At 56.7% G+C, this 68,897-nt stretch overlaps 4 protein-coding genes across 4 annotated transcripts; 2 read left to right on the top strand and 2 right to left on the bottom strand.

Annotated features, from left to right (window-relative positions):
• Window positions 1-5,461: 5,461 nt before the first annotated feature.
• Window positions 5,462-13,628, bottom strand: NES (nestin; the record flags this gene model as incomplete). Its single annotated transcript, XM_079329507.1, has 6 exons — window positions 12,797-13,628; window positions 11,583-11,707; window positions 9,787-9,860; window positions 8,098-9,537; window positions 7,715-7,953; window positions 5,462-7,192 (listed from the first exon to the last, which is right to left on the bottom strand). Exons 1-6 carry the CDS (start codon window positions 13,607-13,609, stop codon window positions 5,462-5,464), a joined length of 4,422 nt encoding a protein of 1,473 aa, XP_079185633.1. The 5' UTR covers window positions 13,610-13,628.
• Window positions 13,629-19,040: 5,412 nt separating this feature from the next.
• BCAN (brevican) lies at window positions 19,041-37,818 on the top strand (the record flags this gene model as incomplete). The annotated part of the gene is made up of 14 exons (XM_079329506.1): window positions 19,041-19,313; window positions 23,240-23,335; window positions 23,431-23,814; window positions 25,434-25,608; window positions 26,347-26,474; window positions 27,888-28,181; window positions 29,230-29,493; window positions 30,037-30,153; window positions 30,209-30,613; window positions 32,347-32,454; window positions 33,360-33,518; window positions 35,093-35,175; window positions 35,386-35,530; window positions 37,628-37,818. Exons 2-14 carry the CDS (start codon window positions 23,248-23,250, stop codon window positions 37,816-37,818), a joined length of 2,541 nt encoding a protein of 846 aa, XP_079185632.1. The 5' UTR covers window positions 19,041-19,313; window positions 23,240-23,247.
• Window positions 37,819-39,113: 1,295 nt separating this feature from the next.
• HAPLN2 (hyaluronan and proteoglycan link protein 2) lies at window positions 39,114-41,348 on the bottom strand. The gene is made up of 5 exons (XM_079329517.1): window positions 41,246-41,348; window positions 40,057-40,407; window positions 39,823-39,939; window positions 39,530-39,715; window positions 39,114-39,423 (listed from the first exon to the last, which is right to left on the bottom strand). The coding sequence occupies exons 1-5, from the start codon at window positions 41,331-41,333 to the stop codon at window positions 39,140-39,142; spliced, it is 1,026 nt and encodes a 341-aa protein (XP_079185643.1). The 5' UTR covers window positions 41,334-41,348; the 3' UTR covers window positions 39,114-39,139.
• A 2,114-nt stretch (window positions 41,349-43,462) lies between these two features.
• Window positions 43,463-49,680, top strand: RHBG (Rh family B glycoprotein; the record flags this gene model as incomplete). Its single annotated transcript, XM_079329505.1, has 10 exons — window positions 43,463-43,646; window positions 44,725-44,911; window positions 45,247-45,397; window positions 45,516-45,669; window positions 46,837-47,003; window positions 47,203-47,340; window positions 47,478-47,611; window positions 47,749-47,870; window positions 49,110-49,183; window positions 49,615-49,680. Exons 1-10 carry the CDS (start codon window positions 43,466-43,468, stop codon window positions 49,678-49,680), a joined length of 1,374 nt encoding a protein of 457 aa, XP_079185631.1. The 5' UTR covers window positions 43,463-43,465.
• Window positions 49,681-68,897: the final 19,217 nt, after the last annotated feature.

Genomic DNA, 68,897 nt, shown 5'->3' with positions numbered 1-68,897 from the left:
GTCCCAAAGCAGGCACAGTCCCCAAACTGAAACTGGATAAAGGGTCCTCAAACTGGGAATGGGATATCCAAACTGGGAATGGGATCCCCAAACTGGGAATGGGGTCCCCAAACTGGGAATGGGGTCCCCAAACTGGGAATGCAGTCCTTAAACTGGGAATGGGGTCCCAAAGCAGGCACAGTCCTCAAACTGGAACTAGGAAAAGGGTACACAAACTGGGAATGGGATCTCCAAACTGGGAATGGGGTCCCCAAACTGGGAATGGGGTCCCAAGCAGGCACACAGTCCCCAGGCACGCTGTGGGAGTTGTTTGGGACAAGCAGTGCTGGCCTTTCCTGTCCCTGGATCCGGTGCCTGGCGGTGACTCAGGACTGGCTGTGCTCACATCCTGTCCCTGCCACGTGTCCCCAGCCTGGCCCTGTGCCCCAAACCCCCCCATGGGCACTGGGGGGCTCCCGGGGTGGGGGACACAGCTCCATTGTCCCAGTGCCACCTGCACCGGGTGTGCCCCAGCCATTTCTGCAGCTGAGTCACCTCCAGCACTCGCTGTGCCCATCCCTGATGTGGGGAGGGGGTGCAGATGGGTGTCCCAAAATTGGGGAGTGCTTGGGGGGTCTTCTCCCCTCCTTGTCATTGCCTTCCTGCCTGTGGCTGACCCTTGGCAGGCTGGGCAAGAAGGGAAACTGAGGCACGATGTGTGTGGGGGAACCATTGGGGTTTTTCCCAGCCACACTTTCCCCATCCCATAACCCAGGCTGGGATTGCCTGGGGGTTCTCAGGTGTCTGGGGGGAAGAAATGTTCCCTGTTCTCCCCAAATATCTGGGGGAATTGGTGCAGAAATGGGGGTCAGGGATGGGAACAGCAGGACATCACTCCAGGAATAGGGAAACATCACCCCAGGGATCAGGGAGCAAAAAATCATCACTCCAGGAATGGGGGAACATCTCTCCAGGGATCAGGGAGCAAAAAATCATCACTCCAGGAATGGGGGAACATCTCTCCAGGGATCAGGGAGCAAAAAATCATCACTCCAGGAATAGGGAAACATCTCCCCAGGGATCAGGGAGTAAAAAATCATCACTCCAGGAATGGGGGAACATCTCTCCAGGGATCAGGGAGCAAAAAATCATCACTCCAGGAATAGGGAAACATCTCCCCAGGGATCAGGGAGTAAAAAATCATCACTCCAGGAATGGGAGAACATCTCTCCAGGGATCAGGGAGCAAAAAATCATCACTCCAGGAATGGGGGAACATCTCTCCAGGGATCAGGGAGCAAAAATCATCACTCCAGGAATGGGGGAATGTCTCTCCAGGGATCAGGGAGCAAAAATCATCACTCCAGGAATGGGGGAACATCTCTCCAGGGATCAGGGAGCAAAAATCATCACTCCAGGAATGGGAGAACATTGCCCCAAGGGGAATTTATTCCCCCCAAAATACAAAAGAACCACCCCAGGGAGATTAATCACCCCAGAAATGAGAGGGCATCACCCAGGGATGAAGGAGCAGCATCACAGGAATGGGGAAACATTTCCCCAAGGATCAGGGAGCAAAAAATCATCACTCCAGGAATGGGGGAACATCACCCCAAGTGGAATTTATACCTCTATAAATAAAATAAAATAAAATAAAAATGAAAACACAATGAAAAAGCACCACCCCAGGGAGATTAACCCCCCTAGGAACGCCTCAGGAATTGGGGTGCATCACCCCGGGGATGAGAGGAGCATTATCCCAGGGGGATCCACCATCCCCCCCGCCCCTGACAGGCGGCTCCAGGCGCACATTCCCGGCGGGATTGCCCCCGGGGCTCGGTCTCCGGCATCCACCCGGGCTCGGCGGCAGCTGCTGCTGCGGGGTCGCGACCCGGCAGCTGCCCGAGCCCCCCCAAGCCCAGCCAGAGCTGATTTTAGCAATTCCCGGGGTCTCACCCGGGTGAAGGGCGGGTGACCGAGCCACCTCCCCCCTCCCCGTGTGTCCCTGGGGGTGTCGCGGGAGGGGATGGGGGTGGGGGGGGAAGGGTTGGTGATGCTTCCCTGAGTATCCACAGACCTGCTCTGCTGTCCCGTGGGGATTTTGGGGTCATTTTTGAGGGATTTGGGGTCGTTTTGGGTGGATTCTGGGTGATTTTCAGGGTTTTTGGGGTCATTTTCAATGGATTTTTTTGTCGTTTTCTGACAATTTTAGCTCCTTTTGGTGGAGGGGTGGCTCATTATGAGTAATATTGGTTAATTTTGAGTCATTTTCAGTCGGTTTTCGATTATCCCCCTTGGGAACAGGGGTTGCCCCATTGGTTGCCCCAGCGTGGCTCCTACTCGCCCGCCTGTAAAATCCCCTGCCCGCACCCCTCCCGCTGTATTTTTAGCCCTTTCCTTAAAAGGTTCCCATGAATTTTGGGAGCCGAGAACGGAATGAAGTCATCGCTGAGGTCATCCCGCCTCATCCCCCCTCCCCGGCCCGGCGCGGGCTCGCCCCACAGGGAGTTTTTGTGTAGAATCCATTCAAAATCCCCTCGACCAGCCTGGGAGGAAACAAAACCCTTCCCTGGCTGGCGGGGGGCCAGGCTGAGGGGGTGAAGGAGCTTGGGGGGCTCCAAAAGCTCCAAAAATTGGCAGAGCTGCAGCACCCAAACCCACTTACACAGTGCTGTGCCCCCCTGGAGTGAGCAGGGGACAAGCTCAGTCCCTTTGGGGACACTCAGCCCATTTGGGGACACTCTCAGTCCTGTTGGGGACACACACAGACCCTTTGGGGACACACTCAGTCCCTTTGGGGACACTCAGTCCTGTTTGGACACACTCAGATCTATTGGGGACACACTCAGTCCTGCTGGGGACACACTCAGTCCTGTTGGGGACACACTCAGACCCTTTGGGGACACATTCAGTCCTGTTGGGGACACACTCAGTCCTGTTGGAGACACACTCAGTCCATTTGGGGACACTCATTCCCTTTGGGGACACACTCAGTCCCTTTGGGGACACTCATTCCCTTTGAGGACACACTCAGTCCTGTTGGGGACACACTCAGTCCCTTTGGGGACACTCAGTCCTGTTTGGGGACACACTCAGCCCATTTGGGGACACATTCAGTCCCTTTGGGGACACTCATTCCCTTTGGGGACACACTTGTCGCTGGCAGGGATACTCCTGTCCCCTCACTGCACTTCGGGCACTCACCACTCCCCCACCAGCTTCCTCCCCTGCCTGCATCCCCTGCGAATTCCAAAAACTCGGGCAATCTCCCCCATCCCCCTGGCTGATTTTTCACCACTTCATCCCATCCTCCTCCTCCTCCTCCTCCTCCTGGCGGGGAGGAAGGGGCTCCCCCTCCCCCCTCCATCTGTGCCCCCTCATCACTCTGTCAGCAGCGGCTGGAATGTGGATTAATTTCGGCAGGAATGTCACCCCCCGCACTGCCCCAGCCTTCTCCGTCTCCTCCTCGACATCCTCCACCCCTCTCCAGGTTTGGGGACCCCTCCGGGGGGGCACCGCGGGGCTCAGAGGGTGCTGATGCTTCCCAGGCACCCCGAGGTGATTGAATGCAGATCCGGCGCCTGATTAAACTCATCGGAGGGGGATTTTTTGTTTTTTTTTTTATTACACGGTGTTTGAATCCGTTGGAGTTTCACCTTAAAAGGAATCTGTCGCCTTCGGGCAGGGGAGGGGACAGGGGGATTCGCAGGGAGGAAAGCGCTAATTGTTGAGTTCTTATCGGTCCCTCCCGGCTCTGAGCATCGCCGAGGGAATGACCGAGCTAAATCGGGCTCGCTGATGCTGAAAACAGCCGTGGGTGCGAGCCTGGCGGGGCCGTGGCCACCGAGTCACCGCGAGCGCTCGCCCGGGGTGACTCAGCCCTTTGCTGGCCCATAAAGGAGCCCATTCTTCAGCTGCTGGCTGATTTATTCAGCTCTCCCCACGCCCGGCTGCACAACGGGGTGATTGAGCCTCGCAGCCCCTCTTTGGGGGAGGGGGTCCCCACGGTGGTGGGATTGTTCCAGACTGGGCAGGAACAGAGGCTGGAGCTGTCACCAGCGGGGGCAGTGACCCTGATCTCCTGGCACTTATTATCTGTTAATGGGCCAGTTTTAAACCAGCTGGACAATCATCTTCACCTTTCCCATGACCCACCCTTCATCCAGGAGCTATCACCTGTTAATGGGCCATTGTTAAAAACTGGGTGTGGCAGCAATTCTTATCACTGTGGGAGATATCTCCTGTTAATGGGCCATTGTTCAAAACTGGGTGTGGCAGTGATCTTTATCTCCTGGCACATATTATCTGCTAATGGGCCAGCTTTAAACCAGCTGGGCAATCATCTTTATCTTTCCACAGCCCATCCTCCCTCCAGGAGATATCTCCTGTTCATGGCCATTGAGTCCCAGTGCATGGCTGATAAAATTCCATCATCCCACTGGGAGATGTTCCACTCAGCCTTTCCTACCCAGATAAAAACAGATTTTGGACACCACTGGATTCCAGAGGAAAACCAGACCTTTCCACATCATCCCTGGACCTTCAGAGGAAAACTGCACCTTCTCCAACTGAACCACATCTGCCACTGCAGGAGGATGCAGCCACCATTGAATGGCACTGCTGCCAACACCCTGACTGACTGATGGGTGTCAGCTTGGATTCTGACTCTGGCAGTGTTTGGGATTGTTCTTTGTGATACTGTATTTCTATTTTAATTTTCCTAGTAAAGAGCTGTTGTTCTTATTGCCATGATAGCCCCTTAATTTCAGAATTATAATAATTTGGAGGGAGGGGGTTTTATATTCTCCATTTCAAAGAGAAGTTTCTGCCTGTATTGGCAGATACCTGTCCTGCAAACCAGGACAGGGAGCATCATCTCGAGGGGTGGAACATCATTCTGGGAATGGGGGTGCATCCAACCCATGCTGATGAATGGTTACAAGGGAACTTTCCCAACCAAGAGAAGCCTGGAAGTGCAAACCCCACCCCAGACAGTGCCCTCCCCTGCCCTTCCCCAGCCTTGCTGCTGCTCCCAAAGTGAGGAGAGTCAGGGTCTTGAGTGGAAAGATGAGGTTTTATTAAATTAATGTTGATACATCCAGCGTGGCTCAGCCCCCAGTGTGGGCAGATTTGGGCTGGGGGACCCTGGGGTGATGTAACCCCAAAACACTGAGTGCCAGGGTGCAGCTGGGTGTCCTGGGGCAAATACTGAGGGAATTGGAGGGGGAAGATTGCAAGGAATGGATAAACACAACATTTAAATTAAATACAGCCACAGCAACCCACCCAGAGGAAACTCAAAATGAAGCAGGGGGTCCCAGAACAAGCATGGGAATTTGGGTGGGCTGTGGGGAGGGAACAGTTCTTCACTCTGAAAAGGGGTGCAAAAAAAAATCCACACAAAGATGTGAAAAACCACAAGGAGATGGGGAAGCACCAGGAGAGGGGTGGGACAACTGGGTTTTGGGAGGAAGGGGGGTCTGTCACTCATCCCCTGAGGAGCAGGGCTCCTGCTCAGCTCTCAGGTGACACACTGCTGCCTGCTCAGGTGTGAGGCACAGCACATCCTCCCCCAGAGCAGGGGCCACGGGGCTGGGGTCAGCTCCAAGCTTCCCCCTCAGGGTGCCATCCCCCAGCTTGGTGGCAGTGCCATCTGCAGGGGTGGGGGGCTCCTGTGCTGGGGCTGTGCTGCTGATGCCGTTCAGCATCTCCTCAGGGAATTCAGACAGCTCTTCCAGACTGGCCTCCCTGTGCAGCCCGTTCTCAGCTCGGATCACACTCTCCATCCCTGCCTCCTGCACCGTGGGCTCCTCCTCACTGGATGAGGCAGGTGAGGAATCTTCCCCTGCATCCTGGCACAGCTCAATCCTTCCAGGACCTTGCTGCCCACCCTCTGCCACCCCCATCAGCTCCTGGTTGAATTCTAGGGCTTGTTCAACTATTTCCAAAATATCTTTGTCTTTCATGATATCCACTGGCACCTCTGCAGGGAGAACAGGAGTGTCAGGGATATCTGGGATGGACTCTGGAAAATCTCCCAGCTCAGGGAGCTGCTCTCTGCTGTCACTGCTGAGTGTTTCCTCCTCTGTGGATGGTTTCTCTTCCAGTGGTTTCTCACCTTCCAGGACCTTCAGCCCTGCTGGAGGGGTGACCACAGCTGTGTCATCCTCCTCCTCCTCCTGCCCTGCCATCCCCAGGCTTGTTGCTCCAGTGTCATCCCTCTCCAGCTCAGTTGTGTTGTGGAGCTCCTCATCTGATTCAGCAGCCAAACCTTGTGGATGCTCTGCAGTGCCTGTGGCACCCTGGGCTGGCTCTTCTCTCCCTCCTGCTGCTGGTCCCATGGCCCCAGGACAGCTGGGATCTGCTTCAGGCACAGCTGAGCCTTCCTCCAGCTCAGCAGTGCCATCCTCATCCTTTGGCATCTCAGCCCCTTCAGTGGGCACCTCTGTATTTTCATCTGCTTCCCCAACAAGCTCTTTGCCCTCTGGCACTGGAGATTCTTCTCCAGGAGCCCCCAGATCATCTTCAGCTGCTTCAACTTTGATTTCTTCAAAGTCCTCAGAGATCTCAGCTTCCTCCAAGCTGGACACTTCATGGTTAGGAGCAGACACCATGAAATAACCTTCCTCTTCCTCAGCACCCTCTGCCACAGCCACTCCTGCCTCTTCTTCAGGGCTTTCTGTGGGAGTTAGTGGCTTGTCCTTCTCCTCCAGCCACTCTTCACCCTCCTGAGCTGTGTCAGTCACAGGTGGTGTCTCTGTGCTCTCCTCACTCTCTGGAGGCTTTGGGCTGGCTGCTCCCACAGCCAGCATCTCCCTTTCATACAGGTGCAGGGGTGTGTTGTCTGGCAGCGTGTCCTCCAGCTCCACCCTCCTGCCAGTGCCCACTGTGGCCTCTGGGACTCTGGGCACCTCCTGCAGTGCCCACTCAGTGCTCTCCACGCTGTCCCCTGGCACCTGCTTCAGTGCTACAAGCTCTGAGCTCTCTGGTTTATTCATCTCTGAGCTGAGCCCATCATCATCATCATCACCCTGTCCCTGCCATGGCTCCACTGGAGCCTGGGCTGGGTCCTGTGTGTGCCCATCATCATCATCATCATCATCCCCCTGCTCCTTCCATGGCTCCACTGGAGCCTGGGCTGGGTCCTGTGTGTGCCCATCATCATCCTCCTGCCCCTTCCATGGCATCTCTGGAGCCTGGGCTGTGTCCTGTGTCTGCCCATCATCATCATCATCATCACCCTGCTCCTTCCATGGCTCCACTGGAGCCTGGGCTGGGTCCTGTGTGTGCCCATCACCATCATCATCATCACCCTGTCCCTGCCATGGCATCTCTGGAGCCTGGGCTGTGTCCTGTATGTGCCCATCATCATCATCATAATCACCCTGTCCCTGCCATGGCATCTCTGGAGCCTGGGCTGGCTCTTGTGTGTGCCCATCATCATCATCATCACCCTGTCCCTGCCATGGCATCTCTGGAGCCTGGACTGTGTCCTGTGTGTGCCCATCACCATCATCATCATCACCCTGTCCCTGCCATGGCATCTCTGGAGCCTGGGCTGTGTCCTGTATGTGCCCATCATCATCCTCCTGCCCCTGCCACGGCTTCTCTGGAACTTCATTCAGCTCCTGTCTGTGCCCATCATCATCCTCCTGCCCCTCCCTTGCCTCCTCCAGAGCCTGGGCTGGCTCCTGTGTGTGTCCTTGCCCAGGGGCAGGGTCAGGCTGTGCCACTCTGCCCTGCTGCTCCTGCCCTGCCAGCTCTGCTGCTGGCTCAGCCTCTGGCAGTGGCTGCTGCTGGCTCATCTCCTGGCTCTTGGCATCTTCTTCATCATCTTCCTGGGCTTCCTCCAGCTCTGCTGGCAGTGTGCCACCTCTCTCCTCACTTTTCAGCTTTCCTGTGCTGCTCGAGGTGTCATCTGGCTCTTGTGGCCCCAAAACCCCCTCAGTGTCCTCTGCTGTCCCCTCCCAGTGCTCTGGGCAGGGTTTTTGGCTATGGCCATCACCCTCCTGGCCCCAGGGTTCTTCTGGTTCCTGCTCCTCCTGTTCCCCCTCCTCTTCCACAGAGCTGCTCTCCTGGTTGTCCTCTGGGGCTCTGCTGTCCCACTCTGAGCTGTCACCTCCCTCTCCTGCTCCAGGATCCTCAGAGCCTTCTCCTGCTGACCCAGAGTCCTCTCCCACCTCAGGGTTCTGTCCCTCCTCTTGCTCCTCTCCTCCCAGCACCTCCCTGCAGGTCTCTCCCTTTTCTCCCTCCCCATCTTCCACTCTCCCTGTGTCCTCTCCTCCCACAGCATCTTCTTCATCTCCTGACCAAGCCTCCTGTGCTGGGATGGCCTCAGGGACACTCAGCTCTGGGCACAGCTCCTGTCCCCTTTGCTCCTCTGCAGGCAGATCCATCTCACACACGGGCATTTTCTGCTCAGACCTTTCCTGCTCTGCACCAACAAAATTCTCTCCCAGGTGACCTTTTGTGAGCAAAACCAGGTGGTTTTCTGCAAGGACAGCATCCACTTCTTTGTGTGGACACTCCTCTTCTTGCACATCTGTTCCTTCCTCCTGGAAATCTCCATTCTCCTTGCAGGGGCTGTGGGGTCCCCTCTCCTCCTCCTCCTCATCCTCTGAGGGGTGTGAGGGTTCTGTGCTTGGGGTCTGTGCCCTCTCCTCCTCCTCCTCTTGCTCTGGCTTTTCCCAGCTGCTCACTGTCTGTCCAGGGAGATCCCTGTCCCCATCCTGTGCCTCTATTTCTGGATCTCTTGTGCTCAGCACTGCAGGTACCTCTTCCTCCTCCTCCTCCCATGCTCCCAAATCTTCCTGGCTCCCTGAGGCTCTCAAGGAAGCAGCTGTGCCAGGTGGGGACACTGCTTTGTCTTGCAGGGTGCTGCTCTCCACACCCAGTGCCTGCAGCATCATCTCCCCAACCTTCTCCTCTGCCTCACCATCCTCTGAGCCCTCCTGCTCTTCCCCAGACCCCTCTGGCACAACCTCTGCTGGGAAAATAGGGCTGGGGACACAAGCATCCCATGTGGGCTCTTCTTTGGGCTGAGCATCACCTTCCATGGCCTTGAGGGCATCCTCCAGCACCTCGCTGACCAGCTGGGCTGGGTACTGCAGCCTGGGGGTGGGCAGAGCTCCCAGGGGCTGCACGGTGCCACTGGGAGTGTCCCCCACCCCTCTAGACACGCCTTGGCTCATCACTCCCCCTGGCCAGGCAGGACCCTCTCCCCCAGAGCTCTCCTGCTCTGCTGGTGAAGGGCTGGGCGGCTCTGGGGAGAAAACTGGGGCATCTTTTCCTGCCTGGGAGGGGTTGGGTGTGGAGCAGGCAGGGGCTCCCAGCCCTCCAGCCCTGCTGGGAGCCGTGCCGTGGAGGGCTGAGCTGATTTTCTGCATCTCCCTAGCACCGGGGCTCTGTTTTTTGCCTGTCAAGGTGTCACTTTGGGGTTTTGCTAGCTGTCCCCTCCCCTCTGCCCTGGGGAAGGTGCAGTGGTCCCGGGGCAGCATTCTCCTGGTCTCAGGGCTCGCTGGTACCAGTTTGCTGCTGCTGCTCACCTCCAGTTTGAGATCTGCAAAGAGTGAGGTGGAGCCGTGAGCGGGAGAGCAGCCGCTCCCTGCCTCTCCCAGACCTCCCCTCTCCTATTTTTAACCAGCTCCTTCTTGGAAAAGTGGGAAATTCCTCCCTCTTGAGCGCAGCGGGATTCAGCATCAGGCTGGGACAATGCTCAGTGGGGAAAGTGTGCAGGTGACAAGATTTCCCCCCCCCCCCGCCCCAGGGTGACACGGTGACACGGTGGCTGGCCCCGGGGGTCCCTTACCTCGCACAGCATTGGCCAACCTGAATTCCCCAGCTGGAACCTGCAGGCGGGTGCTCTCGGCTTCCAGCAGAGTCCTGCGGGGGGAGAGGGGCAGGGTGGGTGCTGCAGGGTGGGGGGATTTAGGGTGGGGGGTTCAGAGAGGGGGGCTACAGGGTGGGTGCTGCAGGGTGGGGGGTTCAGGGTGGGTGCTGCAGGGTGGGGGGATTTAGGGTGGGGGGTTCAGGGTGGGTGAGGGGGTTCAGAGAGGGGGCAACAGGGTGGGGGCTGCAGGAGGGGTGCTGCAGGGTGGGGGGATTTAGGGTGGGGGGTTCAGAGTGGGTGCTGTAGGGTGGGGGGTTCAGAGTGGGTGCTGTAGGGTGGGGGGATTTAGGATGGGGGGTTGAGAGTGGGTGCTGCAGTGTGAGGGGGTTCAGGGTGGGGGGTTCAGGTTGGGGTGATTTAGGGTGGGGGGTTCAGGATGGGTGCTACAAGGTGGGGGCATTTAGGATGGGGGGTTCAGGGTGGGTGTTGCAGGGTGAGGGGTTTCAGGGTTAGGGGTTCGGGGGGTTCAGGGTTGGGGGGGGTTCAGGGTGGGTGCTACAGGGTGAGGGGGTTCAGGGTGGGGGCTTCAGAGTGGGTGCTACAAGATGGGGGGATTTAGGGTGGGGGGTTCAGAGTGGGTGCTGCAGGGTGGGGGGATTTGGGGTGGGGGGCTACAGGGTGGGTGTTGCAGGGTGAGGGGTTTCAGGGTTGGGGGTTCGGGGGACTCAGGGTTAGGGGGATGTTCAGGGTGGGTGCTACAGGGTGAGGGGGTTCAGGGTGGGGGCTTCAGAGTGGGTGCTACAAGGTGGGGGGATTTAGGGTGGGTGCTGCAGGGTGGGAGGTTCAGGATGGGGTGATTTAAGGTGGGGGGGTTCAGAGTGGGTGCTGCAGGATGGGGGGATTTTGGGTAGGTGCTGCAGGGTAGAGGGTTCAGGGGGGGTTCAGGATGGGGTGATTTAGGGTGGGGGGATTTAGGGTGGGTGCTGCAGTGTGAGGGGGTTCAGGGTTGGGGGGTTCAGGGTGGGGGGATTTAGGGTGGGGGGTTCAGGGTGGTTTCTACAGGGTGGGTGCTGCAGGGTGAGGGGGTTCAGCGTGGGGAATTCAGGGTGGGGGGTTCAGGGTAGGGGGTTCAGGTTGGGGTGATTTAGGGTGGGGGGTTCAGAGTGGGTGCTGCACGGTGGGGGGATTTAGGGTGGGGGGTTCAGCGTGGGGGCTTCAGAGTGGGTGCTGCAGGGTGGGGGGATTTAGGGTGGGTTCTACAGGATGGGGGGGTTCAGGGTGGGTTCTACAGGGTAGGAGTTACAGGGTGGGTTCTGCAGGGTGGGTTCTGCAGGGTGGGGGTTTCAGGGTGGGTTCTGCAGGATGGGGGGGGGGGTTTCAGAGTGGGTTCTGCAGGGTGAATTCTTCAGGGTGGGTGCTAGAGGATGCTGGGTGCCCCCTGTGCACCCCAGCTGGGCTGCGGGGCAGGTAAACTGAGGCACGCAGCGCTGACACGCGGTTATGCTGCCCTACCACTGCTCGGCGAGAGACCGAAGAAACCCCCCCCTCTCTCCCACCCCTCCCTCCCATCCCCCCGTGCCCTGTTCAGTGTCCGAGCAGGGTGACATCATGCTCAGCCGGGGAGGCCCCTCGCCTGGGCTGGGACAGCCCCTATTCTCATGCTAATTGTCCCCCCTAGTCCCTGGCAAGCGGCTTTTGTCTGGGGCCATCTGGAAGGGCTGCGGAGGGGGCACCGGGGCTGCCCCTCCCTTGTGCCCTCACCGTGTCAACCTCACCTGTAGGTCGCCACTTCCAGGCTGAGGGACATCTTGAGGTGCATCAGCTGCTGCCTGTCCTCCAACACCCGGGCGATCTGCGCCCTCAGGCTCTGCTGCTCCTGCTCCAGGGCTTCCATCGCCAGCTGAGGGTGGCACAGGGGGGGAAATCAGGGGGTACCTGCGGCTCGGTTCATCCTTTTTAGGATGCTGAGCAACCTGGGCGCTCATTTTAGCACGGTGGGGTGGGTTGAGGATGGGGTAAGATGAGCGGGGCTGAAAGGCTCTGCTGGAGGAGGGAGGAAAGTCTGGGGTGGTTTTGGGACACCAGCACAACTTTCAGGCGAGCAGATGAAGTTTTGGCAGCATCAGGACACCCGTGGATGGTCTCAGGACTTGGAACAAAGGGAGACCCTTCCACGGGCAGCCGTTGCTGATAATTCCAGCCCACTCCGCCTCCCTCTGCGGAATCGCTTCTGCAGCTGTTGAATCGCAGCTGCAGCAAAGTCGGTGGGAGTTTGTCCTGCCCACACCCCCTCCGGTGCCTGCACAGCTTATCCCAGGGTTATCCCGGGTTTATCCCGGGATCCTGTGCTTATCCCGGCCTGTGCTTATCCCAGGGTGTGCTTATCCCGGGTTTATCCCGGGATCCCGTGCTTATCCCGGGATCCTGTGCTTATCCCGGGGTTATCCCGGGATCCCGTGCTTATCCCGGGCTGTGTTTATCCCAGGATGTGCTTATCTTGGGCTTATTCCGGGATCCTGTGCTTATCCCGGGATTATCCCGGGATCCTGTGCTTATCCCGGGATTATCCCAGGATTCTGTGCTTATACCGGGATCCTTTCCTTATCCCGTGCTTATCCCGGGATCCTGTGCTTATCCCGGGCTTATCCCAGGATTCTGTGCTTATCCCGGGATCCTGTGCTTATCCCGGGCTTATCCCGGGATCCCGACCCTGCAGCCCAGCAGGACATGGAGCAGAGATCCTGGGGGAGGTCCTGGTGTCCGGGTGCTGCTCCCCTGCAGTGGGGTGGCCCCGGGTCTATGTTGGGACAGAGATGTCCCCAAGCCGCTTTGCTCTTCCCAGCTTCATCTGCAGCTCATCCATCCCTTCCCTGGGGTTTGTTCCCTCTGTCCCATCTCCTTCCATCCCCCTCTCCCATCCCTTTGCTCAGGGATTCTCTGCTCTCTCCCCTCCCCAGGGACTCAGCTCCTTCCTGCTGCTTTCACTCGCCTGGAATTTCTCTGCCTCCCCTCGCTGCTCCTGCCACTGCTGGGCCAGGCTCTCCTCCAGCAGCTCCTTCCGTGCTTTGAGCCCTGCCAGGTCCTTCTCCAGGTGCTGCAGCTGCAGTTGGCTCTGCTGGTTGTCCTCCACCGCCTTCCACAGGTTCTCCTTAGCCTGGCAGAGGGAACCCTCCAGCTGAGACACTTCTGTCTTGTAGGTCTCCACCGCTCCTTTCCAGATCTCCGAGAGCCTTTTGGAGTAGTCCTCCACCTCCACGGGCTGGAAAGCCACCGGGGCACAGCGAAAACTCTCCAGGCTGTGGGAGAAACTCGCGATCTCCTGGTCCAGCCCGGCTTTCTCCTCCTCGTGCACCTCCAGCAAAGCTTCCACCTCCTTCTCCAGCTGCACAGCCCTCTCCTTCAGCCAGATCTGCGCTCTCCTCTCCTCCTCCAGCTCCTTCCTGCTCAAGGATAGCTGCTTCTTGGCTTCTTCCCGAGCTGCCTGCTCCTTCTGGCACCTGCTTTTCACCTGCTGGACCTCCTCGTAGAGGTTATCCCTGGCCAACTCGGCCGTGCACTTCTCCCTAAAGGCGTGATCCAGCGCATCCCGCAGGGCTCGCAGCTCCTCCTCGTACTTCACCCGCCACGATTCCCCGGCCGGGCTGCTCTTGGTGCTCTGGATTTCAGCTCGCAGCACCTCGTTCTCCTCCTCCAGGAACTTCACTCGGGCCAGGTACGCCTCCAGCCGCTTGTTGAGGTCCCACATCTGCAGCGATTCCTCTCCCAGGGCTCTCGCCCCTGCCAAACTTTCCGTGCTCAGCATGGGAGCTGCCGGGGGATGCCGGAGCCGGCAGAGGAAGACGCCGGGTGAGGAGGAGGAGGAGGAGGAGGAGGATGCCGGAGGGAACGCCGAGCAGAGCGGGAAGGCGGGGAGGGAAACGAGTGGCTGGGAACAGAGAGGAGCAGCTATTCATACTCTGCCATGGCGAGTGGGAGGCCCCCGAGACCCGGACGAGCAGCCGCGTTTAACCCTTGCACAGCCAGGCTCGACGCTGAGCTCTGATTACCCAAGCAAAGGTGTTCCTTCCCATTTTGGAAGGGTGACTCGAGGGTTTGGATCCTCTCCCGGCGTGGTTGGGATGGGAATCCCCTCCTTAAATCCTGAGGGCCGTGCCAGGGAGCTGGAGGGCCGCCGTGGGGCTCGGCGTGGAGTTTGGGAGATGTCCAAGGGCACTTGGCAGATGCTCATCCCGAGGGCTTGGCTGCAGCATCCCTCGGTAGGAGCTGCTCTGCCCCGTGCTGCTCCAAAATTTTGGGGCAAGGGAGCCCCAAAGGAGCTGAGAGGAATGTCGGATTTGTCTTTATAAACAAGCTGATAGGTAAAACCCGCACTGAGAGAGATAAATGGATTCCACTGATTGATGAGTGGGAAAAGATATTTGCCTTTACAAACAAACTGTAGGTTGGCTGGTAAATGAAATTGGGTATTGGAAGATGAAAGGAACAATGGGAGAAACCATGAATTCTGTAAGAATTAAAAATTAAAAGGGAGGGTTGTACATTAGAGGGGAATCTCAGGTATCAGGTGTTTGGGAAGTCTGTGCCTCTCAAGTATCTCAGCCAATGGGGAAAGAGAGAGGAAAATTAGGAAAAAAGGAGGCGAGTCTCCCAAAATTCGAGATATCCCAGGGGAATTCCCCATGGCCTCACCCTTTATTCGAATAAAACAAAAAGGACTCCTCTGTCTCCTTTTTGGACATAAACCTCTGGTGTTTGCGGATTAATTTTCCTGACAGAGCCCACCGGGGGTCTCACAGTCCTGGGGAGGTGATGGCTGAGAGGACATCGGTTCTTTTTGGTGCCTGGAGCTGTTTTGGGCTCAGCAGAACCCCAGACAGCTCCGTTCAGAAATCCCTCTGCAGAGAGAGAATCGCCTCGGGGAGCTCATCGTGGTCCCATCCAAAACCTCCTCGGGGCGCTGCATCCAGCTGTGTCCAGCTGCAATTTTCCCTCTTTCCAGATGTGCTGAGCGGATCCGGGAGCCCAACAGGGGCTGCTCCTCCGGCAGCCTCCAAAACTCTCGTTTTGTTTCCGTCTTTCACCCGCGCGGCCAAAAAGTCACGATCGCGATTGGAACGTCTCCACGGGAAGCATTTGGAGATTAACATTTTTAATTTTCTCTTTTTATTTACCCCAGATGACTTATCTGGGGGAAGGGCAGTGCGACGACAAGGGGCGGAGATTGAAAACTTCAAACTCGGGAGGTTTCTGCGAACAAAAGGAGGAGGAAAATGTCATTCGGGGAGAGACTCGTTGCCAGCGTTTTCTCCCGGGAGACGGTGATTTTTTCCCACGGAGGGTCCCTGCTATGTCCTCACCAGGGCAAGGAGCACAGGAATGTCTCCTCCCACGGGACAAACTCTAGACGAGCTGCTGGAGAAACAAGCAACAGTCCCCTCTGCTGGCAAAGCCACCCCAAACCATCCCCCGGCTCCTATCCGGGAGATGTTGGGGGTCTCACGCCCCCAGATGGAGCAGCAGCAATAACAGGGGGCTCAGCGCCCCCCTCGGGGTTTTCTGGTTTTCAGCGGGGTGGTGACAGCTCGGGGGTCCCCAAAGGCATCACATTTCCAGCTCATCTCCGGCCAGACATCCTGTCTGGCTCCTTGGCCAGGCTCTGCTTTGCCTCTCACAGCCAAGATTGAAATGTTATTAAGGAGCACGGCGAGTGCTGAGGTTGGATAATTGATCTGGTGTCCCCAGAGCTCTGGACAGTGGGGTGATGAAACCCTGCTGCTTAATTCCATAGCACATCTGGCTTGCTGCTCCCACTTTCCTCATTTCCACCTCCTCTTGGGTGCTCCTGAGATGTCCAGGTGCCCCCCAAAGTGCCACCCAAAAGTGGTGGTTGCTGCAAAAACATCCCCAGGGAGGTGCCTTGGGAATGAGCATTTCCTTCCTCCCTGGCTTTGTCCCCCTCTTCCTCCACCTGGCTTTTGGGGTTCCCCTCTCTCTCAGCAACAGCAGAACTCAGCAGGATGCTCCAAATCCTGCAGCCCAGGGAGGACTCAGGATCCCCAGGGGTGCTGAGGAGTCCCAGAGCTTCCCTTGCCTGGGGGATCCTGTGGGTAGAGCTGGGGGGATCCCTGGAGTGTCCAGGTTTGTGTGTCACTCCCTTCTGGGGTGTGCTTGGGGTTGTGAGTGTCTTAGGAAGGGGACATCTGTGTTCCTGGGGGATTGCTGGGCTCAGGGGACCCTCAGGAGGGGAATGTCAGTGTCATTGGGGATCAGGACACCCTAGGATGGGGATATCTGTGTCATTGGGGGTCCTGGGGGTCAGAACACCCCAGGATGGGGATGTCAGTGTCACTGGGGGATGCTCAGGGTCAGGAACCTCTCCAGAGGGAGATGTCTGGACCTCTGGGGAGTGCTGGGGGTCAGAAACCCCTGGGATGGCAGCTCTGAGGGGTTCTCAGGGTCAAGAACCCCTGGGAATGGGAGATCTGTACCCCTGGAGAGTGTTGGGGGTCAGGACACCCTGGGATGGCACCTCTGAGGGGTTCTCAGGGTCAGGAACCCCTGGGAATGGGAGATCTGTACTCCTGGAGAGTGTTGGGGGTCAGGACACCCTGGGATGGCACCTCTGAGGGGTTCTCAGGGTCAGGAACCCCTGGGAATGGGAGATCTGTACCCCTGGAGAGTGCTGGGGGTCAGGACCCCCTCGAATGGCACTTCTGAGGGGTTCTCAGGGTTAGGACCCCCTGGGAATGGATTATTTGTGCCCCAGGAGAGTGTCGGGGATTAAACACCCTGGGAATGGGAATCCGTGCCCCTGGAGAGTGCTGGGGGTCAGGAACCCCTGGGATGGCACCTCTGAGGGGTTCTCAGGGTCAGGAACCCCTGGGAATGGGTTGTCTGTGCCCCTGGACAGTGCTGAGGCTCAGGAACCCCTGGGAATGGGTTATCTGTGCCCCTGGAGAGTGCTGGGGGCCAGAAACCCCTGGAAATGTGTTATTTGTGCCCCTGGAGAGTGCTGAGGGTCAGGACACCCTGGGAATGGGTTATTTGTGCACCTGAAGAGTGCTGGGGATCAGAAACCTCTGGGAATGGCTTATCTGTGCCACTTGGAGATTGCTGGGGATTCGAACACCCTGGGATGGCACCTCTGAGGGGTTCTCAGGGTCAGGAACCCCTGGAAATGGGAGATCTGTGCCCCTGGAGAGTGCTGGGGGTCAGGACCCCCTGGGAATGAGAGAACTGTGCCCCTGGACAGTGCTGGGGGTTAAGACACCCTGGGAATGGGTTATCTGTGTCCCTGGAGAGTGCTGGGGATTAAACACCCTGGGAATGTCAGGTCTGTGCCCCTGGAGAGTGCTGGGGCTCAGGAATCCCTGGGAATGGCACCTCTGAGGGGTTCTCAGGGTCAGGAACCCCTGGGAATGGGTTATCTGTGTCCCTGGAGAGTGCTGGGGGTCAGGACCCCCTGGGAATGGGAGATCTGTGCCCCTGGAGAGTTCTGGGGGTCAGGAACCCCTGGGAATGGGAGATCTGTGCCCCTGGAGAGTTCTGGGGGTCAGGAACCCCTGGGAATGGGAATCTGTGCCCCTGGAGAGTTCTGGGGGTCAGGACACCCTGGGAATGGGTTATCTGTGTCCCTGGAGAGTTCTGGGGGTCAGGACCCCCTGGGAATGGGAGATCTATGCCCCTGGAGCGTTCTGGGGGTCAGGAACCCCTGGGAATGGGAGATCTGTGCCCCTGGAGAGTTCTGGGGGTCAGGACCCCCTGGGAATGGGAGATCTGTGCCCTCTGTCCCCGCAGGACACTCAGAGTGGCCGTTCAGCAGTGACAGAGGTTTGTGGGGTGACAGTTTGAGGGTGTCCCAGCCCCACAGCCCCAGGGCAGGAGCTGGCACGTGCCTGGCACGGGGTGGGTGGCACGGGCTGGTACGTGACTTTGAGCAGGGCAGGAGGAGGAGGAGGAGGGGGAGGAGGAAGCACAGCTGGGCTCTGGGGCCCTCCCAGCCTGAACACAGCTGGAGGGTTGTGCTGGTTGGGGGTCCCTGTGGGGTCAGATCTTGGCTATTGGGGCTGGGGCTGAGCCAGCTGGAGTTGCAGGGGGGTTCTCTGGTTTCTGTGCCCTGCTCCTCTCCCTTCTCTCCTGTCCCTTCCAGGAGCTGGATGTCCCAAAAGCTTCACCCCATCCATGCCAGCAGTCAGGAAACACCAGGAGCTGCCCTGGGAATGAGCTGGCAGCGCTGCAGAATTCCCTCAGAGGCAGCAAGGAAACCCCAGAACATTTGCTCCCCATTAGGATGGGGGACGCTCCTTGCTGAGCCGGCACTTCGCGGTTCCCCCAGCCGCGAAAAAACGCATTTTTCGCATGGATTTCCCATCCCGGTGCAGGATGTGAGCTCATGGGTTGGTTTAGGGGCAGCCCTGAGGTTTCACCTCTGCACAGAGCAGAGCAGAGCGCCGTGCTGTGAGTGAGCATCACCCTCCCCGAGCCGCTCCGCCGCCGCCACTCGCTCCGCAATTATTTCCCAAGGCGACAAATGATTAATTCTGCTCAGGAGCTGCGGCTTTCTGCAAACTCACCCGAGCAATTCCCTGGCAGGCTCCGCGCCGCCTCCCCCGGGCAGGGAATGCTCCGTGCCAAGGAAAGTTTCAACGAGATCTGGTTAAAAAAAAAAAAAATCCCTGATGGCAGCTCCTGGGTGCTGCTTTCTGCAAATGAGGCGACCCAGACCTCGCTGGGTGCGATCCCCACACATCCCTCCAGGAGCATAAAGAATAAATTCTCCTGTCCCTGACGCAGATGCAAGTGGGTAAACTGAGGCACGGCATCTCTGCTGTGTTGGGAGCTCGGGTCTGGCTGCTCCCACCCTTTTTTAGGGTCTGGCAAATCCCTTGGGTTCCTCCACCCACCCTGTCCTGGCAGCAAAAAGGTTTTTGCATGACAAAACCTCTACTGGCTACCGGGACCGCAGCCGAAGCCGCCAAATTCGAGGAATAACCATTCCAAGGGCATTCCCATGCCATGGAGGGGGCTGTGGTGGGGACACCCCCTATTCTCTGGCGGGATTTAGGGCAGCTGCTCCCCCACTTCTGCTGCATTGGGTTAACACCGTGCCCGGGCTGAGCATCCTCCTCTCGTGCTGGGCTTGCCAGCTGCCAGGAGGGAGGGACGGGGAGGGACAAGGAGCCTGCCAACACGGTAATATCTTTTTTTTTTTTTTTTTTCTCCTCCTTAATTAGGGGAAGGAATAAATATAAAAGGAGGAGGGAAAGGGGAAGGGAGACGAGAGAAAAAAAGAAAAAAAAAAAAAAAAAAGAAGAGTGGAGGACACGGACACACACAGAGAAGGCTCTTTTCTCGGTGCCTGCACTTATGCCTGGTGCGGCTCCTTCTCAGCCGTCCTGCCAACCTGCCCCGGAGGAGCCGCAGCTCAGCCCCACGCCGGGACCCCGGAGCCGGGGAGCCCCCGCCGATCCCCCCGCTGCACCCAGGGGCTCCCGGCACGGAGCAAGGTGGGCTTCGGGGAGCGCGGGGGGTGCCCCGATACCCCGATATCCCGATATCCCGATACCCCGGGGCGCTGCCGTACTGCGCTTTTTATTTCCATATCGCGTTTCACCTCCGCACGGGGATGAAAGTGAGACGGGATCTGGGGATGCCGAGAGGTTCCCGGGTGGTTTTCCCCGCTGAGGGGACACAGAGCCCGGCAGAAGGGGATGCTCGGGGCTGCGGGACCCCAGGGAGGTTTGTCCTTGTCACCGACCCTCCCGAGCGCTGCATTGATCTGCTGGTTTTTTTTTAAAGGGGGGGGGGGCAGGCAGCTTGGAGAGGCTCCGCAGCGCCGGAGAAGAGGGGATGGGGGTGTTCTTGCGAAGTTAGAAGGAAAAAAAAAAATACTTTGGTGCTGCCCCCGGCAGCGGGGCTCCAAGGTTTTGGGGAGAAGGGGGAATTTTCCGGGTTGTTTCAGCAGCAGCTCCTCGTTTTGGGAGAGTGGCCAGGGATGGGTCAGGAGGAACCTCCCTGTGTGTTCTGCAGAGTCTTTGGCCTCTTATCCCAAGGAGGCAGCGCTGGGGGTATCGTGGAAAGGGAAACTGAGGCACGGAGCTGAGCAGGGACCCCTTCCCTCCTGTCGTGTCGCTGCTCTCCGTGGGGAGCAAAACTGCCCCATCCCGGGGGGCTGGGGCCGACCCCGAGGTTTGGGATGGTTTTAAGGCTGTCCCCACCCTCAGCTGGTGTCCAGTGGGGTCGGGAGAAATTTTTTCAGGATTTTCATGGCTTTTTCCAACCGATGGGGTGTCCCGGGGAGAGGGAATTTCACTGCAGACCCCTTCCCATCCCTCAGCTGGAGCATTTCACTCCCAAGATAAAGGGGCTGCCCTTGAGCATCCCTGCCAGGGATCCTTGTCACGACGACTTCTCCCATCTCAGCCCAAACCAGAACCTGTTGCTCTTCCTTTTGGCCGCCCGGGGAGTGGGAGAAACCCCCCTCTGCCCCAGCCTGGAACTTTTCCAGCTTCTGGGCTCAGGCATGGCAGGGTGAAGGGTGAGTTGGATATTTTAATGCTGCTTTTTAGGGAATGGTTTTAACCTGGATATTTTTGTGCTGGGAGAAGGGGAGATGCGATTTTCCCAATGAGCAGCAGCGGGGTTGGGTCCTACCCGAACCTCAGTGCTGCAAGTCCCACCCCGTGCCTCAGTTTCCCCCTCAGAGCCGGGAAAGGCAGAGATGGGTGTGCAAACCTTTCACCCGTGCGTGTGACACTTTTACACGGGGGGACACGTGCGGGGCTGAACCCCCCCAGGACCCCCTACTCTCCCCGCAACAAGGAGTCCCTTTCTGGCTGTTGGAGGGGTTCTGGCAGCTGGAGGGACCCCCTCCCCTTTTCCCCACCTGCTTCCGGCCTTTCAAACTCTGCCAGCAGCCGCTGCCAAGAGCATCCCCGAGCCTGGCACGGCCCCGCTCCGGGGACCCTCCGGTGGCCGCGGGGGGGGACAGGGACAGCGAAGCCACGTGCGAAGCTGCGGCTCAGTCAGCGGCGTGTCCGGAGCCCTTTGCTGGTGGGGATGGAGCGTGGCCAGGCTGTGCCGCCGGCTGCTGACTCATTCTGCAGCTGAGCATCCCTGGAAAGCCACGGCTCTGCTCCCCTCCCCGCCCTCCTCCGGCTCGCTGCGGGCTGCTGGGGGCACCTTGGGATGAGCAACCATCACGTGGAGGGGACCAGAGGAGAAAATCCCTCTCCCGAGATGAAAAGGGACACCCCCCCTGGCAGCATCTCCTGCCTTCTGCAGCCCCAGATCCTGCAGTGCAAGGAGACCAAAGCTGGTTCAGAGCTCAGGGGAGAAAGAAAGATCAGTCCTGTCCCGAAATAGATTTCAGCTCCATTTTTTACCTGGTTTCCCACTGAAATGGAGGTTAACTGGCCCTGTCACGTGTCTGTGTGTTTGTCTGATCCCGGCAGATCCTGAGCTCTGAGGTCTCTGGGACGATTCAGACTCACAAGTTGCTGCCATTTGAACCATTCAACATTTTTTGGCTGCCCTCCCCTAATCCTGTTCCCAGCTTTTCCCTCATAACTTGTGGGTTGAAAGGTTTTCCAGTTTGGAAAACCAGGAAAAATACCCAATGTAAAAATCCAACCCCAAACTTGATGTCTTGCCACCATGAGACCCATTAACAGGGTGAAACTGGGTTTAACCCTTTCCACACCCCATTCCCAGTACCAGCACATATTTCCAGTCAGGGATGGGCACAGGAGGGAAGCAGACACTCCAACTTGCCCAATTCCTGTGGAGTTTTATCACTTGGATTTCCTCCTCAGGGCTGCTGTCCACGCCACCACGGCGCCTTGGGGACAGGAAGAAAAGGTGCCAGTGACAAAAACCTTCCTCACTTGGCTGCCCAAGGGGTGGCACCAGCCCCTGCACTGGAGCCTGGCCACGGCTGCCACGCCAGGAGGGTTTTATCCCTTGATCCAGAACCATGGGGCTGCATTCAAAATATCTGCCCAGAGCACAGAAATCCCCTGGCTTGGCTCTGGCACCTCTGGCCAGGTCCTGGGCAATCAAACTTTGGCTGTTCCTGCTGAGCACTTGCTCAGGGGATGTTTGTGGTCTGCACAGGATGGTTGATGCCCATGGGGTGTGGTGCCAGGGGTTTTAAATGCACTGAGTTTTGTGTTAGGAGCTATGTGCTTTGTACATACACACATGGAATATGGCAGGGAATGTGCATGGTGTGTGTGTCCATGGTTCCAAGGACTGTAAAATCATTGTTTATATTGCTAGGGCTGTGAGTCCATGGTTCCAGGGACTGTAAAATCATTGTATATGTTGCCAGGGTTGTATGTCCATGGTTTCAGGGGCTGTACATCCCCCAGAGGTAATTGATGCTGGGCTATATGTGAATTTGTGAATGCAGGGCTCTATTCACCCCCTCTCCCTGGAGCAGTGGGTTGAAGAGGGATGCAGGTGACCAGGACAGCATCCTGCCAGGCTGTCCCTAGACGTGGAGCTGCCTGAGCTTTTCTGTGGCTGCTGAGAACAATAAAGTGCAAAGAGCTCATCAATCACAATGCTGCTCCAAGCCTCCTCTCTGGATGGCTCCAAGAGCATCTGAAGCCCCCCAGGACATGCCACCATTCCCTGGAGAGGGCTGGGGGCTGCTGACAGCAGTGCTGGGCTCTCCTTTCAGCACTGCTCCCCATCCCACCGGTGAGAGCCCTTTGTGCCAGGCAGTCTGAGACAGGCCTGGCACAGAATGGCTGCTTTGGGCAGCCTTGCTTTTCCCAGCCTGGGTGCAGGGAGCCTCCAGCGTGAGCTGAATGGCAAAGAAGCCACTCTGCTCCTTCCCTCCCCCTCTGCCCCGTGCTTTTGTGCTCTGGGCTGTCCCCTGGCTGCTCACTGACCTCAGCTCCCTGCACAAGCCACCCCTGGCACTGCACACGTGCACAAGGGCACAAACACCCTCCATTCATGTTCACCCTTCCCTTCCCTTCCCTTCCCTTCCCTTCCCTTCCCTTCCCTTCCCTTCCCTTCCCTTCCCTTCCCTTCCCTTCCCTTCCCTTCCCTTCCCTTCCCTTCCCTTCCCTCCCTTCCCTTCCCTTCCCTTCCCTTCCCTTCCCTTCCCTTCCCTTCCTTCCCTCCCTTCCCTTCCCTTCCCTTCCCTTCCCTCCCCTTCCCTTCCCTTCCCTTCCCTTCCCTTCCCTTCCCTTCCCTTCCCTTCCCTTCCCTTCCCTTCCCTTCCCTTCCCTTCCCTCCCTTCCTTCCCTTCCCTTCCCTTCCCTTCCCTTCCCTTCCCTTCCCTTCCCTTCCCTTCCCTTCCCTTCCCTTCCCTTCCCTTCCCTTCCCTTCCCTTCCCTCTCCCCCTCTCAGGGATGGGAATTTTTGGTGCTTTTATGGGTTCTAAGCCCAGCTGGTGCTTTTTGCTCCCCCCTTTCAGGGCAGAGCATGGCCCCAGCCCTCCCACTGCTGCTGCTGCTCTGGCTGTTTGTCCCCACCGTGGTCCCGGAGGTGTTTGTCCCCGGAGATGGCACAGGTAACTCGGCATCATTTGTGTAACCCCCTCGAGGGTCTCGGGGGGGGGATTCCTCACCCCAATCCTGCTCACAACTCCTCTCTTCTCCCACCCAGAGGACCTCAAGGCTCTGCAGGTTTCCATCCCACGGCAGCCAGCCTTGGATGCCGTGCTGGCAGGCGACATCACCATCCCCTGCCTCATCACCTACCTCGGTCCCCAACCCACCGCCGGCCGCCGGGCCGTGCTGGGAACGCCCCGGGTCAAATGGACCTTCATCTCTGAGGGCAGGGAGGTGGAGATTTTGGTAGCCCGGGGCGACAGGGTGAAGGTGAGCGAGGACTATCGGCTGCGAGCCTCCCTGCCCATCTTCCACCAGCGTTACACCAACGCCTCGCTGCTGCTCACCGAGCTCCGACCCAACGATTCGGGAATCTACCGCTGCGACGTGCAGCACGGCATCGAGGACGGCCACGACATCCTCCAGGTCAAAGTCAAAGGTAATTCCAGGGGGGGAGGGCTGGGATGTGGGGCAGGATGGGATATGGGGTTTGGGGGAGTTTGGGGTATGGGGTTTGGGGAAGCTGAACTCAGGGATTTGGGGCAGGTTGAACTCTGGGATGTGGGGCAGGATAGGCTCTGGAATTTGGGGAAGCTGAACTCTGGGATTTGGGGCAGGTTGGGATATGGGATTTGGGGCAGGTTGAGCTCTAGGATTTGGGGCAGGTTGGGATATGGGATTTGGGGCAGGTTGGGGTATGGGGTTTGGGGAAGCTGAGCTCTGGGATTTGGGGCAGTTTGGGCTCTGGGATTTGGGGCAGGCTGGGATTTGGGATTTGGAGCAGGATGGGCTCTGGGATTTGGGGAAGCTGAACTCAGGGATTTGGGGCAGGTTGGGCTCTGGGATTTGGGGCAGGCTGAACTCTGGGATTTGGGGCAGGTTGACTTCTGGAGTATGGGGAAGCTGAATTCTGGGATTTGGGGCAGGTTGAGTTCTGGGATTTGGGGCAGTTTGGGCTCTGGGATTTGGGGCAGATTGAGCTGTGGGATTTGTGGCAGGTTGGGATATGGGATTTGGGGCAGATTGGGCTCTGGGATTTGGGGCAGGTTGAGCTCTGGGATTTGGGACAGGCTGAACTCTGGGATTTGGGGCAGGTTGGGCTCTGGGATTTGGGACAGGCTGAACTCTGGGATTTGGGACAGGCTGAACTCTGGGATTTGGGGCAGGTTGGGGTATGGGGTTTGGGGATGCTGAGCTCTGGGATTTGGGGAAGCTGAACTCTGGGATTTGGGGCAGGTTTGGGCTCTGGGATTTGGGGCAGTTTGGGCTCTGGGATTTGGGGCAGATTGAGCTGTGGGATTTGGGGCAGGTTGAGCTCTGGGATTTGGGGAAGCTGAACTCTGGGATTTGGGGCAGGTTTGGGCTCTGGGATTTGGGGCAGGATGGGATCTGGGATTTGGGGCAGATTGAGCTCTGGGATTTGGGCAACTTGGGCTCTGGGATTTGGGGAAGCTGAATTCTGGGATTTGGGGCAGGTTGGGATATGGGGTTTGGGGCAGGTTGGGATATGGGGTTTGGGGCAGGTTGGGGTTTGGGGTTTGGGGCAGGATGGGATCTGGGATTTGGGGCAGATTGAGCTGTGGGATTTAGGCAGTTTGGGCTCTGTGATTTGTGGCAGGTTGGGCTCTGGGATTTGGGGAAGCTGAACTCTGGGATTTGGGCAGGTTGAGCTCTGGAATTTGGGCAGGTTGGGCTCTGGGATTTGGGGAAGCTGAACTCTGGGATTTGGGCAGGTTGAGCTCTGGAATTTGGGCAGGTTGGGCTCTGGGATTTGGGGAAGCTGAACTCTGGGATTTGGGGCAGTTTGGGCTCTGGGATTTGGGGCAGATTGAGCTGTGGGATTTGGGGCAGGTTGAGCTCTGGGATTTGGGGAAGCTGAACTCTGGGATTTGGGCAGGTTGAGCTCTGGGATTTGGGGCAGTTTAAGCTCTGGATGTGGGACAGGTTGAGCTCCGGGATTTGGGGCAGAATGAGCTGTGCGATTTGGAGCAGCTTGGGCTCCGGTATTTGGGGCAGATTCCTATAAAACCCCTCGCCCACGGTCCTTCCTGCCCCCAGGGGTGGTGTTTCACTACCGGGAGGGCTCCATGCGCTACGCCTACACCTTTGCCGAGGCGCAGGACGCTTGTGCCCGCATCGGAGCCAGCATCGCCACCCCAGAGCAGCTCTACGCCGCCTACCTGGGCGGGTACGAGCAGTGCGACGCCGGCTGGATCGCCGACCAGACCGTCAGGTGTGTTCCAGATAAAAACCAGATCGAGCCGAATTCAATACAATTAAAGAAAGCGATATTTATTTTGCGGCCGAAACACGGTTCTCGATAGACACAATTAAAAAAGGGACAGCGCCGAGCTCGGGGTCGGCACCGGGTGAACACACAATGATTCGAATTCTATCAAATGTTCACAAACCCGCTTTAGTTTGCCCAGTTTTCATCTAATTTTTCTTTGCCCGGAGCGGAGATCTTTGTCTTTTTTCGTCGTTCCGCATATTCACACGGTTTATTTTCACTGCGTCGGGCAGGACAAAACCATATCCTGGGAGATGATGAATTTTGACGGAGGCAACCTCAGGTTTACAGGACGATGGAATTGAGATGTAACTTGCAGATTTTGGTTTACTCGAAAAGAGCATTCAGATGTATTTTTCTTGATGGCTCTGATTACCTTAATTGCGGATGTTTATCGAGTTCTCATCGCTTGGGTGTCTCCATCTCCACGTTTATTGTTTTACTAACCCAAACCCTTCACCTTTTTGTTGGCAGTGCTGCGATTAAGCAATCCCTCCCTTTGCAGCTCTTTGTTTTCAAGCTTTTATTATTTTATTCACTCCAACATTGCATATTTTACGTTAATTCACAACTTCACACGAATTACATTATTTCACATATCACAGGTGGGTACCACAGCATTGTGCCCGTGGCTTTGCTCATTCATTCCCTCCTGAGTCACCCTGTGATTTCCCACCCCAGGTACCCCATCCAGACACCTCGAGAGGCTTGTTATGGAGACATGAATGGCTTTCCTGGGGTGAGGAACTACGGAGTGGTGGACCCAGAGGACATGTACGATGTGTACTGCTACGCTGAGGACCTCCCAGGTGCCCGTGGTGTCACCTTGGCCCTCCTCTGCTTTTGCTCCCACATTAATTTGTCCCCTTAACCAAATGAAAAAGCTGCCCTGAGCTGCAGGTGCTGCCTCTTTTCGTGTAAATCATTTTTGGTTTGGTTTGGTGAGGTGTGGGGCTCTTTCCCTTGATCTGCCCCACACCAACAGTAATCTGTGTTTGGCGTTTTGGGGTTTGCATGACAGATCCCCCCTAAATGGGGGGGCTGGTCCCTCCTTTGTGTCCCCATGAGGGTCCCACAATGGTGGCAGCTGCTGTGGGGTGGGATGGGGTGTGCCAGGCAGGTGGCAGGGATGAGGGACAAGCTCCTTGTGTGCAGGGGATGATGTGCTGGGACAGGGAGACAGGAGCATTTGTTGGGGGGTTGATATGTGCTGCCCCCAGCCCTCCTCAGTGCTCACTGGGCTTGCAGGTCTCCTTAAAAATGTCCCACACGTGGATTGCTCAGTGCGGGGTGTGGATCTGCTCCTCTGCAATCCCGTTCATGGGGGTTTCAAAGTCTCAGGGCTGTTTGCAAGGGCAGGAATCGATTCCATGTGGTGTGAGAGCTCCAGCTGTGCGTGCACTGTGGCTTTGTGTGCAGGCAGGGATGCAGAGATGCAGGCAGGGATGCAGGGATGCAGGGATGCAGGCAAGGATGCAGGCAGGGATGCAGGGATACAGCAGAGATGCAGGAATGCAGGGATACAGGCAGGGATGCAGGAATGCAGGGATACAGGCAGGGATGCAGGGATACAACCAGGGATGCAGCCAGGGAAGCACTCAGGAAGACAGGGAGGGATGCAGGGATGAAGGCAGGGATACAAGAATACAACCAGGGATGCAGGCAGGGATGCAGGGATGCAGGCAGAGAAGCACTCAGGAAGGGATGCAGGGATGCAGGCAGGGATGCAGGGATGCAGGCAGGGATGCAGGGATGCAGGGAGGGATGCAGGGATGCAAGCAGGGATGCAGAGAAGCAGCCAGGGATGCAGGGATGCAGGGATGCAGGCAGGGATGCAGGCAGGGATGCAGACAGGGATGCAGAGAAGCAGCCAGGGATGCAGGGATGCAGGGATGCAGGCAGGGATGCAGGCAGGGATGCAGGCAGGGATGCAGGGATGCAGGCAGGGATGCAGGGATGCAGGCAGGGATGCAGAGATGCAGGCAGGGATGCAGGCAGGGATGCAGAGATGCAGGCAGGGATGCAGGGATGCAGGCAGGGATGCAGAGATGCAGGCAGGGATGCACTCAGCCAGGCACACCCCCTCCAGCCCCTGCTGTGCCTCCACACACCCAACCCTCCATCCCCACACCAGCTCCCGAGCCCACGCAGAGAGCAGAGATCTCCTCCGCGCTCTCTCAACCCACACCCTCAGCTCTCACACCTCCTCCCTCTCTTTCCAGGGGAGATCTTTTTGGAGACAGCCCCGGGCCGGTTCACTCTGGAGGAGGCGGCGCAGCGCTGCCGAGCCCTGGGCGCGGCTCTGGCCAGCCCGGGCCAGCTGTACGCAGCCTGGAACGCGGGGCTGGACGCCTGCAGCCCCGGCTGGCTGGCCGACGGCAGCGTCCGCTACCCCATCGTCACCCCCCGGGAGCGCTGCGGAGGGGCTCTGCCGGGCGTCAAAACCATCTTCCTCTTCCGAAACCAGACGGGATTCCCCGATGCGCAGAGCAGATACGATGCGTATTGTTTCCGAGGTAAAGAGAGGCACCCCTGGACCGAGCAGGGACCGAGTGGGAGGCGCTGGGAGCCTCGGGGAGGGGGTGCATGCCCTCGGTGGGTCCGCGGTGTGCTGCGGGGGTTTGTGTCGGGATTCCTGAGTGCTCTCTGCGCTGTCGGGGCGGAGCTGAGGCTGCTGTGCTGAATGGGGATGCCTTGCATGCCGATAGAGCGTGAGAGGGGGAGGCATAACCTGCATGGTCCTGACATTGCATGCTGACAGCTCTGAGAGAGCAAGGATGCTCTGCATGGTCCCTACAGTGCATGCTGGCTCGCTGTGACAGAGTAGGGACTCCCCTGCATGTGCTCAGGACTTGGTGACACTTGACAGTGGCAGAACAGGGATGTCCTGCATGGCCTGTGTGAGCTCCAGGAGGGTTCATCCCCCAGGGCTGCTGGACTGGGGGGCTCTCCTGGCTCCCTGGGGCTGTGGGACACAGCCTGCCGGGCTGGTTTGGGGTGATAGCTCCTGTGGTGGGCAGGAAGGAGACCTGTGGGCACTGCCTGCAAGCTGTGAGGCAGGGCAGAGGCTGGCACAGAAGGAAGAAGTGCTGTCCCTCCACTCCTCCTGCCTGATCCCACCTCTCTGTGTATCTGCTCAGGGCCATGGTGGCTCACAGTGTGGGGATGCTGAGCATCTCTGTGCCTCAGTTTTGCCATCTCTCAGCAGGGAAAGCCATGGGTTAGGCAGGATGGACCCATCCCATCATTCCACAACCCCTGTAACCCACTAACTCCCCGTGCATGTCTGCCCTCCCCCGGGGTGGGGATGGGGGTGTAGAGAAGGAGCCCCTCAGGGAAAGGAATGCAGGGTTTAGGATCTGGCCCCACCATGTGCTGGCAAGCCTCACAACTCCTACTGGGGCTGGGAGGGCCTGATCCTCCCCCCATGCTGAGCCTGTAGAGAAGGGGAAGGGGAGGCTGAGGAGAGCTGGGTCCCTACTGGGGTACCAAAGCTCCAGGCCTGCTCTGGGGTGAGTTCATCTCTGCCAGGGCAGTAATATCCCACTTTCTTTCTGCCCACAGAAGGGACAAACTCTTTCCCTGAGGCTACAGGAAAATACCAAGCCCAAGAGCCCGAGGAGAATCTCCTCCAGGAGATTGTCACAGTGGCAGAAAAGCTGGAGGAGCTGCAGCTGCCCAGAGCGCAAGTGGAGATTGAGTCGCGAGGGGCAATTTACGCCGTCCCTTTCTTTGAGGACCCTGATCTGGGAAAGCCAAGCCAGTCCCCTGAAGATGAACTGGGGCCAGGGGCCTGGCACCCCCCACTAGCCACCTCTGTGTCCTCAGGTCACCCCAACTCTGAATTCCCTTCCCTCACTGCCCCGAGGCAGGTGTCCCAGTTAGGTGTGGGGAGCCCTGCAGAGGACAGTGGGGGGATAGGGACAGTGGGGTCCCACTCTGGTTAGTTGAGCAGCTGCTGTGGTGGTGCCAGGGCTGGGACAGCAGCCACAGAATGGAGGTGGCAGGGTCACAAAAGGCACCTGAGGGTGCCTGGGTCACCCCCTGTGGGCAGAACCCACAACCAGGGCACCGGTGTCTTGTTGTAGGGCTGTGCAGTGACACGGGGACATCCACATGTCCCTGGGCTGGAGCCCAGCATGCAGAGCACAGGGAGCTGGCAAGGTGCAGTGTGAGGGGCTAAACGTGGCCCCCCACCACAGGAAATCCAGAGCTGGGCTTGGCAGTGACCAAGAGCTCAGCCAGGGGACAGCGCCACACGGGGCCACCTCCACCTCCCCGCACGCCTTTGTGCGAGCAGCATCGGCAGCGCTGGCCGCCCCTTGCCTGGCCTCTCACCGCCTTTCTGCCTTGCCCTTTGCAGAGGAGGAGGAGGAGGAGCAGGGAGCAGCGGCGGGCAGGGGCTCCGGCAGCGCATCGGCGGCCAGCCCGGGCGGAGGGCGAGCCCCCGGCCAGCCCACGGAGCCAGAGGGACCCACCGCCGTGCCAGCAGGTGACACGGAGCGCCCTGAGGGCTTTCCTCAGCCCCCCACACTGAACCCAGCCCACCCTGCCATCCCCGGGGCGCCTGGGCGCCGTGTGACATCGCCAACGACTTCTGCCACCTCGACAGAGAGCCGAGAGCCGGGTGGGCACGGGGGGGGCAGCACCCCTCTTTCTGCCGCCGAAGACGCCGAGCTCTCCGGTGATGCGGTGGAAAGCCCCGGGGCGTCGCCGCTGCCTCCGGCGGAGGAGGGAGAGGAGCAGTCGGGAGCAGTGTGGCTCCCCTCTCCCGCTTCCCCCGGGGACACGAGCACTGTCCCCGCGGTGACACCGGAGCTGCCGGGCAGCAGCAGCGCTCCGGTACCGAGAGGAGAGGGCGCTGAGGAGGAGGAGGAGGAGGAAGAAGAAGAGCGACCCGCCCCCTCCATTGCAACCGTGGAGGGTTTCCTTGCAGCAGGAGAAGCAGGTGGGACCCTCAGGGATGGCCTCGCTTCTCCCCGTACTGACAATTTTGGGGTGTTCCTGAGCACCCCAGCCCCCAGCACGGCTGTGCCCCTGCCCACCGAGCGGGCCAGCGTCGGGGCGGGCTCCTGCTCGCCTCGGGGTCCCTGCCGTGCCACCCTCGCCCTCGGGGCAGCCCTGCTGGCTGCTCTCCGGCATTAGATTTAGCCAGCACCTTTCCTTCACGCTGTGCTTCCCTCTGTCTGTCTGTCTGTCTGTCTCTCTTTCTCCTCCTCAGCTGGGTAAGGGAAGGTTACAGGTCTGGTGAAGCACATATTTGTCAAACAAATTGGTCTGATCTCTGCATGCACTTAAATCTCTTCTACTTCTGTGAAGTGTTTTAATGACTGTTTCCATGAAAAAGCCCGTGATAAGCAAAAAGGCGGCCCCAGCCCCTGCTCTGACTAACCGTGGTACTAATAAAGGGAATTAAAAGCTTTGTAGAACAAGCATCTCTGGCGAGCTCTTCCCTTCGTCCTTGCGCCTGCTGCCCCTGCGCCCCTCCCACTGACGAACTAATCCCCCCCAAGCCCGGCCCTGCCAGCTCCCAATGGGGTGGATGGGAGGGGTCTGGGAGGGGTCTGGCTGCTTTGCACCCTCCTTGGGACTGCCCCAGGAGGAGGGGTGAGGGCTGGGCGAGCATGGGGGGAGACCTGGGGGGTCCACTGATGGGTTATAGGGGTGCAGAACCCCACCGAGACCACCCAGCTTTGTGCCAAGCACCACATCCCCCAACCCCCCAAGCGCCAGTTCCCCCCCCTCATGGGGGGCTGAGATGGGTGAGAAGAGGGAGCACAACCCTCTGTGGGTGGGTGTCACCCACCAGTCCCCCACTCTGGCTGCCCCCTGGGGATGATCCCAGCCCCATCCTGCTCCCTGCAAGGGGGTCTGCACCAGTGGGGACCATGTAAAATCTGTGTCCCTCCATCTGGGGGGGCACAAATGAGGGTCTCTACAGAGTGGCCAGACCCCATGGGGTGGCTGGCTTCGCCTTGGCAAGGAGAGAAGCTCAGGATGAGCCTGCTGTTGGCATTAGAGCCCTCAATTGCTCATCCTTGGGCTGCTGGGGATGAGCTCTGCACCCTGAGTGAGCTGCTGGCTCCTCATGGGGGTGGGTGAGGGTGGCAGCATCACCCTTGTCACGTCCCCACTGAGCCAAGCACCATAAAAAGGAGCATCATTAGGCTGGAGAGGGTCAAGGACTGTGAGTTTTTGCTCAGCTGGTGCTGGCAGCAGCTCTTCATCACCCTGAGCTGGGCTGGGAGCACATCATGTGCTCTGGGGGTGATAATGACTCTAACATGGCTGAGTTATCAGCCCTGGCCAGGCTGGAGGTGACACCAGAGGGACAGGCATGCAGTCACCTTGCTGCCAGGCCGAGGACAAGTGGCCAGGATGAGCCAAAAGTTTTATCATTGTAACACGATTGCTGCATCACTGCAGGGAAAGGAGGAGCTTTGCAATGAGCCCAGGGATGGGGAGAGCACCCAGCTCTCATCTCTGTGCTCTGGGGGGAGGCCAAACCCCAGCTCTGGTGTTGCTGTTCACATCCAGTGCTGGGATGGCCCTGGGCACATCACCCAAACCCTTCACCTGCCCCAGAGCTGGTGTGGGACATTTGGGGAGCAGGCTGTGGCACTGCTGGGCACTGAGGAGCTCCCCAGGCTCTGAGTGAGCCCAGCTGCATGTGCCTTGCAGGTGGCTGTGTCCCCAACCCCTGCTCCAACGGAGGGACCTGCGTGGAGGAGGGAGCCCAGCTCACCTGCCTGTGCCTGCCGGGCTATGGAGGCAGCAGCTGTGAGAGACGTGAGTGCCCTGGGTCACACTGGGTTATACTGGGTTATACTGGGGAATACTGGGTCACTCTGGGTCATATTGGGGAACACTGGATCATACTGGGTCACTCTGGGTTATACTGGGTTATACTGGGGAATACTGGGTCACTCTGGGTCATATTGGGGAACACTGGATCATACTGGGTCATAAAGGGTTATACTGGGTTATATTGGGGAACACTGGGTCATACTGGGTTATATTGGGTCACACTGGGTCACTCTGGGTTATACTGGGGAATACTGGGTCATACTGGGTCACACTGGGTCACACTGGGTCACACTGGGTCATACTGGGTCACACTGGGTCACACTGGGTCACACTGGGTCATACTGGGTCACACTGGGTCATACTGGGTCATAAAGGGTTATACTGGGTCATACTGGGTTATACTGGGTTATACCGGGTCATAAAGGGTTATACTGGGTCATACTGGGTTATAGTGGGTTATATTGGGGAACACTGGGTTATACTGGGTCACTCTGGGTCACTCTGGGTCATACTGGGTTATACTGGGGCATACTGGGGCATACTGGGGCATACTGGGGCATACTGGGTTATATTGGGGAACACTGGGTCATACTGGGTCACTCTGGGTCACACTGGGACACACTGGGTCATACTGGGTTATACTGGGTCACTCTGGGTCCCACCATGGTCACTCTGGGTCACTCTGGCTCACTCTGGCTCACTCTGGGTCCCACCATGGTCACTCTGAGTCACTCTGGCTCACTCTGGGTCCCACCATGGTCACTCTGGGTCACTCTGGGTCACCTTGGCTCACCCACCCACCCCTGGGCACAGAAACGAGGCGAGCTCAGGATTTTGGTTCTCCACCCCTGACCCTCTGCTCTGCCCCTGTCCCCACCACGGCTCAGCCCTCAGGAGCTGCAGCCCGGGCTGGGACAGCTTCCAGGGATCCTGCTACAAACACTTCTCCACCCGGAGGAGCTGGGAGGATGCAGAGAGCCAGTGCAGGCACTATGGGGGACACCTGGCCACCATCCTGACCCCTGAAGAGCAGGATTTCATCAATGGTAGGTGACACTGCACCCCTCACCTCTGCCCAAAGAGCTCAGGGATGGTTTTAAACAAGCAGCAAAAGAGCCAAGGTGGAGCCAAGCCCTTGTTTGGGTGAATGGACACACGGACAGAGGTGTGAGAATTGGGGTGGGGATGTGCAGAGATGTGGGAGGAGGAAGGGCTGAGCATTGAGGGGCTGGGATGTGACAGAGGAAGGAACAGAGAAAAGGGGCTGGAGCACCAGGAGCAGCTGAGAGATGGGCTCAGCCTGAGGAAAAGGAGGCTCAGGGAGGATTTTCCCACTCTACAATTCCCAAACTTGAGGATGGAGTCACTTGGGGGCTGTTTTGAGCACAAAAAAGTGGCCTCAGGGGAGGTTAAGTTGGATATTGGGAAAATTCCTTCATGGGGACAGTGGCCTGGCACTGGCTGCCCGTTGCTGAGGGGATTTAAGAGAGTTGTGATGTGGCACTTGGGGACAGTGATGCCCTTGGCTGAATGGTTGGACTTCTCCAGCAAAATTCCCTGATCCAGTGCTGGGTAGACAGAGCAGCAAAGGGTTGGGATGTGTGCAAATAAGTTGGAAGGCAAAGCCATAACCTGGCTGAAATCAGCCTTGGAGGGGTGGGGGAAGGCAGAGAGGGGGACAAAAGGGACAGAGAGCAAAGAGACCTGAAGGGACAGGAGGGTGAAGGAGGGAGGGGCAGGGACACACCTCACGGAAAGGAACAGAGGCACAAAGGAACAGGCAGAGAGCTGCAGGGACTGGCTGGAGCAGAAAAGGGACTGGTGGAGACAGGTGGGGACTGGTGCAGACAGTTGGGGACAGGCAGGGACCTGCAGGGACAGGTGGGGACCTGCAGGGACAGGTGGGGACAGACGGGGACCTGCAGGGACAGGTGGGGACAGGCAGGGACAGGTGGGGACAGACGGGGACCTGCAGGGACAGGCAGGGACCTGCAGGGACAGGTGGGGACAGACAGGGACCTGCAGGGACAGGTGGGGACAGGCAGGGACAGGTGGGGACTGGCAGAACCAGGTGGGGACAAGCAGGGGACCTGCAGGGACAGGTGGGGACAAGCAATGACCTACAGAAAGAGGGGAGGACTAGCAGAGCCAGGTGGGGACAGGCAGGGACATCTGAGGACTGGGAGGGACAGGCAGGGACCTGAAGGGACAGGTGAGGACCTGCAGGGACAGTTTGGGACCTGCAGGGACAGGTGGAGACTGGCACAGCCAGGTAAGGACCGGTGGGGTGAGGTGGGGACCTGCAGGGACAGGCGGGGCCAGGAGGGGCCAGGAGGGGACAGGAGAGGCCGGGAGGGGACAGTAGGGGCCGGGAGGGGCCTGGAGGGGACAGGAGGGGACAGTAGGGGCCAGGCGGGGCCAGGAGGGGACAGGAGGGGACAGGAGGGGACAGACGGGTCCCGGGGCTCTGCCGCCATCTCCCGGCCGACCCTGTCCCTCCTCTCCAGCGCTAAGGGTTAAAAAAAATCCCCGATGTCCCTTTCGGGGAGGGTCCCTTTGTCCCCAAACCTCCCACACAGGTGGGTGCGCCCCTGTTTCCAACACACCCCGTGTCCCCCAGACCAGTACAGGGAATACCAGTGGATCGGCTTGAACGACCGCACCATCGAGGGGGATTTCCAGTGGTCTGACGGGAGCCCACTGGTAAGTGGGGCTGCCCACACTCGTGTGCCCCCTCCCTGGCACCCCAACATCCATTTCCACCCCTCCTGTCCGGGATTTGAAGCTTCCAAAAAGAGCCACGTGCTTCAGCTGAGCTGAGCATCCTCAAGGGAGGCAGAGCCCGAAATTTGGGGTTCTGAGGGGTGTGAATGGAGGTACCCACACCTAAAACGGGTTTGTGCCCCCCCCCAGCTCTATGAGAACTGGCACCCCGGGCAGCCTGACAGTTATTTCCTCTCGGGGGAGAACTGTGTGGTCATGGTGTGGCACGATGGGGGCCAGTGGAGCGACGTGCCCTGCAACTACCACCTGTCCTACACCTGCAAAATGGGGCTGGGTAAGCTGTGACACCCCCCCTTGCCAGGCTGGGGGGGTGGGGATGAGGCCCCCACCCTGAAAAGGGGCATCCCCATCATTGCCAACCTGAAAAAAAAAGCATCCCCATCACTCCCACCCCAAAAAGAGGCATCTCCATCATTCCCAACCCAAAAAGTGCATCCCCATCAATCCCAACCCAAAAAGTGCATCCCCATCACTCCCAACCCCAAAAAGTGCATCCCCATCACTCCTAACCCAAAAAGAGGCATTTCCATCACTCCCAACCCCCAAGAAGAGGCATCCCCATCACTCCCCCCCCAAAAAAAGTGGCATCTCCATCACTCCCATCCCAAAAAGTGCATCCTCATCACTCCCACCCTAAAAGAGGGATCCCCATCATTCCCAACCCAATAAAAGCATCTCCATCACTTCCACCCCAAAAAGAAGCATCCCCATCACTCCCACCCCCAAAAAGAGGCACCCCCATCACTCCCACCCCAAAAAAGAGGGATCCCAATCACTCCCACCCCCAAAAAGTGACATCCCCATCACTCCTAACCCAAAAAGTGCATCCCAATCACTCCCACCCCCAAAAAGAGGCAGCCCCATCACTCCCCCTCCCCAAAAAGGGGCATCCCCATAACTTCCAACCCAAAAGTGCATCCCCATCACTCCCACCCCTAAAAAAGAGGCATCCCCATCACTCCCCCTCCCCAAAAAGGGGTATCCCCGTAACTTCCAACCCAAAAAGTGGAATCCCCATCATTCCCACCCTCCAAAAAAGAGGCATCCCCATCATTCCCACCCCGAAAAAAAGCATCTCCATCACTCCCACACTGAAAAGTGGCATCCCCATCACTTCTTCCCCCAAAAGAGGCATCCCCATCACTCCCAACCCAAAAAGAGGCACCCCCATCACTCCCACCCCCAAAAAGTGACATCCCCTTCACTCCTAACCCAAAAAGTGCATCCCAATCACTCCTAACCCAAAAAGAGGCATCTCCACGACTCCCATCCCCCAAAAAGTGGCATCCCCATCACTCCCACCCCCCAAAAGAGGCATCCCCATCATTCCCGACCCAAAAAAAGAGACACCCCATCACTCCCACCCCAAAAAAAGCATCCCCATCACTCCTAACCCCAAAAAGCCCATCCCCATCACTCCCACCCCAAAAAGTGCATCCTCATCACTCCCACCCTAAAACAGGGATCCCCATCACTCCCACCCCTAAAAAAGAGGCATCCCCATGACTCCCCCCACAAAAAGAGGCATCCCCATCAATCCCCCTCCCCAAAAAGAGGCACCCCCATCACTCCCAACCCAAAAAAGTGCATCCCATCACTCCCACCCCCCCAAAAAGTGACATCCCCATCACTCCCACCCCTAAAAAAGAGGCATCCCCATGACTCCCCCCCCAAAAAGAGGCATCCCCATCATCCCCCTCCCCAAAAAGAGGCACCCCCATCACTCCCAACCCAAAAAAAAGTGCATCCCCATCACTCCCACCCCCCCAAAAAGTGACATCCCCATCACTCCCACCCCTAAAAAAGAGGCATCCCCATGACTCCCCCCACAAAAAGAGACATCCCCATCAATCCCCCTCCCCAAAAAGAGGCACCCCCATCACTCCCAACCCAAAAAAGTGCATCCCCATCACTCCCACCCCCCCAAAAAGTGACATCCCCATCACTCCCACCCCTAAAAAAGAGGCATCCCCATGACTCCCCCCACAAAAAGAGGCATCCCCATCAATCCCCCTCCCCAAAAAGAGGCACCCCCATCACTCCCAACCCAAAAAAGTGCATCCCCATCACTCCTAACCCCCCCAAAAAGTGACATCCCCATCACTCCCATCCCTAAAAAAGAGGCATCCCCATGACTCCCCCCACAAAAAGAGGCACCCCCATCACTCCCAACCCAAAAAAGTGCATCCCCATCACTCCCACCCCCCAAAAAAGGCATCCCCATCACTCCTAACCCCCCAAAAAGTGACATCCCCACCACTCCCACACTGAGCGCGTATCCCTCAGCCTATTTGCTCTTTACTGAATTTCCTCGGGGTTAGGTTGGGTCCTTCCCAGCTGAGTACAACCATCCCAACCCCCCCTTTCTCAGTGCAGTGCGGGCCGCCCCCCGCCCTCAGCAACGCCCGCGCCTTTGGCAAACCAAAGCAGCGCTACGAGATCGGCTCCACCGCTCGCTACCAGTGCCGGCTCGGCTTCTCCCCGCGCCGCTCGCCCCTGGTCCGCTGCCGGGAGGATGGCACCTGGGAGCTGCCCCAGCTGGCATGTCGCCCTAGTGAGTGACAAGCTCGCCCAGACCTCCCCCAAGAATGTGCCCGCGGTGTTTTGGTTTAATTTGGGGTTTCTTGTGTCGCCCCGCACCAGGTTTGGGTCAGCTTCGCCATCACTGAGTTGTGGAGTTGGTGTGGATGGGGGGCAGCGCTGGGAAGCCCGGCCATGGAACCTCAGTGTTGGGTGTCTGTCCCCCTTTGTTTGTTTTATATCTGTACAAAGAAATCGTGATAATTAAAGGTGCCCTCGAAAGGAACTGACAGGGAGCCAAAATGCACAAAGAGTTGAAATCAAGGGGGGCAGCGTGGGCAGGGGGTGGCAGTGACGTGCCAGTGTCACCTCCAGCTATTTCTGCCACCTCTACCCCCTCATCCTGTGACACCCTGGGGACATCCAAGCTCTGCTGCAGCTCAGCACCCATCCTGTGGTTTGGAGGGGCTTCTGCACTCCCTGCAAAGGCAGAAGCTGCTGCCACAGGCTTGGAGTGGGTGTGTGCTGCCCAATCTGTGCTTCTGTGGGTATTAAAACCACTAAACAGATGGCACAGAGTGGTGACCTGGTTATTCAGGGTGGGGGACTGGCAGGGCTGCACAGCCCCAAATGTGGAGAGCCTGGACACAGAGACATCCCCAGGAGCCACAAAAATAACAGACACAAAGTGTCCCCCCAGGTACTGGTCAGGCCTTGGGATGGGAGACTGCTCCCAGTAAACATGTGGGACTGGGAGAGCACATCACCAGTTCCAGAGCATCTCCCCTTGTTATTCCCCCTGCACTGTGCCAGATCCACAGCTTTTTATAACAACACCACCCATAAAACCCTGAAGTGGAGTGCCCAGAACACAGATAACCCCAGACATGGCATTAGGGGTGGAAAGTCCCTGTCAAATTCCCCTGATGGAGAGGCCAGATGGTCCCAGGTGAAGGAACCAAGTGTGTGTCTTTGCCATACAGTTTTGCTGTTGCTTTATTAATTGAGAAGGCAACATGCCATTAGTCACACTGGTTAATGCCCAGCCCCAGTCCTCTGCACCAGCCAGAACCAGCAGGCAGAGTCCTCATGGCTGTGGGGAGTGAGGATGGGCTGAGGGATTCACCAGGGTGGGGCAATGGGCAGCCTGTGCTGTCTGCTGGGGGCTGTATTAAACCCCCCCCTTTCCTGACCCAGCAGCTTCTCCAGCACCTCCCAAACACCCCACAATCCTCACAGCAGGCTGGGACACGGGCATTGTCACTTTACCACCCAAAACCTCCGGGAGACCCCTCCTCCTACCCCTCCTCCAGCTCTCCGCCCTGCTGTCCCAGCGCCGTCCCCTGTGCTCAGCCCCGTGTCCTCACTTCCCCACGAAGCAGTAGGTGCCGTAAATCCTCATCTCCTTGCTGGGGAAGCCAAAACTGCGGACTCCTGGCTCGGGCAAGCCCCCACAGCGCTCCCGGGGGGTGGTGATGGGGTAGCGGACGCTGCCGTCCTCCAGCCACCCGCCGTCACAGCGATCCAGCTGAGAAAACTTCCAGGCGGAGTAAAGCTGCCCCACTTTGGCAATGGCAGCCCCGTGGTTGCGACACGCCTGCCCCGCCTCTTTGAAGTTCAGGTGGCCCCGGATGAAATAAACCCTACCTGGGGATGGAGAGGGGACACCGCAGGTGAGCGCCCTGCTGCAAAATCCGGGTGGGTGACAGGACTCTGGTGACGCTGGGAGAAGGACAGGGGGCTGCAGCGCTACCTTGGAGTGCAGAGGTGAAGCAGAAAGCATCGAACCGGTCCTTCTGCTTGTCCCTGGCCCCGTAGGTCCGCACCCCGGGCAGGAGCAGGCGGCCGCCGCACGGCTCCCGAGAGTTGATGATGGGGTAGTGCACGGTCCCATCGAGGATCCAGCCGGCGTTGCACCAGTCCAGACCCTCTGTCCAGGCTGTGGGGGCGAGAGGTGGCTCAGCACCGGCATTTCCCTCCTCCCCATACCCCGTGATTTTCGCCTGAAGCTTTATTTATTTATTTGTTTGTTTTGGGATTCTTCACCTTTGTACAGCTGCTGGTAGGTGGCGAGGCGGGAGTCCTGCTGCTCGCAGGCTCGCTTGGCTTCGTGGTAATTGAATTTGTAGCGCCCATTGCTGGGCTGGTAAGGGAAGACAACCCCTGGAGGGACAGGAACAAAAACTTTAACAACACCCCTGATGATTCCAAGCTAAATTTAAACCTCCACCTCCATTCCAGCCGAGACCCCCCCCTCCCAATACATCCCCCCAACCTCACCCTCAAGGTGCAGCGTGAGCGAGATGCTCTCATCCTCCAGCCCATTGACGAGCTGGCAGCGGTACCTCCCCTCGTCCTCCAGCGCCACGTCGGTGATGGTGAGCGAGGCATCGTAGCGGTGGCCGTGCCTCAGGCGCACCCGCGGGCTCAGCGGCCCGTAATTCTTGTGGTACAGCCCGTTGGTGATGATGATGACGCTCTCCCGGTAGCTGGCCGGCTCCACCTTGCTCCATTTGACGCGGTAGTTGCGGGGCAGGGCTCGCAGCACGCAGGGCAGGGTGGCCGTGGCGCCGCGCTGCGTGTGCACCGTGGGGTGGAGGGGCTCCAGCAGGTACTGCAGGTGCGGTGGGGCTGCAGCCCCCCCGGGCAGCCTCAGCACCTTCTGAGCCCTCCCCGAGCGACCCTCAAGATTCTGGTGGTTTCTATCCTCCATCCTGGCTGCTTTTGGTTTGTCCTGCACCTTCAGGAGGAGCAGCTCAGCTCCTGCCCTGGCTGGAGCTGCCCAGCATCCTCTCTCCAGCAGCAAACAGCGGTGCCAGGTCTGCCTGCAGGCTCTGCTCCCACCCTGTCCCCAGCCCTGCTCCTTCCCCAGGCTCCCTGTCCCTCACCTGCTCCTGTCCCCAATCCCTGCTCCTGTCCCAATCCCTGCTCCTTCCCCAGGCTCCCTGTCCCTCACCTGCTCCTGTCCCCATCCCTGCTCCTTCTCCAGACTCCCTGCCCCCATCCCTGCTCCTGTCCCCAATCCCTGCTCCTGTCCCAATCCCTGCTCCTTCCCCAGGCCCCCTGTCCCTCCTCCTGCTCCTGTCCCCAATCCCTGCTCCTTCCCCAGGCTCCCCGTCCCTCACCTGCTCCTGTCCCCAATCCCTGCTCCTGTCCCAATCCCTGCTCCTTCCCCAGGCTCCCTGTCCCTCACCTGCTCCTGTCCCAATCCCTGCTCCTTCCCCAGGCCCCCTGTCTCTCCTCCTGCTCCTGTCCCCAATCCCTGCTACTTCCCCAGGCTCCCCGTCCCTCACCTGCTCCTGTCCCCAATTCCTGCTCCTGTCCCCAGCCCTGCTCCTTCCCCAGGCTCCCTGTCCCTCCACCTGCTCCTGTCCCCAATCCCTGCTCCTGTCCCCCATCCCTGCTCCTTTCCCAAGCTCCCTGTCCCTCCTCCTGCCTCCCTGTCCCCCCCACCACCTCTGCTCCCTACCTGGGGTCCCTGTTGGCCTCTGGAAGATGCTGGACCCTGGGGGTGCTGCCAGGAGCCAGAGGCAGCCGAGCAGGAGCAGCCTGTGCATCCTCAGATCCGGGGGCAGGACAGTGCCTGGGGGGGGGGGTAGTGCAGGGCTCAGGGACATTCAGAGGTGACAGACCCCACAGACCGTGCCCACCCTCCTTCCTGGCAGCCCCCCCCCAGTCTCTTACCTTGCCCAGACACCTCCTTTGGGGATCCTCTGTGCCCATCCAACGCCCCCAGCCCACCAGCTGCTCCCCAGCTCTGTCATAAACACCCCATGGTGGAGCTGAGCTTCTGGGGAGGCCAGGAGGTGACACAGGGACACGGGAGGTGCCAGCAGGTGCTCCCAGCCCCTCCCTGTCACCGTCCTGGGGTGGCCAGTGGCCCAGCAGCCCCGTGGCCCTGCCAGCCCTTGATGCCAGCTCCCATGGTGCTGCCCGTGCCCTCACTCCCTGCCCTGTCACCGTCTCTTCCCACTTTTTTCTCTCTCTCTTTTTTTTTTTTTTTTTTTTTTTTTTTTTTCCCCTTCCAACACCTCCCCGAGGAGAGCACAGGGAGGAGGAAGCACAATTTCCCATTGTGAGTGTCTTTCTCTTTATTGTTCTGCTCGGCAAAACACAGTGTGACCGGCTAACAAACATCCCTTTATCTGCAGGGCACAGCTTTGGGAATTCAGGGAAAAGGACAGTTCTGCATCAGCCCCCGGGGGCTGGGATGGTGATCTCTGATCCCACAGACAGCAGGGCAGTGGCTCATTTTATTCCTGATGAAGGGATGATGTTCCCATCCCCTGAGGCTCTGGAGGGGGGTTTTTAACCACTCCAGTCCCTCTGGAAAAGCATCAGAGAGGTTTCCCCGTCATCACCTCAGGCCAGGACCAGAACAGGGGCACACAATGGGGCTGCTGCAGCTTCTCCTTCCCCAGGGTCCATTTCCAAAGGTGGGGAATCTCTTCTGAAAGCAAACACGAGACAAATGCTGACAATCCCCAACACCATCCTGCCCTCAGCACAGCAAACACCGGGCAGAAAATCATCAGGGTGCATTGCTGAGCCCCCAGACCCTCCTCCCGCACTGCTTCCACCCTCTTTTCAAGGAAAGGCATCAATTTTGATGCTAGCAGGATGAACTTCTTCCTTCTTCCAGCTCATCGCAATGAGCAGAAGGTGCTCGTAGCTTTGCTCTGCCCGGGCTGAGCGAGGCTGAACCGGAGCAGCAGCACTGAAAACTCCTCCCTCGCAGCTCCCCGCGCTTATCGGGTGTCTCCGAGCCTCTCCAGACTCTGTCATCTCCCTCCCTCACATTTCCTGTGCCCACGGCTGCAGAAGCAGATCCTGCTCTCCCCCAGCTCCGGGTTTTTGGCTGGAGGATGCTCTGCGGTACAAAGGAGCCGAGTGTTTCTCACATCGTTCCCAAGTGAACAGAACACTTGCAAGGGCTCAGAGAAGTGACTCATCCCCCTTTCCCCATCCCGCTGGGATCAGGGCACGACCCCAGCCCACCACTGCTGATCTGAGTTCAGAATTTGGCCCGGTGATGTGGAAAAGAGTCACCCGGGTCACTTCCCAAGCACACACCGTGTTATCTCTGCCCCTTGTCTCTCCTTCTCCCTTTTTTTGGGATCTGCACCCACTCTTGGTGCGATGCAAACACCTCGGCGGCAGCAGCCAAAAAAAAAAAGCCAAGGAGCCCCTCGTGCTCGGCTCTCCTCTCTATCAGGAGCCTCTGATTCTGCTTTTCAAGGCTCAGCTTTTCCTTCTCCCCTCACGGCCCCACAGGAAATCTCATCCCCAAAACCCCCTGAACACTCATTTTTCCTTTTGACCAGGGAATTCGAGCAATTTACTGAGCAGGTCAGTCCCACTTCACTTATGCATCACCCTCCACCCCTCAGCCTAACCCAAATCCCCAAAACCAATGAGGAGGCTGAACCCTCATAAATCCCCACCCCAAATCCTCCCCTACACCCCTCCTTCACCCAGCAGAGAGGCACAGTGACCCCACACAGCCCGCACACCTCCCAGCACAGCGGCACCGCCAGGTGTGGAGGCGTGCCTGGCTCTCCACTCCCGAATTTCCGTGTTGGCAGCGCTGTCCCGGCAATCCCTCGGAGGTGCGGCAGCACCTGGCAGGAGGAATTTGCAGCCCCCACCCCATTTTTAGGGGTTCTCCTCTCCCGATCGCCCCCCCGACATGCCTGAGCACACAGCCACCTCCAGGCTCCGACTCTTCGGGCTCTGCTTCTTCCTCCAAATCCTCAACATCCTCCTCTTCGCCGTGTTCGTGCGGTACAGCCCCGAGAGCAGCCCCGGGCTGTGCCCCTCGCGGCTGAATTGCAGCAGGAGAAACCCGGACTCGGGTTTCCAGCAGCCCCGTGAGTATTTGCACGGCACAGAAGAGCCGAGGGGGTGCCTGGGGTGTCACCCTGCTCGGCTCTGACCTGCCACGAACTGCAGAACTAAACGCAGAGGCAGCATCAGGCTGAAGGGTTGGGGCTACTGGTGCATCCCAGACGTGCTGCAAGGATTTTTGAAATGCTTGGAGAGAGAATATATCCCAAAAAGGGATATTTGGGGTTAAGGGTGTGTGTTACAGCAGTGGAGCTCAGAGGGGATGGCTGAGAGCAGTGAAAAATTAGGGATTATCACCCCTGGTAGGGAACACAGCAGCTGCTGCTGGCATTTTGGGGTCTGCAAAGCATCCCACTGACCAGCTGAGTTTTGCAGTGCTGGGGGATTTCCAGAAAGGATTTGATTCCCTGGGTGCTCCCCCAGGATCCTACCAGGAGCATCCTGCTGCACTCTGCATCACTGCACAACTCCTGCTGGGACAAGGGGCTGCCCCTCACTTTTCTGAGCCAAAAACAAGTGGGAGAGGAGCTTCAGAGAGCCCTGTTGGAGAGAGAGGAGTGAGTGGAGCCGCTGGGCAGGGAGCTGGCAGCTGGCAGGTTCTCCCGGTTTCACCTGCCCACGTAACCCCACCCAGGCAGTGACTCACAGAGGAGGCAGAGCCACAGCTGCCGGCTGAAAGGGTGCAAAGGGCATTTAACCCAAGCAAGAAGTAAGCCCCCCATCCTCTGCTTGGCCACCAAATGGTGCCAGACTAATCCCAATTCTCTGCTCATCCTTCCTTTCTCATCATCCTGTGAATTGGGGGGTGATGCTTTTGGGGGCAGCAGTGAGGTCCCAGGGGTGCTGACACCTCCATGCTGGTCTGGGGGGTGCAGACAGCTCTCAGCAGGTTTCTGGGCTCCGGGGTGAACTGTGTGAGTGTCCTGGATATCTGCAGATGGATTACACACCACGATTCCAGACACACCAAGCAGAGAGAACCTTCAGCTCCTGTTAGAGCAGGGGGTGCCTCAGCTCTGTCTCAGACCCCTTGGGCAGCAGGAGGAAGGTGACTCCTTGCCCTCAGCACCTCCAGACTCACCCTTGTGCCTCTCCCACCAGGTTTCCAGGGTGTCCACATCCAAGTGCTGCTCAGCTTGGGGCTCCTGGTGGCATTTCTCAGCCGTTATGGGCCGGGCAGTGCAGCCACCAGCATCCTCATCACGGCCTTTGCCATCCAGTGGGCTCTTCTGATTCAGGGCATCTTTCACTTCTTCCTCAATGGCAAAATTTACGTGGGAGCTCAGAGGTAAGGCAGGAGGGAGCTGCTGCTGCTGCCAGAACAGCTCATCCCAGCCCAGCCCTGGCACACTGGCTCCCTCCTCTGTAAAACTCATGGCTCTGCTTTGGAGGAGGATTTTGAAGACAAGTGGGACCAACTCTGGGTTGTGTGAGTACTGCCCTTGCAAGGGCTGTGTAAGTACTGCCAAGGCTGCAGCCAGGAATTTAGGGGGTCCCCTGCCTCAAAGCCAGCCATCCCTTTGTCACCAGCAGTGGGGTGCAGGGCCAGGGCTGCAGGCTCAGCTCCTGTCCCCTCCCAGCTGTCCCTGGCAGTGCCAGCTCCATGTTTCCTCTCCTCCCCAGCATGGTCAGTGCTGATTTCTGCACTGCAGCTGTTCTGATCTCCACTGGAGCTGTTCTAGGCAGGGTAAACCCTGTCCAGCTGCTGCTGCTGGCCCTGCTGGAAGTCACCATGTGCAGTCTCAATGAATACATCCTGCTCAGTCTCATGGGGGTGAGTCACCCACCAGAAAAGGAGTGGCTCTGTGTTTAGGCTCCTCACGTCAAGTTCTGCCTCTTCTGGAGAGACAAATCCCTTATCCCCACCTCCTGCACCTGCTTTTCCACCCCAGGTGAGAGACAGTGGAGGCTCATTGACCATCCACACCTTTGGTGCTTATTTTGGCTTGGTGGTTTCACGGCTCCTGTACCAGCCCCACAAGGACAAGAAGAAGAGAGAAGAGCAGCAGGACATGGGGCAGCAGGGAGATGTCTTTGCTGTGGCTGGTATGCAGCTCAAATCCTGCAACACCTGAGACACAGGGATGGTGGTGGAAGGGTTGTCACCAATGAGGCTTTGACCAGGAGATTCCTGCAAACCATCAATGTCCTGGTTTGCAGGGCAGGTGTCTGCCAATAAAGGCAGAAACTTCTCTTTGAAACGGAGAATGTAAACTCCCTCCCTCCAAATTATTATAACTTTTAAATTAAGGGGCTCTCAGGCTAAGATATGGGAATTAGGAATAACAGTTCTTTACTAGATAAATTAAAATAGAAATACAGTATTACAAAGAATAATCCCAAACACTGCCAGAGTCAGAATCCAAGCTGACATCCCCATCAGTCAGTCAGGGTGTTGGCAGCAGCCCCATTCAATGGTGGCTGCATCCTCCTGCAGTGGCAGATGTGGTTCAGCTGGAGAAGGTGCAGTTTTCCTCTGAAGGTCCAGGGATGATGTGGAAAGATCTGGCTTTCCTCTGGAATCCAGTGGTGTCCAAAATCTGTTTTTATCTGGGTAGGAAAGGCTTGGCTCCTCCCCTGGGTGCAGCATCTCCCAGTGGGATGATGGAATTTTATCAGTCATGCACTGGGACTCAATGGCCATGAACAGGAGATATCTCCTGGAGGGAGGATGGGCTGTGGAAAGATAAAGATGATTGCCCCAGCTGGTTTAAAGCTGGCCCATTAGCAGATAATATGTGCCAGGAGATAAAGATCACAGTCACACCCAGTTTTAAACAATGGCCCATTAACAGGAGATATCTCCCACAGTGATAAGAATTGCTGCCACACCCAGTTTTTAACAATGGCCCATTAACAGGTGATAGCTCCTGGATGAAGGGTGGGTCATGGGAAAGGTAAAGATGATTGCCCAGCTGGTTTAAAGCTGGCCCATTAACAGATAATATGTGCCAGGAGATCAGGGTCACTGCCCCAGCTGGTTTAACAGCTGGTGACAGAATCCACATTTCTGGTCACATCAACCCAGCACAGTCTCCACCTCCCTCCACCTGTCGTGGGGCTGCACCACCCTCTCCTATAAAAAGCTTTTCCTTGTATTCTACCTGAACCTCCCATGGGAGTAGTGGCCACTTGCATCCCTTGGTACTCACAAGAAGTTTCTGTCCCACAAGGGATCAACTCCAGCATCCAAACCTGTTCTATTCCCTGCAGGAACCGTCTTCCTGTGGATCTTCTGGCCCAGCTTCACCTCCACCACCACTTTCCATGACAATGCTGAGAACTGGGCAGTGCTCAACACCTACTTCTCACTGGTGGCGAGTACTGTTGCCACCTTCATCCTCTCTCCTGTCCTCTATGAGGAGAGCACCCCAAGGATGGTAGGTCCTCTGAACCCAATCTTCATGCCCTGCCCCACAGGAATGGTGAGCCTGAACATACCCAGAGACAAGGGGAGGCTTGTGTGGTTTTCTCAGGTTCAATAACCAATTTATCCCTGAAGAAGACATCCCACCCCTCCTAGCTCCATGCTGATGTTCTCCATGAAGCCAGTTCCCCAAACATGTCCTGTTCCATCAGGTTCAGATCCAGGATGCCACCCTGGCTGGCATGGCTGTGATGGGTATGGCTGGGGAGATGCTGGTCACCCCTTTTGGGGCGCTCATTGCAGGGTTTCTGGTTGGCCTGATCTCCCCTCTTGGCTTCAGATTCTTCACGGTGAGTCACCTTGGGGCAGCCAAGGACACTGATCCAGGTCAGGGGATCATCTGCTCCCCAATCTACAGTGCTGCAGCACAGCCCCCCTGGGCACTGACCCCCAGCCCAATTCCAGCTCTTCCCTCTGCTCTCCCCAGCCCGTTCTACACTCCAGGCTGAAAATCCAGGACACCTGTGGGGTTCACAACATCCACGGGCTGCCTGGGATACTGGGAGCCTTGCTGGGGACACTGCTGACCCTGCTGGCCACTGCAGACACTTATGGTGACAGGTGAGAGGAGCCAGAATCAGGGATGCTGCACCACAACCCCTGAGACCAGGGCTGCTCCATCACCCTTTTAGATGACATTACCCAGAGCCATGGGGCTGTGACAAGCTCCCAAAAGCCTGTCCCCCCTCTGGCTGCAGGCTGGAGCTTCTATTCCCACTGGTGGCCCAGGGCAGCTGGTCTGTCACTTACCAAGCACTGATGCAGCTCTGTGCCCTGCTCCTCACCCTCCTGCTGGCAGCACTGGGGGGCTGCATCACAGGTGAGTTTTGCAATGGGATGGAGGGTGTGATGGCAGGGGAATTGATGGATTTGGGATGGAGAAAGGAAAGGAGCAGCCCCAAAGCAAAGCATCCCCATCAGACAGGCTGGGCAGAGCCCAGTGGTGCTCAGCACTGTGCAAACCCACTGGAGGTCGGGGCTATCCCAGGGCCAGAGGCTATTTATGGGGTTAGGACTATCCATGGGAGTGGGGCTCTCTGTGGGGCTGGGGCTCCTTGTGGGGCTAGGGCTATCCATGGGGCCTTACTCCCCCCGGTCTGTGCTCCCTGCCGTGTCCGGGGTCCCCTCGGGATTGAGCCTCCCCCCGAGTCCGTGCTCCTCCCGGGGTCGGAGGGGGGATACCTCGGGGTCTGTACTACCCCTGGGCCCGTGCTCCCCCTCGGGTCAGAGCTCCCTCCGTGTCCCGGCTCCCCCCAGTCCGTGCTCCCCCCGTGCCCCCGTGTCCCCCGTGTCCGTGCTCCCTCCAATCCGTGCTCTCCCGGTCCGTGCTCCCCCGGATCCCTGTTCTTCCCGGGGTTCCGGTTTCCCCCATATGGGCTCCCCCCGGTCTGTGCTCCTCCCGTGTCCGTGGTCACCCCCGTGTTTGTGTCCCGGCTTCCCCCTGCCAGTGATCCCCCCATGTCCCTGCTTCCCCCAGTCCGTGCTCCCCCGGATCTGTGCTCTTCCCGGGGTCCCGGTTTCCCCCATCTGGGCTCTCCCCGGTCAGTGCCCCCCCGTGTCCCCGCTCCCCCTGTCCCCACTCCCCCCGTGTTCCCGCTCCCCCTGTCCCCGTGTCCCGTGTCCCCGGTGTCCCCGCTCCCCCGTGTCCCCGTGTCCCCTGTCCCCGCTCCCCCCGTGTTCCCGCTCCCCCGTGTCCCCCTGTCTCCGCGCCCCCGTGTCCCCACTCCCCGGTGTCCCCGCTCCCCGTGTCCCCGTATCCCCCGTGTCCCCGCTCCCCCGTGTCCCCGTGTCCCCGGTGTCCCCGCTCCCCCCGTGTCCCCGCTCCCCCCGTGTCCCCGTGTCCCCGGTATCCCCGCTCCCCCGTGTCCCCCTGTCCCCCGTGTCCCCGTGTCCCCGCTCCCCCGCTCCCCCCCTTGTCCCCTGTCCCCCGTGTCCCCGCTCCCCGTGTCCCGTGTCCCCGTGTCCCCTGTCCCCACCGCCCGCCGCTAGATGTCAGGGGAAGCCCGAGCAGCGGCCGCCCCGCTCTCACACACCCTCGCTCGGCTTTCGCCGTCCTCAGGTTGCATCCTGAAAACCAAGATGCTGAGGGGTTCCCCGGACGCGCAGTCCGTGGAAAACACCGTGCTCTGTGAGGTAAAGCTGGGAATTGCTGGTAAAAAGGGATTTATGTGTCTCAGGCAGCAGCAGGGTTGAATATTTCCCCCAGCTGCTGGTACCCTCCCTCCTGCATTTAGGGCAGCAGATCTGCAGCCCCTGGTCATGGTTTCACAGAATGCCTGACTCATTTTTAGGTTGGAAAAGTCCTCAAAAAGCACCAGGTGCAACCTTTCCACTACACACCCCTAAACCATGTCCCCAAGGGCCACATCCACAAGTCTGTTAAATCCCCCCAGGAATGGTGACTTCACCACTCCCCTGGGCAGCCTGTGCCAGAGCTGGACAACTCTCAGTGAAAGAATTCCCCCCAATATTCCATCTAAACCTTTCTGGTGCTACTCAAGGCATTTTCTTCTCCCCACATCCAGCCCTGAGTGGGGCTCATTCTGCCCCCTCTCTTTGTGCAGGTGGCTGAGGAAGAGTGTGAGCCCAGGGCAAGCAGCAAAGAGCTGGGCACCAGCACCTTGGTGTGATGACCCCAAATCCTTGGTGATGTCCTGCACCACTCATGGTTTGTCATTGTCAGGGCCAGCTGGCTTCTGGCAGCCTGAACTTCCCAGCAGCCTGCTCTGGAGACAGCTCCTGCTCCCAAAAAAATTTTGGGAACAGCTGCACAGGGTGAAGAGGTGCTGCAGTATTCCAGTGCTTGCTGTGAGAGACAAGAGTGTTTGTGTTGATCCTGGGTCACCTTGGGGTGACCAGGTTTGGCTCAGCCACTTCCCCTCTCTGCTCCTTGCCTCAGTTTCCCCATCAGCTGCTCTCTGAAGGAAAGCAATGGAGGGGAGGAGGGATGACTGTGTTGGGAAATGGGCACAGCAGCAAAGACTTTGTACAGACACTTTTGCACACAACAATTAAAAATATATGGATTTTTTTTGTAGCTTCAGAATTTTCCCTGAATTCTCATGGCCACCACCTGCCTAGCTGTGCTGTTGAGGTGTCAAACCTCCCAGCTTCCCTTTCACCCCAAACATTGATGCCATTTTTTTGGTTTCATGGGTTGTCCCACCCCACCCGAGGATGGTGCAGTTGTTGGAGTGTGGGACAGCCTGAACAGCCACCACCCAGGGGCAGGAGAAGGGTGACAACAGGGTCCCCAAAATGGGGGTAACCCCTACCACTCATCACCCTGCACCAGGGGCTCCTCTCAACAAATAAATGCACCCAGAGAGAGAGAGAGAGATGCTCCAGGACCTCCAGCACCCAAAACTTGGCCCCACATCCCCCCAAAAAGAGGCTGTCACCTCACCTGGGAGCAAATTCCACCACCCTGAGAGGATCCTGCAGCAGTGGGAGCAGGGACACAGCCCCAGAGGATTCCTAGAGGGGGGATAGTGGATGTGACAGGGGTCCCCGATGTGGGGGACATTTTGGGGTCCCATCTCCCACGAGCCTGGGAGGCCCACCCCATGCAGAAGGGACAGAGGGTGCAGGGCCAGCACTGCCAAGTTTGGGGCAAATGCTTTGCTACCCAACCAAAATAGTCACAGGTGCTGTTGAAACACACAATTTCCCCTTAATTGACTGACCAAAAAAATGCAAAAATGTTAATGAAAATAATTTGTTTGCAGGTGATCATAAAAAAATCACTTTTAAACACAGCAGTAAGTCGAAATTTCTTGCTTTTATGTAACCCAAACTATAACTTTTCCCACTTTCGTTGTCCGTTTCCAGAAAACCGGTGAAATCAGCACATTAAATGCTTTGGTGTCACTGAAATTCCATGATAAAACACAGGGAAATGGGTCACCCATCTCCGTTTCTGCTGCCACTGCGGGCGCTGGGGAATCTTTCTGCAGGGACCGCATCCCGTCTCCTCGCTCGGACGGCGGGGGAGGACACGGACACATCCCCGCACCCCTGTCCGTGTGAAGAGCTGGAGAAAGGAGGGATGCAGGAGGGAGAAAAGGGATATTTGGTGCTCAAATCATCGCCTTGAGATGCAGGGTGCAGGCAGCCCCCTTCTCCTTTTTTTAATTTTTTTTTTTTTCCCATCTCCTCGCGGTACATTTCAAAAACAACCCACCGCGACGGGGAAGAAAAACCCTTCCAGTGAGATCATTGCGAGACGGGCTCGGGTGTGAAATGGACCTCCCTCCTTCTCCCCTCGGCCCTTCTGAAAGGTTGTTATGTTTTGTAATGGGATTAAAGGATCCCTGCGCCCTCCCCACGCCCGTTCCCGACCCTCTCTCCCCGCACGTTTGGAGCGCGGAGCTCTCGGTGCGGCGCCGGGGAAATGGGCGAGAGAGCCTGAAAGGTTTAGTCAGCGAACAAATTGCTTCTCTGTAGGGGCCGTTTTCTTCCCAAGTTGAACATAATGATGGCAGTTTGAGGAACAGATGGTGCAGCTAAGCAGATAATCCCGCCGGCCCCGGGCTCGCCGAGAGGCAGCGACGGCTCTGCCCGCAGCCGTCCCGGGACCGGAGGGTCGCGCCGGTGTCGGGGTGATGGTAACACCCCGACAGAGCACGGGGAGTTTGGGCGAGCATCGCCACCTTCACACCTCTGCTGCCTCGGGGGTGGTTTGGGTGCCAGACTCCTCTCGTGCCTCAGTTTCCCTCTGCTCCGTCACTTTTTCCGGAGGTGAGCCCCCTCCGGCTCGCAGCTTGACCTGGGGAGGTGTAATGTGAGACAGAGCAGCTTTCCCTGCTCTGGAGCAAAACACGGCTCGTTTGACCCTCGTTTTCCTATTTTCCCTCTTTCTCCAGCCCTACTCAGGATGAGGAAAGAAGAAATTCCGCCAGCTCGCAGGGGTTGGGTGTGCAGTGCGCCCATGTCGGGCTCAGGGATGCTAAACGAGTTTTTATTTAAAATACATCAGCGGGAGAAGTCCAAGCCCTCGCAGACCCGATGTAAGCAGGGCAAGGCACGGCCACATCAGCGTGCCTGTGTCCGGCAGGTTTGTTTAATTCACATCCCCCGAGAATCCCGGCTCTGACAGCTCCCCCTGCCCTCTCCGAGACAGCCCAGCTGCCAAGAGACCTTCCTAATTCACCTCTTGCTAATGCGGGAGCTCAATCAGCTGCTCGAGGGGGTGTTTTACAAGTCAAAGCAATAACAACATCCCTCCTCTACAGCTGGGGAAACTAAGGCACACAAAGAGGAGCCCGAGAGTCCATTGGAATTAGAAGCAGGACAAAGCCTGGGCTCCCCGAGCTCCCGGCGTACATGTCCTTACACATCCCCAGCCCCCAGCGCCTCCCCCCACCCCGAGCAGCTGATGCCGCGTTGTTTGATAGAAAGCCAGCTAATCATCTTTCCCACCTTCCTGGGAGTGTGAATCGTTATCCCGGCGACACCTGTAAAGCTCCTTGTCAGACGAGGCTGGTGCGCACGTCTAATAATGGGCGCCAGATGGGAGAGGGAAGACTCCAAGAGGAGCAGGGGGCCCCCGAGAATCCTCACGCTGAACAAAGAGCCAGACAGCTCCCCAGTATGGACCAGTATCTGGAAAACCAGCGGCGAGGAGAAGGAGCCACCACTCACAGCACTAAACACCTCAATAACTCCCCCAGGAGCTCTGCCCTTTGGGAAAGAACCTGCCAGAAGTGAGAAATGAAGATTAAAGGTAGTTCCCATCGAGAACTGCTCAACAGAGCCTGCCCAAAACCTGCCAGCTGAACCCCAAATCCTCCAAAGCACATTGTTCCTTGGAGCCTCTGCTCACTGCCAGCCTTGCAGTGGCACCACAGGTGTAGGAAAAAAAAAACCTCCCAAAGGTTAGATGGTGACAGGGAGGATGTGAATTAGAGACAAATCCCTGCACTTGGGCTGATCCAGAGCCCCCCTAAGCTGACCCTAAACTTTGGGGGCAGAGCTCAGCCCCTCTGCCAACCCAGCCCCCGGTGGAAGTCCCCACTGCAATTACAGAGTTTTCAGGTCCCCATTCATTGCCAGCAGCATAATGAGCCCCGGGGCATCATCAGGAGGGGCAAAGCAATTAAAATCTCTGCCGTGGTTGCTGCGTGGGTGGCTCTGGTGGGAGCTGCTGCCAGTGCCTGTTTTGGGGTGAGTGGGCACTGCCAGGCTGGGCAGTGCCTCAGATTCCTGCCCTGGGGGTGAACAATCGACTCGTTCTTCCCCGGGGGTCAAAGAATAATAAAATAATAAAATAAAGAGGGAATAAAGGCCCCAGTAAAGCTGGGAGTCAAGTTTATTTACAAACTGAGTATGAAGTGAAGGGCCTGGAACAAAGGTGTTATGTAAGGGACAGTCACTAAGGGGCTCTTTACCCACACTAATTGCCACTTGCTCCACCATATCCATTTATCTCTCAGCTGAAATGGCCTCCTCAGGCTGGTGGGTTCAAGCAGTGCTTGTTTGCAATGCTGCCCACTGCAATTAGTGCTCCAGCACAGGGGCTGCTGCAGTCCCACCACCCAAAAACCCACCAGGAAGCCTCACACCTCCCTGACAAGTGGGATGGTGCCCACAGTGGGTGGATGTGGCTTGGCAGGGAGAGGTTTTGCTTGCCTGGGACTTTGGTGTCAGTTGTATAACAGGGCTTAGCTCTGCAAGGAAGGACCTTGAGGTCGTCCCAACCCATCCTGGGTGGTGAGGGGCAAAAAAAAAAAAACAAAACATCGTGGGATTGTTGTGGAGGCAGCTGTGAGGATGATGGACCTGAAAGGAGAATGAGGTCTGGAGAGGATGGGCAGAACCTGCTGTTTGTGCTGCTATTTCTGAGCCTGAAAATGCTCTCAGGTGCAAAAACCCAAAGAGAGAAAGAAAGGCAAAACCACAAAGGTGAAAAGAAACCAAAATAAAAACCACCATGAGGAGAAGAAGCTGCCATGAGTGCAGATCTCCCACCCTGACCATGTCCAGGCACCACAGAGGAACCTCAGCTCTGCTCCAACCAAACTAGAAAGGGAGGAAGATGAGGTGGCAGCACCCCCAGGAGCCCAGAGGTCAATTTTATTGACAAACTGCCTCTTGAATGGAGCACGGGGAACAATGCCGACCTCAGCCCGGGGCAATCAGGACTGTGTAAAGCTCCAGTGGCCCCGGGAGAGCCCTCCAGGCGAGTGGCCTTTACCGACGTGTTTGCACAACCTCTGACCCCTTCTTTGGGGGTTTAATTGAAATCCCAGCTTGGTGACAAATTGGCATGACCAGCAGGATGGAGGCTGGGAGGGAAGAAACGCTGGAAAAATCCTCTCTGTGCTCCAGCAGTGACTGACCTGCCCAAACCAGGGGTTTTAATCACCCTGCTCCTCCTTCTGACCTCATGGCACTGCCCAAAAGTCACCACAACAGGTTTGGGACAGGCAACTGAGCCCCCCAGCAGCTCTGTCTAACACAGGCAGGAGCAGAAAAACATCTTTGAGGTGTGTGAGCCACCTCCAGAAACAGTCTGGACTGAACTTTCCTTGCCCTGGGATGATTTGTTAATCACAGAGCTCGTTAGGCTGAGGGCATTTGCAATTTTTACCCTGGCAAACCCCCACCACAGAGACCCCTCTCCCTCCCTGCCCAAAAAAAGAAAGGTCACAGACCTTCTCCAGCCATAAAAAATGGTTTTTTAGAGCCAATGGGAGAAATGAACTTCTGAAAAAGTAATTGAAGTCCCATAGCAGTTCCCACTGTCTGGGGAACAAACTGAGCCGAATGCAGCTGAAGTTGTCATTTCAAGACAGGTGAGAGATGGCAGAAATCTCATTTTCTGAAGAAACCAGATTAAAAACAATGAGGAAAACCCCCAAACCAGACTCCTCACAACCCCCAATCCCTTTTACAGAGCATTTGCAGCACACCAGTGATGCAGAGCTGTGCTACCTGCAGCCTCCCTCAGGAATTTGTCTGTACATCCAACTCACACTAAAGCACCTTAAAAACAGAGCAAAAAAAAAAAAAAAAAAAAAAATTGAGGCAAAACCCAAAAATATCTCCATTGCTGCCTCCTTCACTGTCTGCACCTCATTTGCAAATCGTTTGCAGGGTTTTTTACATATCCTAAAATACTTCTAATTGCAGGTTTCGTGTCTGTCACCCATCACTGATTAATCCATTTCGTTGCTATTATTGTTATTATTACTATTAATCCTGCATCCATCCCATTCCCAAATCCAAATCTCTTGCCCAGGATGGAATCACAAGGGTTGGGTTTGTTCTTAGGAGGTGTAACCATCTCAAAACCAACCCTCATAAATCTCAAACTGGTTTGCACTGGTTGGGGGGGGTAAATCAGCCCCACAAACTGGGTGTACTGGTGAAGAGTGGACAATTCAATCCTGTGCTTCAAGGGAGAGAAATGGGTTGTAATTTTTTTGGTTTTTGTTCACCTCCTCCCCTCTCTCCCAGCCCTATATCTCAATAGGAATAAATTTGGGATTATTTTATCCCCCCCCCCCAGCCAGCTCCTCATGCTGCCTGTCACTTTGCCACCTTCCCCTGTCCCTCCCTGTGGGTCACCATTCCCCCCAAAAACAACCTTCCCATTTCCACCAGTTGAAGATCTCAGAGGCTCCTCTCACAAAACCCTTTGAGGTATTTCAGCAGAGGCTTGAAAAGGCTCCTGCTTCCTCTGGGGGGCATTATCATGACAACCAGCTTTAATTCAGCTCAGATCCAGGCTCCCAGCTGGATCCTCAGCCACTCCAAGTCCTCCCCCCTGATATTTTTGGCTGCCTCAGAGAGGCCAAAGGAGCTTTGGGGTCCCAGGATCACTGGCCCAACCCCATTTCCCAGTCCCCCCATCCTCATATTTATTCCCTTCCAGTCTCCTCTCACTTTTTCTCTGCTCCTTCTTCTTTGGAGAGCTTTGCCCTCCTTTTCCCCACTCCCCCCTCTCCCTGCAGTCCCTCCTCTGTCCCCAGCATCCCCCTTTTTTTTTTTTTTTTTTTTTTTTTTTTTTTCTCTCAGCTCTCTATAAACAAAGCGCCTCAGTGTCTGGGGGGAAAAAAAGAAAAGTTGCATTATGCAAATGGGAAAAAGGGAACAGGAGATTTCTCACTCTGAGAACCCCCATTCCGGGCTTGCACCTCGGTTTCCATGGCATGACCAAAAAGCTGCTGGGAGCTGGTTTGCATACGGATGAGAGAGGAGATGAAATCAGCACCAAAGCCCATCACTGACAGAACTCCATTGTCTGATTTGGAGGCTAATGAAACAGCATTAAAAAAAAAAAAAAAATAGAAAGGAAGAGAAAAAAAAAAAAAAAAACAAAAATACAAAAAAACAACCCCGCTGCTTTCATCCTGGATTTGGTCAGGGATGGGGGGGTTAAATGTGAGGAGGGATGATCATCTGCAGTTTTTGGGGTTTGGGGTGAAGGTGTTGTGGCACTGGAGGAAGGAAATTCCCAGGATGCACTGGCCCCTGTGAGCTGGAGAGATGCTGACAGGAGATGGTGCTGTGGCTGGGAGAGGAGAGCAAAGCAAAGGCAGGAGAGGCATGGAAACACCCCAGCTGCCAGCAGAGCATATCTTGGAGACTCCATCCAGCCACTCATAAACGTGGATGTCCAGGAGAGACTCTGGAACAAGCTCATGGCTCTGCCAAACCACAGGAATGAATTAAAAACTGAATATAGGGCAAGCTGGGGAGAAGTTAATTCTCCTTCTCCACACCAACCATCACTCTTCTGCAGGAGAGGGGAGGAGAAAACACAAAATAAAACCACATCTGCCCCATCCCAACAGCCTCCTGATGCTCCAGCACCTTTCCCAGAGCTCTGAGGAGCAGCATGGAGGCAGCAGCAGCACAGCCACTGCCTCTTGTCCCCCTTGCCATGGCCACCCGGCCCTTTTCCCACATTGTCCCCAATGTGTGCCTTCCAGAACACTGGGACTGGCCTTGAAAGGGCTGATTTGCTTTCCCTGGCCCATTGAAGCACCAGAGAGCAAAGCCTGTTCCCTGCAGGCACTCAGAAACCTGGCACCCTTTCCACTTCACTTCCCTGTGCCCCTCAGCCCAGAGGCTCCTGCTGAGATTTTGCTGTCAACAGAGTTTTGTTCCCTTTCTAGGGCGGTGCAGAAGGGACACAAGGACCTTGGAAATGGCAGATTCTTTGACACAGCTATTCTCCTTCGACCCCCCTGGCTGAATAAACAACTCACAAAAATGGAGTTTACTGTATTTCCTCCTCAGGGGGAAAACACTGCATCTTGGTCCTAATTAATTTACCTAATTAACATTGGGTCTGTATGCAAAGACCTTTTTTCTGTACTGGCCGGGACAGAGGAAATAACAGGAATAAAAAATATATTCAGGCAACTCTCAGCCCTGACTGCAAAAGGGACATCACAGGATGAACAAGGATCAAAAAAGCCTCAGAGAAAGCAGGAAAATGGTTTCCACTCCTCCTCCTTCCCTCTGTTTGGGGTCAAATCACACCATTGACATTGGGCAGGAGGTGCAGGGGAATTCACTGGGATGGGGATGGAGGATGGAGCAGGAAGGATGTGAAGGAGCAGATCCTGTGCAGGGGGGGAGGAACTCAGTGCTGGGATGGATGGAGGATGGAGCAGGAGGGACATCAAGGAGCAGATTCTGTGCAGGAGGGGAGGAATTCACTGCTGGGATGGAGGATGGAGCAGGAAGGATGTGAAGGAGCAGATCCTGTGCAGGAGGGAAGGAATTCACTGCTGGGATGGGGATGGAGGATGGAGCAGGAGCAGATCCTGTGCAGGAGGGGAGGAACTCAGTGCTGGGATGGACTCAAGGGGATGGAGGATGGAGCAGGAGGGACATGAAGGAGCAGATCCCGTGCAGGAGGGCAGGAATTCACTGCTGGGATGGGGATGGAGGATGGAGCAGGAGCAGATCCTGTGTAGGGGGGCAGGAATTCACTGCTGGAATGGGGATGGAGGATGGAGCAGGAGCAGATCCTGTGCAGGAGGACACCCATGAGCACAGGACAATTCCAGCAGCTGGGCTGAGCCCTCTGTGCCTTCACCAGTGAGCTCTGTGCCCATTCACCTGCCAGCTCCATGTTTAAACCCTGGATTTGCCCAGTCTCACTGCTTGCCTTCCCTCTCCTGCCTAGCAAAGCCCAGCTCTGCTATTTTGTTCTTTTCCCTGCCAGATGCCAACTCTCTTCAGCCTCTTTCTTCTCCCCACGCTTTGCTTTGCTGCATAGATCCGGAAATCAGAAACAAAAGGAGAGGAAAGAAAATAGGCTGGATCTGAGGGTGGGGGGGGGGGGGGGGGAGGGAGGGAGGAGGAGGGGGAGTTTCCCTTCCTTTAAAAGCTTTTCCAGCTCTCCCAATATGAGACACGATGTGGCACCTCACATGACGAGTGCCCACGTGTGCTGCCACGTGATGAGATGCCCAGTTGTGCCAGGATGCTGGATGGAGGCAAAGAGGATGGGTTGGAGCATGATCTCTTTGCCAGGAGGATGCAGGAGGATGCAGGAGGAGCAGGAGGAGCAGGAGGATGCAGCAGGAGCAGGAGGAGCAGGAGGAGCAGGAGGAGCAGGAGGATGCAGGAGGATGCAGGAGGAGCAGGAGGAGCAGGAGGATGCAGGAGGATGCAGGAGGATGCAGGAGGATGCAGGAGGAGCAGGAGGAGCAGGAGGAGCAGGAGGATGCAGGAGGATGCAGGAGGATGCAGGAGGAGCAGGAGGATGCAGGAGGAGCAAGAGGAGCAGGAGGAGCAGGAGGAGCAGGAGGATGCAGGAGGAGCAGGAGGAGCAGGAGGATGCAGGAGGATGCAGGAGGAGCAGGAGGATGCAGGAGCATGCAGGAGGAGCAGGAGGATGCAGGAGGATGCAGGAGGATGCAGGAGGATGCAGGAGGATGCAGGAGGAGCAGGAGGAGCAGGAGGAGCAGGAGGATGCAGGAGGATGCAGGAGGATGCAGGAGGATGCAGGAGGAGCAGGAGGATGCAGGAGGAGTAGGAGGATGCAGGAGGATGCAGGAGGATGCAGGAGGAGCAGGAGGAGTAGGAGGATGCAGGAGGATGCAGGAGGATGCAGGAGGATGCAGGAGGAGCAGGAGGAGCAGGAGGATGCAGGAGGATGCAGGAGGATGCAGGAGGATGCAGGAGGAGCAGGAGGAGCAGGAGGATGCAGGAGGAGCAGGAGGATGCAGGAGGATGCAGGAGGATGCAGGAGGATGCAGGAGGATGCAGGAGGATGCAGGAGGAGCAGGAGGAGCAGGAGGATGCAGGAGGATGCAGGAGGATGCAGGAGGAGCAGGAGGAGCAGGAGGATGCAGGAGGATGCAGGAGAAGCAGGACGATGCAGGAGGAGCAGGAGGAGCAGGAGGATGCAGGAGGATGCAGGAGGATGCAGGAGGAGCAGGAGGATGCAGGAGGATGCAGGAGGAGCAGGAAGTGCAGGAGGATGATGGAGGATGCAGGAGGAGCAGGAGGAGCAGGAGGATGCAGGAGGATGATGGAGGATGCAGGAGGAACAGGAGGATGCAGAAGGATGCAGGAGGAGCAGAAGGATGCAGAAGGATGCAGGAGGAGCAGAAGGATGCAGGAGGAGCAGGAGAATGCAGGAGGAGCAGGAGGATGCAGGAGGATGCAGGAGGATGCAGGAGGAGCAGGAGGAGCAGGAGGATGCAGGAGGAGCAGGAGGAGCAGGAGGATGATGGAGGATGCAGGAGGGATGCAGGAGGATGCAGGAGAGCAGGAGGATGCAGGAGGATGCAGGAGGAGCAGGAGGAGCAGGAGGATGCAGGAGGAGCAGGAGGAGCAGGAGGATGCAGGAGGAGCAGGAGGAGCAGGAGGATGCAGGAGGATGATGGAGGATGCAGGAGGAGCAGGAGGATGCAGAAGGATGCAGGAGGATGCAGGAGGATGCAGGAGGAGCAGGAGGATGCAGGAGGATGCAGGAGGAGCAGGAGGATGCAGGAGGAGCAGGAGGAGCAGGAGGATGCAGGAGGATGCAGGAGGAGCAGGAGGAGCAGGAGGATGCAGGAGGAGCAGGAGGAGCAGGAGGATGCAGGAGGAGCAGGAGGATGCAGGAGGAGCAGGAGGATGCAGGAGGAGCAGGAGGATGCAGGAGGAGCAGGAGGAGCAGGAGGATGCAGGAGGATGCAGGAGGATGCAGGAGGAGCAGGAGGAGCAGGAGGAGCAGGAGGAGCAGGAGGATGCAGGAGGAGCAGGAGGAGCAGGAGGATGCAGGAGGAGCAGGAGGATGCAGGAGGAGCAGGAGGATGCAGGAGGATGCAGGAGGAGCAGGAGGAGCAGGAGGATGCAGGAGGAGCAGGAGGAGCAGGAGGATGAAGGAGGATGAAGGAGGATGCAGGAGGAGCAGGAGGAGCAGGAGGATGCAGGAGGATGCAGGAGGAGCAGGAGGAGCAGGAGGATGCAGGAGGAAGCAGGAGGATGCAGGAGGATGCAGAAGGAGCAGGAGGAGCAGGAGGAGCAGGAGGATGCAGGAGGATGCAGGAGGATGCAGAAGGAGCAGGAGGAGCAGGAGGAGCAGGAGGAGCAGGAGGATGCAGGAGGATGCAGGAGGATGCAGGAGGAGCAGGAGGATGCAGGAGGAAGCAGGAGGATGCAGGAGGAGCAGGAGGAAGCAGAAGGAGCAGGAGGATGCAGGAGGAGCAGGAGGAGCAGGAGGATGCTGGAGGATGCAGGAGGATGCAGGAGGATGCAGGAGGAGCAGGAGGATGCAGGAGGATGCAGGAGGATGCAGGAGGATGCAGGAGGAGCAGGAGGATGCAGGAGGACGCAGGAGGATGCAGGAGGATGCAGGAGGATGATGGAGGATGCAGGAGGATGAAGGAGGATGAAGGAGGATGCAGGAGGATGCAGGAGGAGCAGGAGGATGCAGGAGGATGATGGAGGATGCAGGAGGATGCAGGAGGGAGCAGGAGGAGCAGGAGGATGCAAGAGGAGCAGGAGGAGCAGGAGGATGCAGGAGGATGCAGGAGGATGCAGGAGCAGCAGGAGGAGCAGGAGGATGCAGGAGGAGCAGGAGGAGCAGGAGGATGCAGGAGGATGCAGGAGGAGCAGGAGGATGATGGAGGATGCAGGAGGAGCAGGAGGATGCAGGAGGAGCAGGAGGATGCAGGAGGAGCAGGAGGATGCAGGAGGATTCAGGAGGATGTAGGAGAATTCAGGGCTGGCATTTTCGCTGTCCACATCATCGAAATAATTTGATTTACAGATATTTTTATTTTATAAAAGGAAATCCCCCATCCAAAACTTCATGTGTATTAGTTGAAATTACCATCAATCCTCCTAGAATTTTCTTCCCACACCAAATAAACCCCAGATCAATGTGTGTTTCCATTCCCAAGCACTCTGCCCTTCCCAACTCCCCTCATTTATCAATTCCAATCCCACTGGAAGCATCTCCCATCCTCAGGAACCCCCATCAGCATTTTCCACCACAGGGGTGGGATGGGCAGGACCTTTTTTATACCCCAAAGGACAAGGAGGAGAAAATGGGACAAAAACCATCCCAACCCAACATTCCAGTTTTACCCCAGAGGAGAGACCTCAGACAATTCACCTGCCACTGGAGCAGGAGCAGGAAGATGCTCCCAGCATCAGAAACCTGCAATTAGCAGCAGGTGCTCTGTCCACCCCATTCCCAGCTGCTGCCAGACTTCCAGTAATTCTCAGTGACCTCATTTTCACTTCATTTGGTAAATAATTTTTTTGGATTGTTGTTATTTTTTTTTTTTTTTCACTCCGTTTTTTTTTTTAAATTTGTTGTTGTTTCCCTCCGAGCTGGAGTTTGTCATTTAATCAACTTAGACCCAGATATCCTGGAGGGTGTTTGGGGAAAGGGGGGGTGGGTGGGAGTGGGGGGGGGGAAGAATGAAAACGCTAATGTCACATCACCTCCCTAAAATGAGTTTTAATTGTAATCCTTTAATCCCTCTCAGATGGCCCTCTCTTCACTGATGTTTTTCATAATTATTCCTTGCCATTTTCCCATCGGTCTAAGGAGTGTCTTCAAGAGGGAGGGGGTGGAGAAAAGGCCCTTTTATAAAATAATAATAATGGGCCAAATTAAGACACAAAGAGGGAAATAACAAGGGGGCAAGGGCTTGGGAGACAGAATGGGGATTATTAATGCCTCCCCCATCAGAAATTTCAGCGATGGTGCTCTCAGCCACCCCAATCAGTGGGCAATTGAGCCTTGTTTGCTCGAGTGGCTGCATCCTCCTACAATGACCCACATTTAGCCAAGTGGCTGCATTGACAGAGCACCAGGTGCTCAGGATTGGGAAAACGCCCCCCCAGGCAGAGTCTCGCCAGCCCACCCAGCCCCGAGGGTCCCTCACCTCTGGGATTGTGCCCACCTGCCCGGGGATGTGGGCAGTGGGAGCTCGGGAGGGAATCGAGCTGCCGGGCACTCTCTGGAATCGCTTCTAACCCGTGATTTGGTTTCACCCAGGTGGAGGCAGAAGGGAAGAGGGAAGGCGCTGACTGCCCCAGCTGCAGCACAGGGGTTGTGTCTGGGTTGGGAAGGTGTTTTCAGAGTGGTCACGGTCCTGCCAAGATGCCACTGAGCCCCTCAGTCACCTGCACTCACCTGTCTCCAAGCAGAAGTGACCTGAGTCCCTGGCCAGTGGCTCTGAGCAGAACCCACCCCCACAGAGGATTTCAGGGTCTCTGCTGCCATCAGAGTCGTGTCCAGTGCAGCCCCTGCCAGTGTTCTGCACCCAAAACTATTTGGAGGGACCATGAACCAAATAAAAATTGGCTGGCTGCTCCTGAGCACTTTGGAAAGCTAATTCAGGTTAATCTGGCTCTCAAATCTCGAAGAACACAGGGATGTTGATTCAGGGGAGTTAAAGGGAGTGGGATTGGAGAGCAGGAATTGGGATGTTGTGGCAGTCGGGTCCCTAAGACAAACTGCAGAGCTTTAACTCCAGAGCTGCTGTGGGGAGCCCAAAGGGGAGAGTTTACAGCCCGCTGAACTGTTGTTTAATCTAAAAAAACCCCTCTTGTACACGTCTGACAGGGGTTAATCCACCCCTAACATCTCTTTCACACTCTCTCCTCCCCAGCCATCAAGCACAGCGATCCTTGCTAATCACCCCATTACCTCAATGAGCTTGACCCAAAAAAAAAAAGCTCCAGCAACGCCTCAAACTCCCTGTCCCGGCTCTGTCCCCGACCCCACCTGCCCCATCCCAACCTCAGGCATCACCCTGACAGTGTGTGACCCTCGGGGACAGCAGGTCTTGGCAGCGGTGACCTTGAAGGGCAAGCGATTCTTGCAGGAACAAAGAGCCCCCCCCTGTGTGCCAACAGGCTGGAGTTTGTGTGCAATTAACTCTGGACAAACCAAACACGGCAAGATCATGAGTGTAGGAGTTGGGAGAGGCTCAGGGTTTATGGGATTCCCAGTTCCTGCGCAGCTAGAGATGAAGACGTAAAGCAGAGGGAGCAAAAAATAGGATTACAGTTGGTAAATAGTGTCAGGCAGCAGCAGCATTTAGGGGGAAGAGCTGCAAAGAGAATGATCCCTTTAATTATCAGTGGTTGAGTGTCAAAAGATGAAAATCCTCGTGGTTGGAGGGGTGAGATGGTCAGTGGGAATTTCCACTCGGGATGAGGATGTGGGTTGAGTGTCTCTCATTCAGCCTGACTCAGATTCAGGATTGGGGAGGGTGGAAAAAAACCACAAACTGGGGCTGGTCAGGGTGCTGAGCATGGCACAGAGCAGCTGATTTACCTCTCAGCCTGCCCAGCACTGGGAGGATCCAAATCCCACCCAGCCAGGGAAAAAAAAAAAGAGGAGCTCAACATCACAAAATGTCCCTTTCTCCCCAAAACATCTTCCTCAAATGGCATCTTTTTTTTTCTAACAAACAGGGAAGAAAAAAATAAAATTAAAAATTAAAAAATAAAAATGAAAATTGTTGATGGAATAGCTCAAGAGCTCCCATGCAGGAGCAACAAAGTGTTTGGGTTTGGAATGCACTGAAAAGTGACAGTTGCATGCAGAATTTTCAATTATTTGTGCTGGAGATGCAGCAGGCAGCAAAAGTTTACTGAAAGTAAAGCACAAAAATACTTTATATTACCAATCCTCAATAAACACATTAAAATATCATGTTAGTGGGGACAGGGAAATATTCGTCAAAATATATATAAATATATGATAGATATATATATATATAAATATGCATCAATTTAAACAAATCTGTGTTTTTTTTTGTTGACATATCACCAGTGGTATGAACACATCCTCTCCCATCAACCCTAAGCTGCTCCCAGGTTCAGAGCACAAAAATCACCACAAACCAAATTTCCCCCCTTTGTCTCACATTAACTTCATGTCCCTTTCTTCAGGTGACACTTTTGGACAAAGCCACCCCACCAATTATTCCAATCCCCAGCCTCAAATATTTTGGTTGAGCTGCCTTCCTTTAAGAGAAACACCATTTTTGACTCATGAAAACAAGATTTATCCATGAGAGAAAAACAGAGGAGGAGGGAAGGCTGGATAAAACAACCTTTGCTTCTTTTTGAAGTGATATTTATATATATTTTTTACAGCTGTTTCCTGTTTATTTGGTAAACTTGGAATTGTGGGTTCAGCTGTAGCTGCCTCCATGACCTTGAATGTTGCTCCCCTGATTTTTTAACCCCTTCTGCAGCTCCCCAAAATCCTCCCAAGCCCTTTTTTTTTTTCCATTGTCCTTGGCATGGAGGTTGGCACCGAGGCGTGGGAAGCAAAGCACCAACCTGGTGCCATCCCCACCCCGGGCAGGGGCAGCTGAAATCCTTAGGGGAAGAAATGGATTTAAAAAAAAGAGAAAAAAGAGAAAACAACCCTCTGTAAAATAAAGAGGAGGAGAAAAAAAAAAAAAAAAAAAAAAAAAAGGGGGGGGGTGTGTAAAAATCGTTAGCACTAATTATCAAGCGGCGGGGACAAACGATTAATTTGCAAGTCAATTAGTCTCAGATAGGTTCACGTTTCCTGTTCTCAGCCACTGAGGGGGAAAGAAAGAGGGGAGACACAAGCACGGCCTTAATCCTCCCTCCCTCCTGAGCAGCCATGGCTGCCCGTGCCAAGCTGAGGGAGGGGGGCTCCAGCTGGCACGGCCATGGCGAGGGGCTGGCCTGGCAGGGCCGTTATGTGCCACTCATTGTGCCCTCCGAGCGGGGCTGGCACCGTGCCCTCCCTGTCCCCTTCCCGTGTCACCTTCCCCGCCGCCGCCGCCATTTGGGAGGCCCCGGCGCCATTTTGTTGAGGCCTAGGGGTGTGTTGGTGGAATGTTTTTTTTTTTTAATTTTTTTTTTTTTTAATGTTTGTGGGGTGTAAATTCGTGGTTTTCTCAGGGTGCTGGTGTGGGTGTTGTGAGGGAGGGTGGTGTTGGGACTGTTGTGGGGTTGTGGTGGATGTGGGGTGGGTAAAGGGGTTGGGACAAAGTGGGAAAGGGGGATGGGTGGAAATTGTTCCTGGCACTGCAGTGGGGCAGTGGCACCCCTGTGTGTGTCACCATCCTTGTGTGTGTCACCATCCTTGCGTGTGTCACCAACCCTGTGTGTGTCACCAGCCCGGTGTGTGTCACCAACCCTGTGTGTGTCACCAGCTCTGTGTGTGTCACCATCCTTGTGTGTGTCACCAGCCCTGTGTGTGTCACCAGCCCTGTGTGTGCCCCCAACCCTGTGTGTGTCACCAACCCTTTGTGTGTGTCACCAACCCTGTGTGTGTCACCATCCCTGTGTGTGTCACCAGCTCTGTGTGTGTCTGAGCCCCGTGTGTGTCACCACCCCTGTGTGTGTGTCACCACCCCTGTGTGTGTGTCACCAGCCCTGTGTGTGTCACCACCCCTGTGTGTGTGTCACCAACCCTGTGTGTGTCACCAGCCCTGTGTGTGCCCCCAACCCTGTGTGTGTCACCAACCCTTTGTGTGTGTCACCAACCCTGTGTGTGTCACCAGCCCTCTGTATGTCACCAGCCCTGTGTGTGTCACCATCCTTGTGTGTGTCACCAACCCTGTGTGTGTCACCAGCCCTTTGTGTGTCACCAGCCCTGTGTGTCACCAACCCTGTGTGTGTCTGAGCCCTGTGTGTGTCACCAACCCTCTGTGTGTCACCAGCTCTGTTTGTGTCACCAGCCCTGTGTGTGTCACCAGCTCTGTGTGTGTCCCCAACCCTGTGTGTGTCCCCAACCCTGTGTGTGTCACCAACCCTGTGTGTGTCCCCAACCTTGTGTGTCCCCAGCTCTGTTTGGGGCCTGAGCTTTGTGTGTGTCCCCAACCCTGTGTGTCCCCAGTCTTGTGTGGATTTGAGCCCTGTGTGTGTCCCCAACCCTGTGTGTGTCCCCAACCCTGTGTGTGTCCCCAACTCTCTTTGTGTCCCCAGTCCTGTGTAGGTTTGAACCCTGTGTGTGTCCCCAGCCCTGTTTGTGTCCCCAGCTCTGTGTGTGTCACCAGCCCTGAGCTGCCAGTGGCCAAAGCTGTGGGGTTTAACCCAAAGCCGTGGGGTTTAACCCAAAGCTGTGGGGTTTAACCCAAAATAGTGGGGTTTAGCCCCAAACAGTGGGGTTTAACCCACACAGTGGGGTTTAACCCAAAGCTGTGGGGTTTAACCCAAAATAGTGGGGTTTAGCCCCAAACAGTTGGGTTTAACCCAAAGCTGTGGGGTTTAACCCAAAGCAGTGGGATTTAACCCCAAGTTGCCCTCTGGGCTCAGAGCTCAGGCAGCTGAGCATGGCCAGGAGCTCAGGATTTGGGGGAAGGGACATGGGTGGTCACAGTGTCCCCTACCCCAACCCGAGTTGTTGCTATGTGACACCTCACTGCCCTAATCACACCAGATCTCACAAAACCAACAGATAAAACTGTAAAATGAACATTTTTTAGGGATGTCTCGAGGACCCCAATTAAACTGGTGTAAAACAAAAAAAAAAATACAGAGGGAGGGAAGTGTCAGCAGTGCCCAGCTCTGTTTCTCAGGACAGACAACACCCAAAGACACCCAAAAGCACCCCAAAACACCCAAAGACACCCAAATACACCCAAAACCACCCAAAGACACCCAAAGACACCCCAAAATACCCAAAGGCACCCAAAAACACCCAAAGACACCCAAAGACACCCAAAGACACCCCAAAACACCCAAAGTCACCCGGTTCACGGTGTCCCCTACCCCAAACCCGAGTTGTTATGTGACACCTCCCCTCCCAAATCACACCAGATCTCACAAAACCAACACATAAAACAGTAAAATAAATATTTTTTAGGGACGCCTCCAGAAACGAAATTAAATGGGTGTAAAACCAAAAAAATCTGGATAAACGGAGGGAAGTGCAGTGCCTGGGTCCGTTTTCTCAGGACAGACAGCACCCAAAAACACTCAAAGGCACCCAAAGACACCCAGAGACACCCAAAGACACCCAGAGACACCCAAAGGCACCCAAAGACACCCAAAGACACCCAAAGACACCCAAAGTCACCCAAAGACACCCAAAGATACCCAAAGACACCCAGAGACACCCAAAGACACCCAAAGACACCCAAAGACACCCAAAAACACCCAGAGACACACAAAGACTCCCAAAGACACCCAAAGACACCCCAAAACACCCAGAGACACCCAAAGGCACCCAAAACCACCCAGAGACACCCAAATACACCCAAAACCACCCAAAGACACCCAAAGTCACCCAGAGACACCCAAAGACACCCAAAGACACCCAAAGACACCCAAAGACTCCCCAAAACACCCAAAGACAACCAAAACCACCCAAAGACACCCAGAGACACCCAAAGACACCCAAAGACACCCAAAGTCACCCAAAGACACCCAAAGATACCCAAAGACACCCAGAGACACCCAAAGACACCCAAAGACACCCAAAAACACCCAGAGACACACAAAGACTCCCAAAGACACCCAAAGGCACCCAAAAACACCCAGAGACACCCAAATACACCCAAAACCACCCAAAGACACCCAAAGTCACCCAGAGATGCCCAAAGACACCCAAAGACACCCAAAGGCACCCAAAGACACCCAAAGACACCCAAAAACACCCAGAGACACCCAAAGACACCCAAAGACACCCAAAAACACCCAGAGACACCCAGAGACACCCAAAGACACCCAAAGACACCCAAAACCACCCAAAACCACCCAGAGACACCCAAAGACTCCCAAAGACTCCCAAAGACACCCAGAGACCCCCAAAGGCACCCAAAAACACCCAGAGACACCCAAAGTCACCCAGAGACGCCCAAAGACACCCAAAAACACCCAGAGACACCCAAAAACACCCAAAGTCACCCAAAGACACCCAAAGACACCCAAAGACACCCAAGGACACCTAGAGACACCCAAAGGCACCCAGAGACACCCAAAGACACCCAGAGACACCCAGAGACACCCAAAGACTCCCAAAAACACCCAAAGACTCCCAAAAACACCCAAAGACACCCAAAGACACCCGGTTCACCGTGTCCCCTACCCCAAACTCGAGTTGTTATGTGACATCTCATCTCCCTAATCACACCAGATCTCAGAAAACCAGCACACAAAATAACATTTTTTTAGGGACACCTCCAGAACCCAAATTAAACGGGTGTAAAACCAAAGAAACCCAACTGGATAAATGGAGGGAAGTGCAATGCCTGGGTCGGTTTTCTCAGGACAGACAGCACCCAAAAACACCCAAAACACCCAAAGACTCCCAAAGGCACCCAAAGACACTCAGAGACACCCAAAGGCACCCAAAGACACCCAAAGACACCCAAAGACACCCAAAACCACCCAAAGACACCCAAAGACACCCAAAGACACCCAAAACCACCCA

Source organism: Erithacus rubecula (assembly GCF_903797595.1).
Source record: "Erithacus rubecula genome assembly, chromosome: 33".
Taxonomy (NCBI): Eukaryota; Metazoa; Chordata; class Aves; order Passeriformes; family Muscicapidae; genus Erithacus; species Erithacus rubecula.
This window is presented reverse-complemented; position numbering and strand designations above follow the sequence as displayed.

Coding starts and splice junctions, on each gene's coding strand:
- HAPLN2 (XM_079329517.1), bottom strand. CDS start 41,333: ATGCACAGGCTGCTCCTGCTCGGCTGCCTCTGGCTCCTGGCAGCACCC. Junction 40,408..41,245: donor GAGGCCAACAGGGACCCCAG/GTAGGGAGCAGA, acceptor GGGGGGCTGCAG/CCCCACCGCACCTGCAGTAC. Junction 39,940..40,056: donor GCTCACGCTGCACCTTGAGG/GTGAGGTTGGGG, acceptor CTGTCCCTCCAG/GGGTTGTCTTCCCTTACCAG.